General features: G+C 39.6%; 2 protein-coding genes and 2 pseudogenes across 6 annotated transcripts; 2 read left to right on the top strand and 2 right to left on the bottom strand.

Moving 5' to 3' along the window:
- Nucleotides 1-1,280: 1,280 nt before the first annotated feature.
- Nucleotides 1,281-4,097, top strand: LOC149836281 (3-ketoacyl-CoA synthase 1 pseudogene; annotated as a pseudogene). The gene has a single exon (XR_016432410.1). The product of XR_016432410.1 is annotated as a 3-ketoacyl-CoA synthase 1 pseudogene (transcript).
- Nucleotides 4,098-17,328: 13,231 nt separating this feature from the next.
- Nucleotides 17,329-40,272, top strand: LOC149836280 (ABC transporter A family protein). Its single transcript, XM_090009107.1, has 2 exons — nucleotides 17,329-17,461; nucleotides 39,747-40,272. The coding sequence occupies exons 1-2, from the start codon at nucleotides 17,339-17,341 to the stop codon at nucleotides 39,843-39,845; spliced, it is 222 nt and encodes a 73-aa protein (XP_089865233.1). The 5' UTR covers nucleotides 17,329-17,338; the 3' UTR covers nucleotides 39,846-40,272.
- A 2,556-nt stretch (nucleotides 40,273-42,828) lies between these two features.
- Nucleotides 42,829-50,169, bottom strand: LOC149836279 (heterogeneous nuclear ribonucleoprotein Q-like). 3 transcript variants are annotated; one of them, XM_090009106.1, is made up of 9 exons: nucleotides 50,042-50,169; nucleotides 47,882-48,296; nucleotides 47,662-47,781; nucleotides 47,437-47,577; nucleotides 47,169-47,345; nucleotides 44,176-44,383; nucleotides 43,915-44,087; nucleotides 43,638-43,723; nucleotides 42,829-43,405 (listed from the first exon to the last, which is right to left on the bottom strand). In XM_090009106.1, the coding sequence occupies exons 2-9, from the start codon at nucleotides 48,263-48,265 to the stop codon at nucleotides 43,285-43,287; spliced, it is 1,410 nt and encodes a 469-aa protein (XP_089865232.1). In that variant the 5' UTR covers nucleotides 48,266-48,296; nucleotides 50,042-50,169; the 3' UTR covers nucleotides 42,829-43,284. The 3 variants fall into 3 exon arrangements, with proteins under 3 accessions (XP_089865232.1, XP_089865230.1, XP_089865231.1); XM_090009104.1 differs by lacking the exon at nucleotides 50,042-50,169 and adding an exon at nucleotides 49,276-49,443; XM_090009105.1 differs by lacking the exon at nucleotides 50,042-50,169 and adding an exon at nucleotides 49,250-49,389.
- LOC149836278 (flavonol 3-O-glucosyltransferase UGT89B1 pseudogene) lies at nucleotides 50,014-51,766 on the bottom strand (annotated as a pseudogene). Its single transcript, XR_016432409.1, has one exon. The product of XR_016432409.1 is annotated as a flavonol 3-O-glucosyltransferase UGT89B1 pseudogene (transcript).
- Nucleotides 51,767-72,089: the final 20,323 nt, after the last annotated feature.

The following is a 72,089-nucleotide window of genomic DNA, read 5'->3' as shown; positions in this document are numbered from 1 at the left end:
GACTTGATCTATCTTCAGCAACTTGAAGTCCACAATTTTCTCTTTCATCAACAAGTTTATATTACAATCGATATATTGTTCATTTTTCAATGACATTGCTTCAGATTATAGCTCGATGCTTCGTGGCTGCCCTTTCATTAATTCTAGCATTTATTTTTAAGTTTGAAGTTGGAAGTTCTTTTGCTTACCTTTCAATTTGAGGGGTTGTGTTGAAATCTATAACAATATAAAATGTTTAATCTAAATTTGAAAAAGATTTGCAATTACAATTTTCTCAAGATTTGATAGATTACATGCAATTTAATCTATCATTATCTTATCTTAATTAATTACTATGTCAGCTGTAGATAAAGTTTTTTGTTTGGATCTTGAACCTTTATAAATATATAACTTAAGAGATTGATTAAATAAGAAAAAAAAAATGTAAGAACTTTTTTTCGTGAATGTAGGCCTTTGTTCTAACAAGTGTTTTATCACTTTCTCCTTCTTATATTATGTTTTTTTTGTATTCAATTTCTATTTTATTTTTAAACCGAACGAAACACCACGAGATACCTAAAAAGGTGTTTCCGTGGACACTTTTTACGTGCACGATGTTTGCATAGAAAGTGAACTGCAGCGACCCGCGAACCCTGCTGTCCACGCGCGCAATCAAACGCCTCGTAATGGCTTGCAAGAGACACAAGGACGCATTATCAAAGAATATTCGTTAAAATATTTGGTTGTCCGCGTGGGCGATATGGTACATGTTTAGTTGAGCAACAAATGCCACACTGTTTGACTAGCATTTATGGCATTTATGTATCCAGCAAGCGTCCTACAACCAATCACAAGGACTGCATCCCAACATCAGAAAACGACCAAAATCATCGACATGCCATCATTTTTTTAACACTTAAAAATGTTGGAACCGGATCATTCTTTTATGGATTTTTACTGGGTCCATACCAAAAGAGAGCGGTAAAACCGTAAAGGAGCACCGGAATGAGTCATTTTTTTGCCTGAAAAGCTCACATAAAAAAAAAAACATGGATGCATCATTCTTTTAGGCCTAAAGAGTCCCAAGAACAACGTGTCTGACCAGAGAGAGCACCACATCTCTGACCAAAGAAAGAGAACGTAACAACGACCATAAATCCCCAATTGCTAACCCTTGGTTCTTAATTCAAACTTATTTAAAGGCTGCCAAACGAGTTAGGGTCCATTAGAACCCGGTTCTTGGACAAGGATCTGCACCAAACAGAAACAAATACGCACGGTCCAAGTCAAAATCAATTAGGGCTCACATGATCCAACCCTCTTATTATGAGTCTGCTCCTGCCAATGGAACAAGAAAGCTGCACAACGGCCCCTTGCAATTAATCATTGGCCCCCACAGATACCACGAGTCAATATCTACACCGTCCATCTTGTCAGATGAGACAGATGGACGGTGAATACGTAGGTTACGGAAAAAACACTTGTGGGCCATATGTGGCATGTGGGTCATGGACCTCCCACGTGGCCAGACTGGTTGCACCTCTCTCTCTCTCTCTCTCTCTCTCTCTCTCTCTCTCTCTCTCTCTCTCTCTCTCTCTCTCTCTCTCTCTCTCTCCATATTGATTTCGTTTCTCTATGGTGGTTGAGCAATCCCTTCCCTATCAGAACTACTCCCATTTAATGGCACCCCGTTCACACACAGCTTTCTTGCAACTTCATCCACCGATTGAGTGAGCTATCTCCACCTTTGACACCTCTCTCTCTCTCTCTCTCAAAGAGAGAAAGGAGAGTGAAATTCTTGCGTGTTGTCCTTCACTTCTCGTCATGAAAAACTTTCGTTATCAACACACTTCCATCTCCTTCCTCTCTCTCTATATATAGATAGTTTCACATGCCCATCCACAATGTGAGCTACTACCACCAGCTGCAAAACTTGTAAGCTTCTGCTCAGTCATTTCTTGTCTTTCCTCTCCCAATCCCCTCTTTCGTTCTCTCCAAAAGATGGGGAGCATCGAAATGGGCAGCGAGAGGCTCACCGCAGAGATGGCGTTCGACGTCCACTCGACGTCAACGGGCCGCGCCATCGTCGTCAGGATCCGGCGGAGCCTGCCGGACTTCCTGCAGTCGGTGAAGCTCAAGTACGTCAAGCTCGGCTACCGCTACATGATCAGCCACGCGATGTACCTCGGTGTGCTGCCGTTGATCCTTGCCTTGGTCGCGCCGGCGACGAGCTCCGGCGGGTTCCGACGTCTAGTGCTCGGCGCCTGGGACCGGCTGTGCCTGGACCTCGTCTCCACGGCGGCCTACGCCATGGTCTTCGCCCTCGCGGCGGCGATCTACCTCTCCAAGCGGCCGCGGAGCGTCTTCCTGGTGGATTTCGCGTGTTACAAGCCGGAGGATGAGAGGATGATCTCGACGGACGGTTTCCTGGAGATGACGGAGCAGACGGGCTTCTTCGAGGAGGAGACTTTTGGGTTCCAGCGCCGGATCGCGAAGCGGTCCGGCCTCGGCGATGAAACGTACCTACCACCCGGGATTCTTTCTCGGCCTCCCAAGCTGAACATGCAGGAGGCTCGGCTGGAAGCCGAAGCCGTCATGTTCGGCGCCCTCGACGCGCTGTTCACGAAGACGGGCGTCCGGCCGGAGGACGTCGGGATCCTGGTAGTGAACTGTAGCCTCTTCAACCCCACACCTTCCCTCTCCTCCATGATCGTCAACCATTACCGGATGAGAGGAGATATCAAGAGCTTCAACCTCGGCGGGATGGGCTGCAGCGCCGGCGTCATCGCCGTCGACCTCGTCAAGGATCTTCTCCAAGCCAACCCGAGCTCTTTAGCCGTCGTGGTGAGCACCGAGAACATCACCCTCAACTGGTACTTCGGCAACGACCGGTCCATGCTCCTCTGCAACTGTATCTTCCGCATGGGCGGTGCCGCCATCCTCCTCTCCAACAAGAGGAAGGACAGAAGAATTTCCAAGTATGAACTCATCCACACCGTTCGCACGCACAAGGGCTCGGGAGACAACAGCTTCAACTGCATCTACCAGAGGGAAGATGACAAGGGAGTAGTCGGGGTTTCGCTGGCGAGGGAGCTCATGGCGGTCGCCGGAGACGCGTTGAAGACGAACATCACGACGTTGGGGCCGTTGGTGCTGCCGTTTTCAGAGCAGTTCCTGTTCCTGCTCACGTTAGCCGCCAGGAAGGTGTTGCAGATGAAAGTGAAGCCTTACATTCCTGACTTCAAGCTCGCGTTCGAGCACTTCTGCATACACGCCGGGGGGAGGGCGGTGCTGGACGAGCTGCAGAAGAACCTGCAGCTGACCGAGTGGCACATGGAGCCTTCCAGGATGACGCTCCACCGGTTCGGCAACACGTCCAGCAGCTCGCTCTGGTACGAGCTCGCCTACACGGAGGCCAAGGGGAGGGTGGCCAGAGGAGACCGCGTTTGGCAGATCGCGTTCGGCTCGGGGTTCAAGTGTAACAGCGCGGTGTGGAGGGCTCTCAGACGCATAGACGCCGGCGAGGCTTCCTCATCCCGGACCAACCCTTGGTCGAGCTGCATCCACCGCTACCCGGTTAAGATCCCACTTCCATAATCACCATGGTGTAGCTTACCTCTCTTTTTTTTTTTTTGTAAAATTTCTTTGATGTTATGGTTCTGTATTGATGGGGGGAATTTGAATGGTGGGGATCATCGATTGTTGTGTTAGAACTATATGACATCTTTGGTGTTGCAATTTGCTTGTAGATTAGAATTGTGGTGCTGGTCATTATGGGTGGGTGGGAGTTGTTTCTTGGGTGTTGTGTTGGTTTCTTTAAAAGGGGAGAAGTGATGAGAAGAGAGTTGGTTCCTGAGAGAGGAAGAGTTTGAATTTGGTATTTATTTGGTCGGGAAGTTGAGGAGAGCAAAGGTTGGGATTTGGGTTTGATGGCCTTCTCCAAAAAGGGGTAATGAATGGTTGAGAGAGACCAGCAGAAAAGCTTCATGGAAAAAAAAAAAAAACGTATGGACATTTTATTGTGGAAAGCGTTGGGGGGTGTTGCACATGATTATTACAGGCCATTGTACTTACGAAGACGTAATTGTGATATATTAATGGCAACATGAATTTCTTGTATCGTATTTTTACTCATTTTCTTCTAGAAAAAGAGTACATGTTAAAAGTTATGCTATTCTATGTCACATGGATAGGGATAGGATTTGAGAATTGAGACACAAATACGTGTTTTTTCATTAAAAAAAAAGAAAAGAACGCGAGGAAACAAAATCTTTAAATGTTTTAATAAACAAATTATATTCTAATAACAATTATTATTATATATAATATATTTATTAACAATAAAATACAAAAGCTATCAAAAAATTTATAAAAGATGTCGTGCATGTCATGTGGCGTGTCCTCTAGTCATGTCCATGTCCTTTAAAGATGGGACCCCAAACAAAGTGTCCATGAGATACTCCTTTAAGGCAAAGCAGGTTATATGCCCCCCCCCAAGAGGGCAGTTAGCTACATCTCATGTTCGGGGTCTCAAAGAGCACCACGTATATAAGCATATGCGTCTCGTATCCCCATGTTTGTCAGCATTAATTAGCGTTGGAGTTTGATGCGATTGCAAAGACTTAAGTACCCTCTCCTCCATTGGTGTAAAAAACTGACGATTCTTGAAAAGAAGTGGTTGTAAAGACTTAAGTGCCCCAAAGATGATTATTTAAGACTCAGTCTCTGCACTGCAGGATTATCCGAGAAAGAAATCTCTCCTGGAGGAGGCCATGAACATCAACCCTCTCACTCTCACTCTCTCTTCTATTTCTGCTTCTGTGCACATCCATTAGAAGATCATACATTGCTCCATCAAGCACCGACTGACCTGCACATTGACTGTTGTGGAGCCTGATTCAGAGTTTTTACCTTTACAGGAGGAGGGTTTGGGGGCTCATCCCAGCGTGGGTATCATCATTCAACTAAATGAGTTGTAGATCCTGATTCAGACTTTTTACCCTTACAGGAGAGGGGTCTGGGGACTCCTCCTAACGTGGGTAGCATAATTCAACTTGAAGAGTTGTGGAGTCTGATTTAGAGTTTTTACCCTTACAGAAAGGGGGGTCTGAGAGCTCCTCCCAGTGTGGGTAGCATCATTCAACTTGAAGAGTTATGGAGTCTGATTCAGAGTTTTTACCCTTACAGAAGGGGGTCTGAGGGCTCCTCCCAGTGTGTTCATGGCCTTTTGCCCTTACAGGAAGGGGGTCCGGGGGCTCATCAACCCTCTCACTCTCTCTCTCTCCCTTCTATTTCTGCTTCTGTGCACATCCATCAGAAGATCCTACATTGCTCCATCAAGCACCGACTGACCTGCACATTGACTGTTGTGGGTCCTTACTGATGAGCTGCCTCTAAATTTATTCGACTCTGGGTCCTTACTGCACTTGAAGTTGAGTCGTTGTATTTTTTGTTGTTCGGTGGGTGGTGAGGCCCTCCTTTACTCTCTCAAGACTCTTAGCTTGAGCAATCTTTCTTTTGATGATTGTGGTTGTAATGTATCGTTGAAGTTAAAATGGGAAATGAAATGACAATAGAAATCGCTGAAATTTTACAGAAATAAACTAGACTCAATAACGAAGACACCACTTTTTACGGGTTTGGAATATGACCTTCGGTTATGGAGATATGGCCCTAACAAGTTGGTCCTAATTTGGGTAGCGATTTACAGCGATTTGCTTACTGAATAACACTACAAATCGCTATAGCGATTTGCGGAAGACACTACAAATCGCTATAGCAATTTGTAGAAGAATCTACAAATCGCTATAGCGATTTGGGAAAGACACTACAAATCGTTATAGCGATTTGCGGAAGACACTACAAATCGCTATAGCGATTTACAGAAGACACTACAAATCGCTATAGCGATTTGCGATTTGTAGTGTTTTCCGCAAATCGCTATAGCGATTTGTAGTGTCTTCTGCAAATCACTATAGCGTTTCGTTGGAGACCCGAAAATACTACAAATTGCTGTAGGAAAGCCCGATAATACTACAAATCATTGTTGGAAGGCCCAAAAAAAAATTTGGTCCGGAGGGCGCTGCCCCCCGCCAGGGGCGGCCCCCCCTGGACCCTCGTCCGCTGACCACGCAGCGGGATCTGCGCCGGGGGGGAGCCCCCGAACTCCCCTTCTGTAAGGGCAAAAACTCTAAATCAGGCACATAAGTAGAGAGAGAAGGGAGAGAGAGTGAGAGGGTTGGTTTTCATGGCCTTCTTCAGGAGGAACTCTTTACCTCCATTGATTTCTTCTCTAGAGAGAGAGAGGGTTTTACGAAGAAGAAAGAAAAAGAAGATGGCGATGGAGCAATGTAGGATCGTCTGTTGGATGTGCACAGAAGTAGAGAGAGAAGGGAGAGAGAGTGAGAGGGTTGATGTTCATGGCCTTCTCCAGAAAGAACTCTTTGCCTCCCTTGATTTCTTCTCTAGAGAGAGAGAGGGTTTTACAGTGTTTTACAGAGAAAGAAGAAGAAGACTTTTTAGAGTCAACATCATCCTCGACTTTCTGGATGGAGGACATGTTTGTCCTTTTTTTGAACAAAGAAAGAAGAAGAAGACTTTGAAGAGTCTACATCATCCTCGACTTTCTGGATGGAGGACATGTTTGTCCTTTTTTTGAACAGAGAAAGAAGAAGAAGACTTTGAAGAGTCAACATCATCCTCGACTTTCTGGATGGAGGACATGTTTGTCCTTTTTTTGAACTGTTTGTTTTTTCTTTTTTGAATGAAGGGCATTTTTGTCATTTTCTCAAACCGTCACTTTATGAGAAGAATAACAAGAAAGGGTACTTAAGTCTTTGCAACAGCACCAAAGTTCGATGCAAAGTTATGTCAACATACACGGGAATACGAGCCCCATGTGCTTGTATACGTGGTGTTCATTCAAAGCCCCGAACACAGATGTGGGATTCAGTGAATCATCGGGGGCGAACATACACCACCCTCTCCCTTTAAGGAGTGCAGATCATGTCAAAGGGGTGCCACGGGATACCGTTCATCGTAACGATTAACCGTATTCATAAATCATGTACGGACGACTCTTCGTCAGTTGCTAATATTATAAGGTTTACATTGGTGGGGGGCATCCCACGCTCACCTATGGTAGTTTTGTTGCCATTCATCACCTGACCACATCTTCACACCTCTTTTCAATGCTTGATCAAATCTGACCTTGTATGTCGATTTAGCCTGGTCGACTTACAAAGAATATATAGACCCTTGGACCCTAATTTTTTTGATGAAAAAATCTGATTTTTTAAATCACAAAATTTTGTGCTTGTGAACCGGATCGCCACAACACAAGTCTGATTTTCGAGTAAACGAATGATGTAGATCACATTTATAGAGTCAGATTTGATCAAACCAACTTGCATCATTGAAATCCCAAAAAGGAGTACGAAGATAGGGATGACATAGGGGATGAGTGGAACCAAAGTAGGGTGGTGTCCTCACCCGGAGTTTTACCTCACGTACTTGGCCAGGGTTTTCTCATGGTTACAAAAAAAAAAGTTATACATATACATGGTCTTATTTATTGGGTAACGTGTACTGTCCACGAGGGGGAGAGGTTGTGTGTGCCATAATTGGACAGAGGAGCTTTGCACAGACAAGTTGATAGAGAGCAGCCAAAAGGTGTCAGATTCACAATATAATTGAAAAAAAACTAGAACCAAGTGGATGGGTAGCTACAAAAGATAATGAAGACCCAAGTTTTCTTCCAGGGTACTTTCTTCTCTGAAGGGTAAATCAATTGTCCTTGATAAGAAATTAAACGAGAGCAGATCAGATCCAAGGACGTAGGAAAAAACACTGTCAAAGGAACATTTTGCAAATACTCAGCCTAACACTTGCATGAAAGCATCATAATCATTATAAGTAAGTCAGGATCGAGTGCAATCACATGGCACAAAACTTGTGCAATAAGCACCTGATAGCCCTTCATTTTCGGCATCAGAGGGTACTTCCTTCTCTGAAGGGTAAATCAGTAGTCCTTGATAAGAAAACGAGAGCAGAATCAGATCCAAGGACCTAGGACAAAAAACTGTCAAAGGAACCTTATGCAAATACTCAGCCTAATACTTGCATCAAAGCATCATAATCATTATAAGCAAGTCAGGATCGAGTCCAATCACATGGCACAAAATTTGTGCATTAAGCACCTGATTGCCTTTCATCAGGCCTTGGGCTATACAACTGAGTCCTGTCCCCAAGATGGAGGGTAATCAGGTGCTTAGTGCACAAATATTTGTGCAATCATATTGCACCTGATCTTTTCACATTATAAGCTGGTGAGCGGTCCGATCAATCTGAGGTTAAAAGTGTTCAAGCTTGGTTTATTCTTTAGCCAAACGAGCAGAATTTGAGCCGGCAATGAGCTAAACTAAACTAAGCAAAGCTCAATTTGACTTGTTTACAGTCTCTCTCTCTCTCTCTCTCTCTCTCTCTCTCTCTCTATATATATATATATATATATATATATATATATATATATATAGGGCCGAAAGTAATATGATTACAATAAAATAGATTGTTTTAAAGAAGGAAGCAATAAGATTTTATCTTTATACGTGCAGTTTACAAGCCAAGTACTTCAATTATTGTGGTATGCTATATTGTGTGATGTAAAATATGTTATAATTTATCAATCCTCAACAAGCTTATACGAGCCGACTTGAGCCTATTGTTTATGTTTAACTTTTTTTTTTATTTATACGAAGAAACCACTCTCAGGATCATAGACCTAGCTGCGCTGACTCTGCCTGTTGTACTCACACGGTCGCTGTCCTCGCAGTATAAAACTCCGTGGGCTTAGCCTTTGCCCTCATAGAGTTTATGTTTTACTTGCCGTGCTTATTTTACGAGTTTGAATGAGCTCTTTAAGAGTTGAAACATGAGTGACTGACTCAGCAAGTTTACCAGCATTGATAACCATTCATTTTACAGATAAGTGTTGTGTGGGGCCCATCCATGAGGGGGTCGTTCACCTGAAAAGTTGAGTGTCATTAATCTTGATAATGGATGGAGTCCGATATACTCTGAACAATTTTCTGCCCAACGAACCTTGGACCTGATCCACTTTCATGAGAAGAAGCTCGCAGTAAAGGCTAGGCCTCATACTTTGCTTATATATAGTGGAAATTCTACTAAGTGCGTTGACTCTACGCTTCAACCACCACTGAATGAAAGTCAAGTTCTGTTTTTGGTTTCAAGTGGCCAACTAGAGCATATTGCATTAGTTGGAGTATGGAACTAGCATTTGCATAACTATTTGCCAATTCAATGAAGCAACTTGAATGGGTTCTCACACCCGCCTGGGTCGCCCGAGTGGTAGCAGGTAGGGATGGCAGTGGACCGGGGGAAAGCGGGGCCCCGCCCCGCCTCGCCCCATTTGGACAGGGTATGAAACGGGGATGGAGGTGGGTACGAAGGTTAAAATCCATCCCCATCCGGGGGTGGAGGCGGGGATGGACGTGCACTTTTTCCCGCCCCGCCACGATCCCCGCCCCAACCTTGCCACGACCACTTTTCCCGGCAATATCCTCGCCCCGCCCCGCCTCATCCCCATTTGAACCGGGGATGGAGGACATGAAACGGGGATGAAGGCGGGGATGGAGGATAAAATACATTCCCCACCGGGGATGGAGGCGGGGGTGGAGGATAAAATCTTGAGGCGGGGCGGGGGTGGAGACCTTGTCCCCCGCCCCGCCCCACTGCCATCCCTAGTAGCAGGCTTGGGGAGAAGGTGTTGACACCTTCGCACACCCAGGTTCTAGCTACTTTCACAGGGTGTGCAGATGCCTTTCACTGGTGGGCTTCATAAGGGCGTGGGTGTCAGTGACCCCATCGAGAGATTACCTGCCATCAAAAAAAAAAAATTGAATGGGTCGCCAAATCTTAAAATATTTCATGTGAGTACTAAAAGAAAAGATAATGCTTCCTTATTAAAAAACAACAACTTGTTGGTGGTCTAACAACTGCATTAACTTATATTAATGACAGAAAAAAAAAGAGGAAAAAAGGAAAAGACAACAGTAATATCAATGTAATGTGGTTGATATTCACACCTTAGCCAAAGAGAAAATTCACTAAAAAAATATCATACAAATGCAGGAGTTACATTGGCACAGGCCTCCAACTATTTGGTTTTACATGAAAAACATGACCAGTCATATAAAATAGACCATCATTTATATAAGTTTGATATATACGAAGAAAAGAAGTGAGTATTTATGAAATGACTTAATGCAAGAAGCGCAAAGGTTTTTATAATATATAGTGTCCTGCTGCACCTAATCATCCTCCATGTTTGGGATACAACTTGTCAGCTATATATGGGGCCCAACAGCAGATAGAGGGGTAATCAAGTGCAGAAGCACACCAAAGCCTGATCTTCTCTCAACTAATACCTCTACTGCTTAAATATATCTTTTGCAAATTTTATTTATCAAACCATAGTTGCCAAAGACGAGTATGAGTAGGGTACGTGAAGGCTTCAAAAGTTTCGGGTACGTTTTGATTGAAACGCGACTCTAAACATGTTGGTAAGAGTTTCTAACAAATTAATATTGGTACGCCGTTGTGTTGACATTGGTACGAGTTTCTAAGAAAAGTGATACGAATCTCTGAAAATTCTATCTCATAATTTACTTTTATATGATATATAAAAACAAGATAATAAGAATTAGAAACAATGAGTAGCGGTCTATTGGCATATGTTTCAATGTCTACAATCACTAAAAGGATAAATGCATCTCTATTATTGCACAAGTAACCTTTAATATTCATATATCAGATCATGATTTTAGCATCTTTTGTGAAGAAAGAAATTAGTTTCCCAAGAATTACAAACTCAACCAAATTAACAGGCACCAAGGCTAGTGATCCGGTCCTCCATCCCTGCCTCCATCCTCGCATGGGTTTGATTTTAACCTTCATTTCTGTTTCATGTTTTCCATTACCGATCCAAACGGAGTGAGGCGGGGTGGGGCCCTGTTTTCCTTTGGTCCATTGCCATCCTTAAAGAAGGATTGGGGACAGCGCGGGGCGGGGCAAGGCCGGGATGGGGACAGGCGGGGGAAAGCATAAATCCATGCCTCCATCCCCACACCGGTTTTGATTTTAACCTTCATCCCCATTTCATGTCCTCCATCCCAGGTCCAAAAGTGGCTATTTCAGCCATTTTGTAAGAAAGGTTCTTTTTTCTTTTAATCTTTTTACCATAATTTTGTTTTGTAAGAAAGGTTCAGCCATTTTGTAGTGTATTACAGACTTACCACCAAACACTTTTGGTACCCATTTCAATTGAGAGGTGAAACAGATTTCCTACTTAACTACAGACGTGTAGAAGGTGACAAAGAAACACTTTTCTTACCCTTTTGTGACGCTAAATAACAGTACTCGGGACTGGTTTCATACCTGTACCTTGGTACCGGTACCTCTGAAACGGGAAACCAAGGAGTAAGTGTCGTTTCAACTCAACTATTACCCATTATACATGCATGTTTTATAATTAAAAACATAATTCTTCGAAAAAAAGTGTAATTCTTCTAACATGAAAAGCGTATTTCTAACATAAAAAAAAAAGTTCAGTTTCAAACTAATAAATTCAGGCAATCTAGGTTCAAATCTCATGGGCATCACCTCTTGCACCGACTTTCTGAAGGTAATTAATGGATTAGCACACAGAGTTTTACGCTGTCAGGACAGTGATAGTAAGTACGGCAAGCAGAGCCAACGTGGCTAGGTCTACTCCTGGGGGCGGTTTCTCAGTGTAAATATCAAAAAATTACTAAGAAATGCTTCTTCATAAGAAATGATCTTCTCATAAAATTTTGTAAAGTGTAAAAGAAGCATGGTTTCACGCTTTTGAACCAAAGTAAGGTCCGAATGTTTTTAGAAGCATTTTAGTAACCACAACTTGACCAAGTTCATGAACTCCAAGCTTTTCAGAGAGGATCACAGTTCACATGCCGCTAAATGCCATTTTCTTTAATTCCAAATCAATTACAAATGGATTAATGTTCAACTGTACCACATAAATGCTGTCCATCCAAAAGAGTGTAAATTAATCATAAGATCAATCATCCCGCAATTAAAGGTGAGCTGGAATGAGGTTGCTTACTAAAAAAAATGGCTGCCTAATTGATCACAAGCATAGTCACAAATCACATTGTTGCAAAAATATCATAAAGGAAAAATCTGGTTTTCTTGAAAAACATTGCATATGTATAAAACAACAAACAACAACAACTAGGCCTTCATCCCAAAACAATTGGGGCGATATGAACCAACAAAGAAAATCATTTTGGGTCTTCCACATGAATCCTTCTCCTCCAATCATTTCTATCCAATGCCATGTCCTCGGTGAGGTTCAAAGCATTCATATCATTTCCTATCACCTCCATCCATGTCTTCCTAGGCCTACCCCGACCTCTTTTAACTAATATATTTTTTCATTTCTCCATCCTTCTAACTGGAGCATCATTATGCCTTCGCCGAATATGTCCAAACCACCGTAAATGATTCTCTTTTATCTTATTTTCAATGGGTGCAACGCCTACCTTCTTACGTATCTCCTCGTTCCGAATCTTATCTTTTATTGTATTTCTACACATCCATCTAAGCATACGCATCTCAACTACACTCATTTTTTGAATATGATGTCTCTTGGCAGCCCAACATTCCGTACCATATAGTAAAGCGGGCCTAATAGTCGTCCTATAAAACTTTCCCTTCAACCACAATGGCATTCTACGATCACACAACACTCCGGTTGCACTTTTTCATTTCATCCACCCAACCTTTAACCTATGATTTACATTTCCATCAATTTCTCTATACTTTTGAATGATAGATCCCAAATATTTGAAGCAATCATCCACCGGTATTTCTTGCTCACCAAGCTTCACTACACTCCCATCACTACTTTGTTGCTTACTAAACCGACATTCCATATATTATGTCTTACTCTTACTTAACTTAAAACCTCTTGCTTCCAATGTTTGTCTCCATAATTCTAACTTAGCATTAACCCCAGCTCTAGACTCATCAATCAAAACAATATCATCAGCAAACAACATACACCATGACATATTTTCTTGAATTGATCTCGTAAGTTCATCCATCACTATAGCAAATAGGAAAGGGCTTAAAGCAGATCCTTGATGTAACCCAACCGTTATAGGAAAATTGGTTGTGACCCCTCTACAAGTGCGGACATTGGTTACTACTCCTTCATACATATCTTTAATTATACTAATGTAATTGAGAGAAATACCTTTCTTCATCATTGTCCAACAGAGAACGTCCCTAGGTACTCTATCGTATGCCTTCTCCAAATCAATAAAAACCATATGCAAAACTTTGTTCCTCTCTCTATTTCTTTCAAGAAGTTGTCTAAGAAGATGTATAGCTTCCATAGTTGATCTTTCAGGCATAAAACCAAATTGATTCTCCGATATCATGACAACCTCCTCAACCTAGATTCAATCATTCTCTCCCAAAGTTTCATAGTATGACTCATGAGTTTTATACCACGATAGTTTGTGCAATCTTGTATATCACCATTTTTCTTATATAGAGGCACCAAAGTACTCTTCCTCCACTCATTAGGCATCTTATTTGTCCGCCAAATCTTGTTAAAAAGATTTGTCAACTATTCTAAACCTTTCTCTCCCAAGCATTTCCAACCTTCGATAGGTATACCATCTGGGCCAACTGCCCTTCTTGATTTCATTTTCTTCAAAGCCTATGCAATTTATTTCTTTTGAATCTTGCGTATGAAGTCACGATTGATTTTCTTGCATATGTATAATATGTAACTAAAATATAAATAATAGGAAAACATATAAAAAGTGTTGTTATCATGTAAATATCGAGTTAAAAATGTGATATTTTTTTAAATAAGTGATATTTTGAAATTATCATGTTTTTTAGGTATAATATTGAACTTTCATTGATATTGTGCAATACAATAATGACTTTTTCAAAATATCTGGAAAAACTTGGTTTAGAGAAAACCAGGTTTTAACTTGCTTGAGTGACCAAAAACCTAAAATTGAGGTTTTTAGTAATTAAATACTTTAAAAAACAAAAAATAAAAGAAAGGTCAAGCATTTTTCAGCAGGAAAATAGCCAGGATGGTGCTGCTCTTGCTGGGCGACACCATCCCAACCATTTTCTGATCAATGGATGGCCAGAATGTCAAAAAGCTTAAAAAAAAAGAAGAAAAAAACAAAACAATAAAATCCAGCCATTTCTTGGTGGATGGGCAAACGACCTAAAAAAAAGATAAAAACAAAAACAAAATCATCGGTCATTTCTTGGCCAGCCACCAGCCGAAATGGTGTCACCACATGGGTGACACCATCACTAGGGGTGTCAACAGGTTAGGTTTACTCGGACCAAGCTCTATAGGGTTCAGGTATGGTGATAAATAAGAAGACTTGATTAAGACTTGGGTCTGGATTCGAAGGTCCGATTAATACATGGATCCATGTATAGTTTGTGAAATTTTATACCAAACATGGGCCCGACCTGAGTTCTTATTAAGACCCCTAAAATTTTCAATATAAAAATAATAAAAAAATGTTATTTTATCAGATATGGACTAGTTCATGTAGTTCTTATCGAGTCCGGGTATTGTTTCTCTTATAGTGGACCCAATTAAACTCAAATTTGAATCCGATATCATGCTAAAAAATCAGGCTAAAGTTCGGTTGTACCCGGGTCCGATATATATATATATATATATATATATATATATATATATATATATATATATATATATATATATCACAACATTAACACATTCACTATAATTGGCTACACTGTATACCTTTATTGACTTTTATACATTTTGTTGAAACATAGATTTAAAAAATATCTGCCCATTTCCCGACCCGTGATAGTGTCACCCACCGAGAAAAGTCAAACAAAGTATCCAATGTAGCCAATTATAGTGAACGTGTTAATGTTGTCCTATTGATTTAAATATATATATTTATATATTTTAAATTCAAATGTCAATTTCTAGTAAGTTAAAATGTAAGGTCAAAATTTAATAATAAGAAAACGAAAATTGATACCATCTGGTAGGATGCAGTCGGTAGCTTTCAACTACCCTATATATATATATATATATATATATATATATATATATATATATATATATATATATATATATATGTGTGTGTGTGTCCAAAAGTTTCGATACATACAAGCTATGATTCACTACTAAGATTTTTTTTTGGTGAATAAAGTTACAACAAGGTAGTGAGTTTTATTAGTTAAACAAGTATATATATATATATACTTCTATAAGATCAACTAAATAAATATTTCAAAACATATTTCATTGTATTGCCAATTAAGAAAGAAATATAGATGAACCATTGCAGATATAAAGAGAGGCTATGAGAAGTGATATTAAAGGGTGATCGTGGGGTTATAGAGATTGCAGCTCATGCATGATTCAAAAGCTAACTGCTAGGTGTAGATATATAGGAAGCAATAGAGAAGCACGATTCTTTTACTATCCACATCTTGATTATGATGATGATGTTGTTGTTGTTGTGTAAAGAACAAGAAAATGCATCCAACTCTACAAGAAACTTAAGTTTAAAACCCATGGGTTTGCTCCCTAATCGACAAAAGATCATGTTTGAATCACAGGACACATCCAAGCTAGGACTTGACCAGTACATGCCTGGGTGGCCTCTTGCGTTTGATACACCGGAAGCAATTGGTCCAGCAAGGACCCATCGCTTCTCGCCCCTTTGTATTTAAAAAGGGTGGGATGGAACCAGTGAGTCGCACACTAGTCCTAGACAAGCACCAACTGGCATGTCCAGGCGACGGTTGTTTAGTAAAGAAAAGACGCTCTAAGGTGTTTTTTTTTTATAGTCAGAGGGGATTAGTCCGACCCCCCACCCGTTATACAACCATACCATTAGGATTTGAACTTGCAGCGTCCAACACAAGTTGACGTGCACTCACTGTTCCTATCAGACAACCCGAGCCTAGTTGGTATCACTCTAAGGGCAAGTTTGGAAGAGAGAAAAAGGAAAAGAAAAAGTTTTGCTTACTATGAGAAGTTCTCCAAAAGAAAGTTTTTTGTTTGTTTGTGTAGCATGAAAAAAACAGTGTGAATAAACGAGAGGAGAATGAAGGTGGTGGTGAGGTGGGTGGTGGAGAGTGTAAAAATAAATTTTCTCTTGGTATGAAACATTCCTCCACCTCTTACCTCTTGGAGAAATGTTTCTTATCAAAAAGTGTATTTTTTAGAAAAACTCAGTGAAAAAGTCTATCTTTTTTGGAAGGGGATTTTTGCATTTTGCATTACTTTTTCTCCCTTCCAAACGTGTCTTAAGGGTTTTACTTTTACCAACTGGGGACCCTAGGCCTGCTGATTGGGTTTCCCTTAGCCCAGCCTAAAGAAAAACATTTCCTTTTTGGGTTAGCAAGCTCAGGGTAGGCAAACCCCTATATCACCAAAAGGAGACTAATCAGGTTACTAGCACAAACTATATCACCAAAAGGAGACTAATCAGGTGATTTATCCGTACAACATATATCCGGGCTAAGGACTCCGAGCTGCTCTAAAATCACAGGAGTGTGATTAAAGAAAGACATAAATGACAAATCGTTGGACCAAATTCAAACTAATGGCCAAGATCTAATTTAACCATAAACAGTAATCTATAAATGATGATCACAAGTGAGATTGTGCAAACCAGGCCTTCCCATGGTTCCATAACTGGTCTATCAAATTCTTGACCGTCCCAAACAAGCATAAACCCCAAACACGACCCACAAGCTTAGAACCCGACCCGGCTTGGCATGTACTTCGAGGGTGTCAACGGGTTGGATCCTTTCTAAAATGGATGGATCCAAACCCGCATCCAACTAAATGATGCAAGTATCAGATCCGGATTTGGGTCGACTGATTTGTTATAAGAAAAATCATACCCGGATCCGATAAAAATTACATAAACCAGATCTGGTCCATACTCTATAAAATAATAAAATTTTAAGTTTTCACCTTAGAAAAACTGTGGATCTCAATTGAAACTCAGGTTGGACCTGGGTTTGGTATAAAATTTTATAAATCATACACAACCCATTTAATAATCGGACCTCATAAGTCCGACCCCGATAATTAATCGGACCCCTTTTTCTAACCAAACCCTGACACTATAAGTTTCGGTACGGGTCGGGTTCAGATTATACCCGATCCATTGACACCCGTAACTGGGAGTCTGTGACCCCGGCGATCCCCTTCTGTGAGAGAGAGAGAGAGAGAGAGAGAGAGAGAGAGAGCATGGGTTACGTTCTGAGGGTTCGATTGGCGTCCTTCTTCGCCGGAGCAGCGACCGCCTCCGCCGTCGGATTCTACGTCCTCCACCGTGATTACAAGGTTGCCCATGACTCCATTTCTCAACAGGTCCGATCCCTCCCCAATACCCGTCTTCTCTTTTTCTTCTTCCTATTATTCTTCCTTGAAGATTTTGTCTCACTTGTTTCAATTCATGTATCTCCTCTTTCTCCCCATTCGAACTACTTGGTATCTTTACTCTTAGCTATGCCGATGGCAATAAATTGCTTTTTCTCTGTATTTTCTTAGTTTGGTGTTGGTGTCAATGGATTGTGGATGCCGCCTGAATCGGTGATTGGCATCTATAGATTGCTTAACTGGGTACACTTTTCGATTAACTACTCTTGGGTGGTGTGAATGTGCATCAACATTCCAGAAATTTGGGATAAGTTGGGAAATTGCGTTATGGTGAAAAATGAAGTTCCCAATTTATCCCATTTTTTTTCGGATGAGTAAGCGCACACCTCTTTTTATAAAATCCTCCAACGATCCAATTGTATCATTTTGCTGGAAAGTTGGCAAGAGCCAGCAAGGGAGTCATGCTCATTATCAAATGTTTCTAGTCCTCATTACCCAAACATATCCGTAAGATGGATTTGTCCCAATGTTATAAACCTGGGTGTAAACAACAAAGAGAATTTTTTTTATTGGGGAAGATCTCGGGGAAGTCTTGGCATGCTATGAAAATGTGAAAAAATAGAAAAATGTTTATTTGTGATAATATCACGATGCAATCAAATTGGGATTATATTTTCTACAATCTATTGCACCTACAATCGAGTTGGGATCTCATGGTACGAGTTTTTTTTACTCAATCTAACCTCATAGGTGTGTTCAGCATGCTTGATTTAGTAAGATTTGACTCCTGGATTATGTTTTTCTGCCAAAAAAACATGTTTTAATGAGTTGGAAAAAATCGATGCATTCATATATGCTGATTTTTGGTGATCCAAAAGTCGGTTCCCAATAAAATAAACGTGTAGATCACATCTATGGTGTTAGATGCGAGAAAAAACACCCCCATTTGCTAGGTCAATTGTATTTACAATCAACAACAACTACGCCTTCATCCCAAAACAATTGGGGTCGGCGATATGAACCAAAAAAGAAAATCATTCTGGGTCTTCCACATGAATCCTTCTCCTCCAATCATTTCTATCCAATGCCATGTCCTCGGTGAGGTTCAAAGCATTCATATCATTTCCTATCACCTCCATCCATGTCTTCCTAGGCCTACCCCGACCTCTTTTAACTAATATATTTTCCCATTTCTCCATCCTTCTAACTGGAGCATCATTATGCCTTCGCCGAATATGTCCAAACCACCGTAAATGATTCTCTCTTATCTTATTTTCAATGGGTGTAACGCCTACCTTCTTACGTATCTCCTCGTTCCGAATCTTATCTTTTATTGTATTTCTACACATCCATCTAAGCATACGCATCTCAGCTACACTCATTTTTTGAATATGATGTCTCTTGGCAGCCCAACATTCCGTACCATATAGTAAAGCGGGCCTAATAGTCGTCCTATAAAACTTTCCCTTCAACCACAATGGCATTCTACGATCGCACAACACTCCGGTTGCACTTTTCCATTTCATCCACCCAACCTTTAACCTATGATTTACATTTCCATCAATTTCTCTATACTTTTGAATGATAGATCCCAAATATTTGAAACAATCATCCACTGGTATTTCTTGCTCACCAAGCTTCACTACACTCCCATCACTACTTTGTTGCTTACTAAACCGACATTCCATATATTCTGTCTTACTCTTACTCAACTTAAAACCTCTTGCTTCCAATGTCTGTCTCCATAATTCTAACTTAGCATTAACCCCAGCTCTAGACTCATCAATCAAAACAATATCATCAGCAAACAACATACACCATGGCATATTTTCTTGAATTGATCTCGTAAGCTCATCCATCACTATAGCAAATAGGAAAGGGCTTAAAGCAGATCCTTGATGTAACCCAACCGTTATAGGAAAATTGGTTGTGACCCCTCCACAAGTGCGGACATTGGTTACTACTCCTTCATACATATCCTTAATTATACTAATGTACTTGAGAGAAATATCTTTCTTCATCATTGTCCACCATAGAACGTCCCTAGGTAGTCTATCATATGCCTTCTCCAAATCAATAAAAACCACATGCAAATCTTTGTTCCTCTCTCTATTTCTCTCAATAAGTTGTCTAAGAAGATGTATAGCTTCCATAGTTGATCTTCCAGGCATAAAACCAAATTGATTCTCCGATATCATGACAACCTTCCTCAACCTAGACTCAATCACCCTCTCCCAAAGTTTCATAGTATTACTCATGAGTTTTATACCATGATAGTTTGTGCAATCTTGTATATTACCCTTATTCTTATATAGAGGCACCAAAGTACTCTTCCTCTACTCATTAAGCATCTTATTTGTTCGCCAAATCGTGTTAAAAAGATTTGTCAACCATTCTAAACCTTTCTCTCCCAAGCATTTCTAAGCCTCGATTGATATACCATCTGGGCCAACTGTCCTTCTTGATTTCATTTTCTTCAAAGCCTCTGCAATTTATTTCTTTTGAATCTTGCTCATGAAGTCACGATTCATCTCATGAAAAGGAATGGAGAAGTCTCCAAGATCCTGAGCATGACTTCCATTAAATAGCTTATCAAAATAATCTTTCCATCTCTCCTTAATCTCCTCATCTTTGATTAAAACCCTTTGCAATTGACTGTAGCAAATATAGACCCATCAAATTGTTACGACTTATTTGGATTGTATCTTTTGTGAACATATTAGGATGGAATTGTGATATTTTCAAAATACGTGAAGATTTGGACGTACATTTTCCCTTCTTGAGGACATATGGAAAGTTAACATGGATATGTAAGATGCTTTGTCTATTTCCTTCACATTCCACAATCAGTCTGCTTGAACTTTCAATAAGGAAGAATTTGTCCATGGTGCTTTGATGTGCATCTTGAGCTGGGAACCATGGTTTGGAACATGGTAGAACATTCAAATAATTGAAAATTAATCTGGAGAACTGCACATGTGATTGTATCTGCTTGCTATTTGACCTAAGATACCAATAGGGAGGAGCAAGGAGCGATGTGATATCAGGTGGGGAACTTGGACTGTGGAGACTGGTAAAGATTTAAATAGAGGCATTAATAGGAGAAATGAATGCATAGCTTAAGGTTTAGCATTAGATTGTAAGGAACAGAATGAATCATAAGATGATGAATCCGGTTTGTTGATTGTAGGCTGTGTTACTTTGACATTCCGACCAAACAGTTGTACCAGTGGCAGATATGTTGATATGATATGGAAACACCTCTTGGGTACTCAGAAATCTGATTTTATTTCACTTTATTGGTGCTTGATAGATATGTTTATCTACAGACATTTGTTTCTGAATTTCACTTTAGGCATTTTTTGCTTTTTGGATAAAGAAACATATCTTTTGATGTTATTTTGTCTATAATTAGAGGCATCTTAACTCGAATCTTTTGATTGCCCAAGCTTGAGCTTAAGGTAGACTGTAGTTCCATCAAGTAGGCTTGGGTTCGTCTCATTTGGCTATTGTCGAGCTTTATTTAACGTGCCTCTTTTAAGTTCAAATTAGTATTAGTACTATTTTCATTACTTTTAGATATTTACTGTTGATGCTTTTTGGAAAGGCAGGAATTCTTTCCTTAACATTAATCCAGGCAACTGCATTTAAGTTGGTCATGCTGGAGCAGGTTCAAGCAAGGGCTTGGTTTGAATAGCAACAACAACAAAAATAATGCCAATACTTATAGTATTGGCAGTAGCAGCCGAAAGCAATAGTGAAAAAATGGGCAGATGTTATCCTTATTTTTTTTTGTTATTAATAGCTATATTGTGGTTATGTGCTTTCTGAAAAGGCAAGCATGCCTTTTTGGCATTTTTTCCTACCATTTTAACCTCTCAGACTTTCCCATATGTGGCACAACAATTGTCCTTTCCCTACTTTTCTATCACTTTTTGGCATGTTAGGTTCATTCCGACAGAATCGCTTTCTCAGGGGAACCTGAGAAAATGTTTCTAAAATTCCTGAAATCTTATGTTCGAATCATTCTAATTCGAAATCACGAAATCTCACTGGTTGCCCTGGGATTTGGAATCAGAAAGATTTGAAAATTCTGATTCCAAATCCCGTGCAAGTTGAGGCACCCAAACATACCCTAATTCTCATCTTGTCACTGTATAGGTGGGAAAAGGCCGAGGATGCTTGTTATCATTTCAATGTCTAATCCTCTACCCTAGATAAGGTCCTTTCGTATGTAAACTCATGAAAGAAAGAAGGCTGATCAATCCAACTTAGGCTTGGTTGTGGACCTGTGTTGTTGCTCAAACTTAAGTTCCTCATTTGATTGAGCTAGTAAAGAGTGAAGTTCAAGCTAAGCACTTATAGTTCAGCTTGCTTACAATCCTTACTTGAAGCAATTATTTGAATTCTATATTCTTGAATTAGTGTTGGATTAACAAGTTTCTGAGGTAAATCAAATTTTCACAAAGTATGGATGGCTGACTAACTTTCCATGTTCATAACAGAGTTACCGGAAGCGCCTAGGTGCATGGGGAAGCGCACTTCCCTGAAGTGCGTTTCGGAAGCGCGAAACGTCGCGCTTTCGAAACGTGCAGGGAAGCACACTTTTTTTTGGGAAGCACGCTTCCCCAAATTTTTCCTTTTTTTGTAATTTTATTTTTTTTCGCTTCCCCCTCGCTTCCGGTTCGCTTCCTAAGTCGCTTCCGAGACGGTTCGTAATTTTCTTCTAAGTCATCCCACGCTTCCCGCTTCCTAAAATTTTGAAAGTGCCTCTCTTCCCGCTTCCCGTATCGCTTCCTCGACTGGTAACTCTGGTTCATAAGCCTTGGGGAAGTCAGTTATAGTGATGCTTGTCAACCTTCTACCACCAATACACACATGAAGAGGCTACTATTCTTTGGTTCTTAGAATCTTATGTTATACAACATACTAAGAAAAAGTTTTTGATATGTTTGCAAGTCAGAAAATATATTCATGTGGGACTCTCTAGATCATGATGCCACATCACCATACACTGGTAGGTTCCTCTCATTGAATGAATGTTATCTCATGGTTGTTACCAAAACCTTATCTTCACTTACAGATGCCATGTTATTATTAAGATGCACAGCTGCAAGTGCAAATCTCATCTGCGCAAGTATAGACACAATGTCATCATCAACTGTACATTTGCAGGTGTAAGTCTTATATGCAAGTCCCATATGCATTTGTAGGTGCCACATCATCATCAACCTACACACATTCATATGCAAGTCCTATCTGCACAAGTGCACTTGTTCAGATGTTAGATCATCAACTTGTGTACCCATTGGTGCAAGTTCCATTTAGATGTGTCATTTACTGTGTCATCATCTGCCCATATGCGTTTTTCATGTTCATTTGTAGATGCTAGTCATCACCAACCTGTGCACATTCAAGTGCAAGTTTCACTTGTACAAGTGCAACGACATCACCTTGCACTCATGAGTGAAATCCTTACATGGTTTGGATGCCATATAGTCAGCCTGTATAGTCATAGCTGTAAGTCCCATTTGTATATGATTGCCACTTATTTCATTAACCTGCCATGAGCAAGAAAATATATTTTGTTTGCACTTTTTCATGTAGGACTTGTATATTCAAGTAAGCCACTTGAATAGATGAGAATTGTGCTTGTGGATATGCAAGTTGATGATGAGACATTTTCAATTGTACTGATGAGTTTTAACCTGGAGACATGTAGGTTAATGATGATGTAATCCATCCTTGTAATAGAATGAGACTTGCACTTGTGGATGTGTAAATTGATGATGCTATGGCATTTGGAATTCTTAAGGTGGGGCTTTATCACCTACAGTAGAATAGCATTCTTGATGTGGGGGAAATATACATGGTGGTATCAGCAAAGCATCATTGTATCATGTCTTACATGCTCATATCTTTTGCATGAAGGTGCCATATCTCCCTACTTATTTTTAATCCTCTATCTTATTTATATACGCTTTAGAGTTATCCACACAAAAACTGGAAGTTATTGAATAATAAAAAATGTAGTCTTGAGCAAATATTGGGTACACATAATACACAAATTGTATTACATGTACATGTACTCTGTTCTGCTACTTGTCCCCATGCTGCAGTCTGTTGGTGTAGCTTGATCATCCTGTTAGTCATAAAAACAAGTTGACTGATGATCCGTCATTATAGGACTGAGACCGTGGTCATTGGATTTTCTAGTTGGGTTGTGACCTTCTACTGGCATCCCGCACGCTGGGTCATGGATATCTAATGCCATATCTATGGATGTACAGAACTGATGACGCAGGCAGACAATCACACACACACACACACACACACATCTCTCTCTCTCTCTCTATATATATATATATATATAATATATAGATATATATAGATAGATAGCTGAATGAGCCTATGGCAACATATCATGCCAATGACTTGCATCCCATGACTCATGGTACTTGTGACCATCTGTTGAAACATACATTAGTGGTTTATCCAGGGATTAATTTGTGATTTTAGTGTCTTGCATAGGTACTGTTCTTGCTAGTGGTTGCATTGGTTTGACTCTGTGGCTAAGAATATTAAGGCAAATTTAAGAAAGCTTAATGAGGGGATAATACTAGAAGTAATTTGACTGGTGCAGTAGCACTGTATGTCACCACTATTGGCAAATACGAGGCCTAGAAGGAAAACTTTAGTACTTCAAGCGTTGATCCGGAACTTGGCATTATATAGAGTAATATGTTAAATCCTTTTACAAGGAAAGTGATATGTGAAAGAAGGGAGTACTCGATCTCTGTATAGGCCTGTCACGAGAGAGAGAGAGAGAGAGAGAGAGAGAGAGAGAGAGAGAGAGAGAGAGAGAGAGAGAGAGAGAGAGAGTCAGTTGTGGCTGCGCCTCTCATTCTATTAATATGTAAATATACAATTACTAGGGTACAAAAGTACCCCTTAATAACACGTTAATTTACATTACACGTTGATTGGATCTGGATCCGATCCAATATACAAAACGGGTCGGGTCCTGCATAAATATGACAACTCCTTTTCAGTCTCCCTCAAGTTGTGCATGCTCCTGAACCATGAACAACTTGCCTTTCAGAAACCAAAACCTGTCCTTTGTCAACCCTTTAGTAAGAATGTCAGCAACTTGTTCTTCAATCGGCACATACATGGGTTTAATCTCTTTATCTTCAACCTTTTTCCGAATAAAATGCTGATCTATTTCAATATGCTTTGCTCAACTGTGGTGGATGGGTTTGAAGGACATGTTGATGGCACTTTGGTTGTCACACAATAGTAGTGACCGAACAATCGGTTCTCCCATTTCTGTCAGGAGATGTCTTATCCACGTAGCCTCAGCCGTGGCAGCAGCCATCGATCTGTATTCAGCCTCAGTGCTTGACCTAGCAACCGCCTTTTGTTTTCTACTGCTCCAGGATACTAAGTTTGGTCTAATAAAGCTGCAATAACCGGATACTGATCGCCGTTCATCTGGATCACCCGCCCAATCAGCATCAGCATAAATAACGACCTCATGGCCCCCGCCTGGATCTAATTCTCTTTTCTTGTATACCAGTCCATCACCAACTGTACCCTTCAGGTAACGAAGTATACGTTTGACCGCCTCCATGTGTGACATACGAGGTTCATGCATAAACTGGGATACCTGGTTAACCGAGTATACTATATCAGGTCTAGTAAAAGTCAGGTATTGCAACATGCCAACTAAGCTGCGATACTTGGTGGGATCTTCATATATATCCCCTTCCTTTGAACTTAGTTTCTGATGGATGACACTTGGAGTTGTCAACGACTTACAATCTGTCATGCCCGCTCTGCTGAGAATGTTCAATGTGTATTTGTGTTGAGTAAGGGCGAGTGTATCATTTCATTTATCAACTTCTACCCCAAGAAAATATCGCAGCTCTCCCAAATCTTTCATCTTAAATCTCTGATTTAATAACTTCTTCACCCGCTCAATGTGACTTTTACAGTTCCCTGTGATGATGATGTCATCTACATATATTAGTAGAAGGGTAGTGACACTGTGTTCATTGTGAATAAATAATGAGTGATCTAGAAGGGACCGAGAGAAGCCATGCCTTTGTATCTCTAGCGAAAAACTGTTGAACCAGGAACGAGAAGCTTGTTTCAAACCATAGAGTGCTCTCTTTAACTTGCATACATATTTTTTGGCGTCTTGTTCTGCATATCCAGTGGGTTGTTCCATGTATACCTCCTCCTTTAAATCCCCGTGCAGAAATGCAGTTTTAACATCCAGCTGACTCAATGTCCATCCATGTCTAATGGCTAGACTCAACGCAATGCGAATGGTCCCCATTTTAACTACAGGACTGAAAGTTTCATCGAAGTCTAGTCCTTCCTCTTGTGTGAATCCCTTGGCTACAAGTCTAGCCTTGTACCTTTCGATGCTCCCATCTGGCTTATACTTTATCTTGTACACCCATTTTGACCCAACAACATTTCTGTTTAGTAGTCTAGGTACAATCTCCCATGTCCCACATTCATGTAATGCCTCCATTTCTTCATTCATTGCTTCTACCCATCTTCTAGAGCCCGCAACTTGATAGAACATGAGGGGCTCATCCTCTTTACTTATGGCTGTAAAAAACAACTGAAAATCCAATGAAATTTTTTTATAGCTTACCCATCTGTCAAGCGGATGTCGAATCCGTGAGGATCTTCTGATATCCATCATCTATGAAGCGGGATCAGATGGGTCCGTACTTGTAGAAGAAATGAATGGGGGCTCTTTCTCTCGCCGGGTGTACACAATACCCTTATATCTTGTTGGCTCCAAGTCATGTGTAAGAGTCTCTTCCGTTTGAGTTTCATTGGATGATTCCTCATGTGTTTCCTTCTGACAGCAATTTGCCGAACAGTCTACTCTACCATTGGAAAAGACTCCTGAATTTAACCATGGGTAATATACCTCAACGTTGGGGCTTGAGTTATCAATGTGAAGGGTTGAATTAGCAGTCTGATCATCAAAGTTCATTTCATCGAAAACTACATTCCTTGATATTTTGACACGCTTGCTCAAGGGATTATAGCACCTGTACCCTTTGTAGTCTTCTGCATATTCTATAAACCTGTATTTTAAGGCTTTTTCTTGGAACTTGTGCCTTTGTGAGTTGTCAATGTGAACATAACAAACATACTCAAACACACGTAATTCATGATAATCAGGTTGTGTGCCAAATAGAGAAAAATATGGTGACTTATTCTCTAAGATATTCATGGGCAACCGATTTATCACATGAACTGTGAAGTGAAAAGCCTCAGTCCATAATGATACAGGGAGATTGCTCCCATGCATCATGCTCATTGCAGTCTCAACAATATGTCGATGCTTCCTCTCAGCAATCCCATTTTGTTGAGGTGTATGCGGGCAAGACACTCTTCTCTTTATCTCATTATGTTGAAGGAAACTAACAAAGTCACTCGAGGAGAATTCACCTCCTCCATCACACTGGAAATTGAGAATGTTGGCAGAGAAATGATTGTGAACAAAAGAATGAAATCTCTGGAACAATCCAAAGACTTCTGATTTGTGCTTCATAAAAAATATCCAAGTATAACACGAGTAACTATCAATGAAAATAAGATACTATTTACTGCCAGAAAGAGAAGTAATTGGGGCAGGACCCAGACATCTGAACAAATGACCTCAAATGGCCTTGAAGCTCTTTTATTAATGGAAGCGAATGATAAAATATGACTCTTACATAAATGACAACTAGAACACTTTGTATCAACGACCTCTAAACTCAGACTGGACTTAGGAATGAGATTATTCAAGACAAATTTTTCAATAAAATGGCGACCACAATGGCCAAGACGACTATGCCAAAGTCTTGGCTTATTATACTCAGAAATAGTAAATATAAAATCAGGATCAAAAAATTGATGTTGGTGAGGCTTCAAGGATGAATAGTTGGAATGAATGGAGGAAGGAGGATCTTCTTGGAAGATATACGTGTTGCCCCATCATTTTCCTTCAGCGAATGTCTTCCTCGTGCGAAGATCCTTGACATAAACAGAAGAAGGTGTAAATTCAACTGAAGCATTAGCATCATCAACGAGTTTTGAGACAGAAACAATGTTCTTTTGAATGTTAGGTGCATGAATGACACTTGGAAGTTTAAGAGAGGACTTTGACATGGGTATAATGGCATTTCCAATATGTGAGATTGAGTGATGAGATCCATCTCCTGTGACTATGCTATTTTTACCAACATAAGGTGTAAGAGTCAAGAGTTTACCTGCATCACCTGTGACATGAGTAGCTGCTCCAGAGTCGACATACCAAATGCCTTTGTCATTTTGCTTCATGTTCAATCCTGCCAAGGCTGCTAGCAGCAAGTCCTTAACTTCTCCATCCTTCCTAGCCTCTGCTTGTGGAGCTTTCCCTTTGTTTTGAGGATTAAACCAATAATTTGCTTTAATGTGCCCTTTCTTTTTGCATAGAAAACAGGTAGGGATGGGTCTCTGTCCTTGCACATTGGGTGTTGGAAGTATACCACGACCTCCATAGGTATTTCTCCCTTGGCCGCCCTTTCCTCGAAAAGAACTTCCTCGTCCTCGACCATAACTCATTCCCGTAGCTAGTACATCTTGGGTTCCTGAATGTCCATGAGAATCTTCAGAAGATCCTTTCAGAGTCATTTCATATTGCAATAATTTCGCACGAAGATCTTCAAACTTTGGGAGTTCTGGTAAACACAGTAGAGTTGTCGTCATGACATGATATTCTGGCCCCAATCCGCTCAAGGTTTGTTGCACCTTATCTTTTTCACTGACAAGACATCCAACAACAGCCAGCTGATCTGTGATGCCTTTCATTGTGTTTAGGTATTTCATAATAGACATGGAATCTTTCCTCATCATTTGAAACTCTCGCTTAAGAAACATAATTCTTGCCTCATAAATTTGTGAATATGATTGAACTAACTTATCCCACAGTTCCTTGGCCGAACAATCATCAGGAAGGGCAACAAGAACTTCCTGTGAGAGTGTTGAAGTAATGTATGCCACTAGCGATTGATCCCTCTTCATCCAAGCAACATATTCTGGATTCCTGTGAAGAACAATAGACTGTTCTCCTTTATCGTCCGCTTTTTCTTGTGAAATGTATTCTGGAGGCGGAGGAACCGATCCATCCAGATGATCGGAGAGGTCCTGACTCTTTATGAAAGGGATGATCTGTCTTTTCCAGGTTAAAAAATTTGAGTTATTCAGTTTTTCAGAGACTAGTTGACCGAGAAAGCTGGAGGATAGGCATGACTGCTCATGAGTAAAATCCAAGGTTTTAAAACCTGTGACTCGGAACTCGACTCGTTCTTTATTGACTCGTGACTCGGCGGGTCAACTCGGTGACTCAGACCGAGTTTTGTTAACTTTTGATTTTAAAAGAAAAACAATATATAAATTATCATTTAAACATATAAAAGTTTGTAGAATGACTTAATTACTAGTGTAATTGATTAATAAGTAAAATAACATCAAGTAAAACTATATCTAACTTATAATTACTCATCTAATAGCAAGAAATCGAACAACCAAGCAAAACAATAATTCAATATTTCAATAGAAACAAGCTCTAAAGTAAAGTTAAGTTGTAAAGTTCATAAATATAAAGTTAATGATCATAACACAATGACAAAATCAAATTTCAAACATCCAAAATTCATCCACTTTTATAAAATATGATATCTCAATTCTCAAGTCAAGAGTCAATGACTCAAATCTCAAATAGAGGCGAAGTGCTATTATTTGAAACTTCATTTGAATCAATTCTTGAGTTGGAAGTAAAAATTAATGGCTGAATTGGAGTACTAGTGGTTGCATTTTCCCTTGCATCTTCATCTTCAACTCCATCACCACCTTCGTCATCAATAAGATTAGCTTCTTCAATGTTTTCAACTCCCATCTCCAAGTCTCTTAAGAAATCCTTCATTTAATAAAATATGACACATTTGAATTAACATGCAATGGAGAAAGACAAAAAACTAAATTAAAAAAATTTTAATCAAGTTAAAATATCAAACAAACTTTTACGGTTTTACCTCATCTCCATCTAAAACTCCTTGCATGACCCATTCATCCATTGGTGTTTGCAAATATATATTGCCCAAAGAAATTGGGTCAAGACATGTTCTCTTTAATTCCTTTTCTCTCAGACGTAAATTATAATGGACAAACACTAAGTCATTAAGTTTCTTTTGAGTTAATCTATTTCTTCTCTTAGTGTGAATTTGATCAAAGGTACTCCAATTTCGTTCACATCCAGATGAAGAACATGTTTGACTAAGTATACGAATAGCAATTTTTTGAAGATCGGGGGCACATATTCCATGCATTTTCCACCACATTGTTGCATAAAGCCAAAACACACAAAAATGAAAAGTTGATTAAAGAAATATTCTTTTGCACAACACAACAATAATGTTAAAGATAAATCACCTGGCTTATGCTCATCTCTAGTCATAACAGCTATAGAAGTACCAAAATCTGCACTTGCGTCTTCAAATAACTCAAGTTGCTTGCATGCTCTTACTCTAGCTGAAATATTTGGTTCCAACTTCTCAATACATTGAATTAAACCACGTCTTACTTCAGGATGCTTTGTGAATTACATGAAATAGTGCAAATAGTCAAATACATTAAATTGGTAATTGATAAAAGAAAGTTTATATTCAAAATTTAAAACAATTAATAAAAAGATATAAACAAATACATACCTTAGAAAATTGTGGACTATAGTGGTATTTGGGATTGAGATAGTATGTTGCTCATAAAGAGGGTGATGAAGTTGATTTTCCCAACGATTGTCAATTATTTTCCAATAAGGTTTATACTTTTTCTCGTCATTGTCATGAATTTCTTTTATAGCCTCTTTGGCTCTATCCATAGCTTCATAAAGATAACCTATTGTAGGATTTTCTTCTCCATCGACCATTCTCAAAACTTTGACCAGAGGTTCTATAGTTTTAACAATTGATTCTACGACTCTCCAAAAATTACTATTCAATATAATATCCTTCATCTCTTTTCTCTCAGCAAATGATGAATATTTTGAATTGTTCCATTCATCTGATGCCATCATTTTTCTAAGACCACTTCGATGTTCTAGCAAAGATTGAAGCATGATAAAATTAGTGAATTTCTTTATTATTAGAAAATTGAGTCCTCGTTAGGTTCAAAACAAAAGTATGATTGTAGATGAACTTTGTGATCCTTTTTCCACACATCCAGCTATGCTTTTTATCTTAGAAAAATCTTCAAAGCATGAGATCTATGCAATGAGCTCCACAAGGAGTCCAAAATATGGTTTTCCTCCTATCCTCCAACATCTTTCCAGCTGCTTGATAGTTGGCTGCATTATCTGTGATTATCTGTCATTTTTTAATTTCAAAACATTATTAACATACTAGACAAATTATAAATATCAATGTTTAATAGAAAATTACAAAAGAACAAAATAATATACCTGAACAACATTCTCTGCACCTACTGTTTCCACCACTTCATCAAATAATTTTAATAAATTTTCTCGATTCTTCACGATACTTGTTGCATCAACTGATTTTAAGAAGTAAATGCCCCTTGGACAATGAACCAAAAAATTTATCAATGTCCTTTGTGTTGCATCTTTCCAACCATCAGCCATAATAGAACAACCCATTTTAGCCCAAGACTCCTTGTATTATTTGAAATAATCATCAATTTTTTTAATTTCTTCTTGTAACAATCTTCCAGAAATCTCAGATGAAGAAGGCAGCTTCAATCCCATTCCTACTGAGGAACAAACTTCAATCATCTTTGTAAAGTAAGGAGAATTGGCTGCGTTGAAAGGAATGGCTGAATGATAAAAAAATCTCGCAATAGCTGAACATAACCTATCTCTAGCTTTTTTATCCAAAGATGCTTTTATTCCAAGTTGTTTCATTGATGGAGACCCTGCCTTCACTTGAACAAAAGCATCAAGATTATGCTTTGGGGCATCATTCATCAATTTTTTTCCCTTTATATATCTTTTCTTAGAAGACTCATCACTTTCATCTGACAAGTCCATATCATTATCATTTACTTCAAGAAAGGAACCAATCTCATTTACAATATTTCTCTTATATAATTTGTGTTCCTTAAATGACTCCAAATTCTTACAAAATTTTTTTCTTACAGATTCTTCGACTTTGTCACATGGTTCCACCTCTCCTTTAATACCAGCAAGATGATACTTAAGTCTATTAATGTCACCACTCATTTGTTTTGTACACCAAGTACATTGTACCCTCTTCTTTTTCTTATCAAGTGGTAAACCAAAATCCCACACAGGGTCCTTTCCTTTAGTGAATGCTATTGGAGTCCTTGAAGATCCTTCTTCTGACATTTCTTTGATGATTTGATAAATCTAAAACTTTTAAATTTGAAAAGTTAAAAACATACGTACGGTTAGTAGATTATGCACAAACCCACCAAGGAAAGTTAAAAACATAGTGTCATACAAGTATAAAACTAAAACTATACATGGTACACTACATAATGCACACAAACTGAACACTGTATATGCTCATCAACATAAGCAAGTTATCATTTTTTTTTACTATTAACACTAGCACGATCAAGTTATCAACAACAAAAAAAACCATTAGTGCATGCTTCGTTGCCAAAAAAAATAAATAATGGATCCATGCTAATTTCTTTTGTCAAATCTGTTTGGTTAAAATAGCGAAAGAAATGAACTTGATCAGCGTTCATACATAATACATGTACACATGTATCCACGTAATCAAATTACACCTTTCCTTTTGCATTTTGTTTCCCTGAAAATACTGGTTGCTGAGATTTTACAAATGCATTTTTGGTTAAAGTCATGACCATCAAATTGATACTGTTTGAGAGGAGCTTTTTCTTGTCCTTTTTGTAAAATTATATAAATACCCCTGGTGATGTACAATTTATGTAACCATGTGGAAGTTCTCAATGCAAAAATCCAGTGAACTTGTCATATATTTATTAAAGGCTGAGGAATTTGACTTGCAATATTTGTGTGTCTGTGCCTAGTTTTCAATGTGTATTTCAGTGTGCAGGGATAACAATTCAGCTCCTGAAGTCATCAGAATTTCAGTGTGCAGGGTTGTATGTGTACATGCATGGATATACAATATGTTTATCATATAGTGATTCAGATTGTCCTTGGACACAATTCCCCCAAGCATAGAGAGCCAAATGAAAGTTTGGAATTTGATGGAAGGATTTGAAGTCACATGATTTGGTGTGGAGAAAGCAAGGCTGCAAGAACGTGTTGTAAAAATGAGCACCTTTAGTTTGGATCTCTTGGAAGGATGAAAGATAAATTTCATCGAATCAAAAGCAAAAGGCATGATAAATTAGCATGCTTTGAGACAGTATCGATAGCGTGCGCCTTAGTACCTGTGAGGCGTACGCCTCACAGGAGAGGTCGCAGCAGCCGAAGGACCACCTTGAATCCTTTACAAAACTCGCCGAAAAATCTTGCCGAAAATTATCGCAGCGGCAGAAAGAAACACAAAAGGGGAAAATTTGAAAAAACATACCTGGTGGCGTCGAAAAATGTCGCCGATGCACTATTTTTGCTGGAGAAGACACGTCGGAGCTGCGACAATGCCTTATATTCACCGTCGATGTGCCTTCATCGGCGACTTGGCGTCACTGTTCACGCCGGAGTTAATGTTCGCGATGCAAATACAAAACGAAAAAAAATAAATATTGTTCACGCCGGCGTCACTGTTCACGTCGGCGTCACTGTTCACGCCGGAAACTCCTTTCCGGCGTCCCTTTTCTCGCTGGATGGCTGGAGCTGCAACCGCACCTTCTCGGCTTTTCCTCTCTTCAGTCGAGGGTTAAACACAGTGAACAGTGAAAACCTAAAGGGTTTTCGACTTTTCGTTAACAATTTAAAGGGTAAAAGAAATAATATTGCGAAAATGCCATTAACAAAGAACCGTCCGAGTTGTCCGATTATTTTTTACCCATGATTCGTCCCGAGTCGCGCGAGTCCTCCAACGAGTTTTGTAAATCCGAAAACGACAGACCTCGCCCGAGTTCTACGTGACTCGTGACTCGGCCGAGTCAGGTCGAGTCATGCCCGAGTCTTGGCCACCCGAGTATGCCTTACCAGGTTGACCCGCTGGAGGGCCGAGCCGAGTCAACGAGTTGACTCGGCGAGTTTTTAAACGTTGGTAAAATCCATTAAAAAAAAAACTGAACTGACACTTAGGTATGAAGCAGGCCTCGGCTAACAGAATAGAGGGCTCGGCTAACAGAAAATCAGAAAAAAAACAGAGAATGATGTATTGAATCAACAGAAAATAGTTTCAGATCCCACGCAACAGTAGAGAATAATGTATTGAATCAACAGAGGATAATGTGTTGAACCAGCAGAGATATTTTCAGAACCCACGAAACAGCAAAGGATTTGTGATCGTGATTCAAAAAGAAAAACCACAGTAATCTGTCACCGTGAAGCCAACAAGAGGTCGTTTGTCACCGTGAAACCGAGGTCGAGGTCTAAGTGGTCTGTCACTGTAAAGCCGAGATCGTCTGTCACCGTGAAATGAAGATCGAGATCTTTCACCGTGAAACCGAGGCAGTTCTTCACTCCCAGTCGTCACGCTGCTCTGATACCATGAAAGAAGGGAGTACTCGATCTCTGTATAGGCCTGTCACGAGAGAGAGAGAGAGAGAGAGTCAGTCAGTTGTGGCTGCGCCTCTCATTCTATTAATATGTAAATATACAATTACTAGGGTACAGAAGTACCCCTTAATAACACGTTAATTTACATTACACGTTGATTGGATCTGGATCCGATCTAATATACAAAACGGATCGGGTCCTGCATAAATATGACGACTCCTTTTCAATATGGTGCTTGGTGAAGCATGAAGAATGGAAGGTTTTTGTGGTGCAATGACATGGTGTGTCACCACAATTAGCCAATGTGAGCCTAGAAAGAGCTCTAGTTGTCTGGATGTTCTTCAAGTCGCTTCTTCACATTTGGTCATTAGCTTAAAATTATCTGTAATGTGAGGACACTATGGAAGTGTTTAAGTTTGGGCTATGTCACAGGGATTTGGCCAGATAGGTGTTGCACCCGCGTCGACGCGGGTGCGGATGCCGCACCCGGTGCGGTCAACATGACCCTGGGTGCGGTCAATGCATCCAGGGTCATTTTGGTCTATTTTTTGGATTTTTTTTTTAAATTTCCCTATGAAATGGGCTGCGGAATTTTAAAAAAAAAATCTTGGGGGGGGGGGGGGGCTACCCCCCCCTCCAGGAGTGGCCTGCTGACCGCGCAGCGGGACCCGCGGACCCCCCTTCTATATATATACAACAACTACGCCTTCATCCCAAAATAATTGGGGTCGGCGATATGAACCAAAAAAGAAAATCATTCTGGGTCTTCCACATGAATCCTTTTCCTCCAATCATTTCTATCCAATGCCATGTCCTTGGTGAGGTTCAAAGCATTCATATCATTTCCTATCACCTCCATCCATGTCTTCCTAGGCCTACCCCGACCTCTTTTAACTAATATATTTTCCCATTTCTTCATCCTTCTAACTGGAGCATCATTAGGCCTTCGCCGAGTATGTCCAAACCACCGTAAATGATTCTCTCTCATCTTATTTTCAATGGGTGCAACGCCTACCTTCTTACGTATCTCCTCGTTCTGAATCTTATCTTTTATTGTATTTCCACACATCCATCTCAACATACACATCTCAGCTACAATCATTTTTTGAATATGATGTCTCTTGGCAGCCCAACATTCCGTACCATATAGTAAAGCGGGCCTAATAGTCGTCCTATAAAACTTCCCCTTCAACCGCAATGGCATTCTATGATCGCACAACACTCCGGTTGCACTTTTCCATTTCATCCACCCAACCTTTAACCTATGATTTACATTTCCATCAATTTCTCTATACTTTTGAATGATAGATCCCAAATATTTGAAACAATCATCCACTGGTATTTCTTGCTCACCAAGCTTCACTACACTCCCATCACTACTTTGTTGCTTACTAAACCGACATTCCATATATTCTGTCTTACTCTTACTCAACTTAAAACCTCTTGCTTCCAATGTCTGTCTCCATAATTCTAACTTAGCATTAACCCCAGCTCTAGACTCATCAATCAAAACAATATCATCAGCAAACAACATACACCATGGCATATTTTCTTGAATTGATCTCGTAAGCTCATCCATCACTATAGCAAATAGGAAAGGGCTTAAAGCAGATCCTTGATGTAACCCAACCGTTATAGGAAAATTGGTTGTGACCCCTCCACAAGTGCGGACATTGGTTACTACTCCTTCATACATATCCTTAATTATACTAATGTACTTGAGAGAAATATCTTTCTTCATCATTGTCCACCATAGAACGTCCCTAGGTAGTCTATCGTATGCCTTCTCCAAATCAATAAAAACCACATGCAAATCTTTGTTCCTCTCTCTATTTCTCTCAATAAGTTGTCTAAGAAGATGTATAGCTTCCATAGTTGATCTTCCAGGCATAAAACCAAATTGATTCTCCGATATCATGACAACCTTCCTCAACCTAGACTGAATCACCCTCTCCCAAAGTTAAATAGTATGACTCATGAGTTTTATACCACGATAGTTTGTGCAATCTTGTATATCACCCTTATTCTTATATAGAGGCACCAAAGTACTCTTCCTCCACTCATTAGGCATCTTATTTGTCCGCCAGATCTTGTTAAAAAGATTTGTCAACCATTCTAAACCTTTCTCTACAAAGCCTCGATAGGTATATACCATCTGGGCCAACTGCCCTTCTTGATTTCATTTTCTTCAAAGCCTCTGCAATTTCTTTATTTTGAATCTTGCGCATAAAGTCACGATTCATCTCATGAAAAGGAAAGGAATGGAGAAGTCTCCAAGATCTTGAGCATGACTTTCATTAAATAGTTTATCAAAATAATCTTTCCATCTCTCCTTAATCTCCTCATCTTTGACTAAAACCTTTTGCGTTTCATCTTTGATACATCTAACCATACCCAGATCCCTTGATTTCCTATCTCTCATCTTTGCAAGCCTATAAATACCCTTCTCGCCCTCTTTGGTATCCAACTTGTCATAAACCTCCTTATATACCTTATCCCTCGCGTTCCAAACTGCTTTTTTAGCTTCCTTCTTTGCTATCATATACTTCTCCAAATTCTCATTATCACGACTCTTACTTAGATTTCTATAACACTCTCTTTTAACCTTAATAGCTAATTTGACATCCTCGTTCCACCACGATGTACCGCCTTTAGACTCACCCAATACCTCCTTAGCCACCTTTCTCATGCCACCCGCTATCTTATTCCACATTGATTCTGAATCCTCCTCGAGACATCAATCAGCTTCCTTAACTACCTGCTCTACAAACATTCCTTGTTTAGCTCCTTTCAGTGCCCACCACTTAATTCTAGGATCTATCCTATGTCTATCCCTTTTGCGGCATTGTCTAATTCTAAGATCTAAAATTAAGACTCTATGTTGTGTAGCTACACTTTCTCCCGGTATAACCTTACAATCGATGCAACAACCCCTATCTCTTTTTCTAAGTTGGAAAAAATCTATCTAACTCGTATTAACCCCACTTTTAAATGTTACTAGGTGAGACTCCCTCTTCCTAAACCAAGTGTTTGCTAAGATCATATCATAGGACAAACCAAAATCTAAAATCCTTTATCCACTTTTGTTTCTTTCTCCTATACCATAGCCTCCATGGATACTCTCAAATCCATCCCTACTAATGCCTACATGCCCATTAAGGTCACCGCCGATGAAAAGCCTTTCTCCATAAGATATCCCTTGTACTACTCCATCTAAATCTTCCCAAAATTGACGCTTAATGGAATCATCTAAACCTACTTGAGGTGCATAAACACTAATAATATTAATAATATCCGAACCTAATACTAATTTAATAAGTAAAATCCTATCACCCTTCCTACGAACCTCAACTACATTATCTATAAACTCACAACTCATAACAATCCCTACTCCATTCTTATTCCTATTTATTCTTGTATACCAAATCTTATATCCCCAAGGTTCTATCACTTTTTGCTGTCTCACCTACCCATTTGGTCTCTTGTAGACATAAAATATTAATCTTTCTCCTACACATAACATCTACTAACTCTACCAACTTACCAGTTAAAGATCCTATGTTCCAAGTGGCTAACCTAATTTTATGGTCTTGGACTAACTTCTTTACCCCCACCCGTCCAACAAAGTGAGGGAACCCTTGCCTATTTGACACCACACCTTGGCACCGGTGTGACGCGTCGCTTCCGGGCGATGATCTAGCAACCCTTGCCCATTTATCACTGCCTCCGGGCCTATAGAGTACAGCGCGTCGCTCAGTAGGGAACGCCCCAACGAAATTCTCATATTGGCTCATATTCATAGGGTATGACTAAGTTTTTATGCTGTCTGTCACAGGCCTACCGCAACCCTCCGCCTTTATCCTGGCTTGGGACCGACAGTTATACACAGGCGGAGTTCCCTTATATATATATATATATATATATATATATATATATATATATATATATATATTGCCGCACCCGCACCCGCACCCGCACCCATGTGACATAGAGTTTGGGGCATGTGGAAGGCCTCATAAACAGTATCAATGCCTCACTGGAAGGCTATGGATATGTCTCATTCAGACTAAACTGCACGTGGATAATGGGGTCTATCTTTTGGTGTTAGCCAGTGCCTAAGCAAACTGATTTCAATTGGCATTTTTGTCAATTTAGCAACATGGACTTGTTGGGCAAGAGTTACAGTGAGTTGCAGGTTGGATGAAGAGGCAGTATCTGGCTAACCATCTTCTTGAAATCCATGGTGATGTCTGTCTGCCTCCACCCTTTTCACATGGCTGTTAACATTAGTAAGAGGCCACTGGCTGGTGCACACTTAGAACCTCCAACCTAGGATTAGGTAAATATTAAGGGGTGCATTTAGATGGCATAATATGTGCTTAATGGAGGCATCCTAAAAGCACTACATTCTCTCATCTCCTGTCACCTTTTTCTGCTCAAGTTGTCAAATCTAGCCAAATTGTCCCCCCACTCAGCATCTAAAACAAAAGCCCTCTAGACATGTTCTGGTTGCATCAACTTGGGAGTAGGGGGAGGGATTGAATTATTTCATACCACCCACAAGGGTCAATAATCTGATCAACTAGTCTGATTTTCAGCATCGTGGAGCAATGCCATCTTTGCTTATTCCGTTATCCACTTGCCTAGGATGTAGAATAGCTGGTTCGTATTGTTTCTTGTTCTATTCCATGACAATGGATTGGTAGTCCAAACGTGAACACTTAACTACTCTATGAGCATGATTGTCCATTTTTTCAGGTGAATGTTAGGAACTCCACTTTCTAAGGAGTGATCACAGATTGTGGTTCCTATATGGATTGTTGCATTATCGTTTAAACATAAAGGATCCATTAGATCACCAAGAAATTCAATAAGTGGTTCATTATATTGCATGAGTCAACTCATGAAAACAATTACTTTGTTAAACAAAATCAGTAATAATTCATTTCAAGGACCGGAATCTCACATCCATGGTCAGCATCTGCATTGTATGCACCATAATGTGGTGACTGTCAAGATAGAGAATGGTTCTTTTCATGCAATATTTATGATCAAACCAGAGAAAGATCATTGTAGTTATTGATTGGGCTTATGTCTTAGTCTATTGCCAGAATCAGGTAACCTTCTATGGTTTGAAAAGTAATATGAATCTTCAACTGCTATATGTAGTTAAGCAGAGCTTGGAGTAAAATTTGCATTAGTTGCTTTCATTTTTGACACCCTGCTGATACCAACTACACCTATGCGTGCTTGCCATTTAGAGTACATTGAATTCTTGCTTCAGATATTCCCAACGCGCTATTTGATTGTCTAGAATTTAGATATTGTTGGTTTTCTGGTAAAGTTGTCTTGGTTTGATAGCAATAAAACCACCAAATAAACAGGTTTACATGTAGCTCAGGTAGACCTAAAAATATTCAGTTATTCTAAGATGTCATATGATGTACCTATGAATTGTCTGGTTATGTATCAAATACCACCCAAAGGTTTGGGTTGCTATTCCTTGGCGTTTCTGAAATAAAATTAAAATACTTCTACATGGTTTTCTTGTTCTTCATGTCCTTGGTGCAGGTGAAAACCTTATATGAATCACTTGATGAGCGGATCTCAGCTTTGGAGAGACTGAAAGAGGTAAAGCCACCAACAGAGCGATTGGATGCTACTGAGTGAAGACGGAGATGGAAGCGTAACAAATAATTTTTGGCTTCAATCTTTTTTTCTTTTCTTTTTTTGTGGGTGAACTGTCCAAGAAATTCTCACATCCCTTAGTGAGGATGGTTTCAATCAGCGATATATGAAAGAATGGATGATGTAGATTCACTGAGTTTAAACTCTAGCTTTCCTTATTTTCACATTGGTAGGCCCTTGTGCCATGAACAGCATTCCAACCATTCATCTTTACAGAGCATGCAGAAAGTTTGAAAATTTCAGTTGACAGTCCTGGTTTTCCATGCTTGGTTATAGCGTGAGTGGGTGATAACCACCGTGACAGCATTGTGTTTACGTAATGAGCTTTGTCAGAAGTAGGCACATTTTTCGTGCTTAAAATTTTCTGCAACTGTGTCGCAATAATATTTAGTTAAAATCATTTGTATAACCATGAGTTCAGAATTTCATCCTCAGTTGAATCAAAATTCTTTAGAACTTTTTAGCAAATTTGTAGAGATGAAGCGTAGAAACTTGTGAGATGAGACATGTTTTAGGAACCTGCAGTTTCTGCAGATGCCTCTCGTGGTTGGTTCGCCCTCACGGGCATAAAGGAATATTAGCTCTTTTGGATGTTTTGTCTGCTTTTTTGTCGGATGAGTGGAAATTGTAGAGATATCAAATAAGAGTGCTAATAAATTTTTGGTGTAAGTTTAGTAGGATGCATTTTGAAATTTTGGGTTTTCAGAACATTATTTTGTGGATACCATGAAGAAAGGATATATATAATTATGTATTCAACATGAATCTTGTACATTCTTAGGTATTGCTGTTGTTGGTATCGTTATCATTGTCTCTGTTGCTTGATAGCCATTTGTGGAAGACCCCCATAGTAGGGTTTGAACCTTAGGTTTTGGATCAGATGGGCGGTGGATATTGAAAATCAGCATCAATGGCGAAGTCATTTTCAATATCACCTGAGCCCATCTCGCTAGCTTAAGGTAAAGTGGACCCCACAAATCCATCTATATATTTTTTATTAAGTTGCAAATCAAATTTACCAAAATGACGGGGGGCTCCCTCAGTATCCAAGAAACTCTGAAAATATCCCTACTCTTGAAAAAGCAGTATGCATGCATAGGAAATTAGAAAAAAATTAACAATAGAAACCTTTGGGTATATCAGAAATATATGCAAAACCCAAGATATATGATATATAACACTATAAGAATCATACCGATTTCGTTAATATGGTGATTTCGGAACAGGCAATATTTAGAAAACATAGTTTTGGAGATTATATCAGCCGATATAAATATTGAGACTAAAACATGATGCTTTCAAAATGTATTTGTTGCGTAGGAAGAGCGCCAAAATTTCGAGCGCTGCTTACCTTTGGCATGCCTTTAACAAGAAGGCGCACAGAGCGAGCCACTCGACCTCCACCGAGACAAACAAAATGCTGCGATCAGCGAGGCCGCAGCAGTCGGTTATTCTGATTGCAGGAGCTCAAGAGGCTTCTCGAAAATCTGACGATGAATTCTGTCTGAATTATCATTTACAAGGTTTTTCTTTTCTTTCTTAATCATTTTTATTAGATTAGGCAAAAGCAGTTATTCTCATCTCGTGGCAAATTCCATGACTGACGTTTGGGATGATCCTAATGGATAGTCTTCACCCTTCTTCCTTTTTGGAGTATAAGTTGTGAGTTGTTACATAACATTTTCATTGAATTATTTATGTTCTACATTAATCCTGCTTATGTGATGGTTTATTGCTTAATTGTTTGTTTATTTTCATTGAATCTTTCCATTTTTATAGTTTTTTTTCCTTTTTGTTAGAGGTTTATCTTACGACAGGATGCCATAATATATCTAACACCTTTCTGTTTTTTTTTTTTTGAGGAAAACCTTTCTGGTATGTTTTTTTTTTTATTTATAACACGAAGAACCCTCACCATGAACACCTGGTCATGCTGGCTCGGCCAGCTATACTTACGGTTGTCGTGCCAGCAGCATAAAACTTCAAGGTTAGAACCCCGACTCCCAGGGCCTATGTTGGGCGTAGGCTTGTGCATGGAGAGATGCCCATGATAATCCAGAGCAGCCAAAGCACCACTGGGGGAGGATCAGGTGCAATCACCCATCTTTGAGATACAGAATGTCAGATGTGAGGCACAACAGCAAATGGTGGGTGATCAGGTACAGCAGCACACTAAGTAAGCAAACACATTGCACCTGATCTTAATTCAGCCCCACCCCACTATGCCAACCCCCCTTGGGGCTCTTTCTAGTACGTTTCACCACATGCTTTCTGCAACATGGCTTCAACTCAATGTGCATTACTTCTAGTGTTCATTTGAAGACATCCACATACAAGAATCAACAAATTCGTGCACATAATTAGAAGAAGCTTGACATGAAACAGACCAGTCGGTGCTTAGGCCTTGCACAACCATTTGGAATCGTCGTACTCCCAAATTCACAACAAATACCCACACAGTAAACTCTTATCATATTCAAGATTTTCTCATGCATAATGTCAATACATTAAACAAATTTTGGCCTATCATTAACGTCTAAAACATCTTCCTGTAGTAAACGTGCTATTATAGCACTATTATCAGTGACACAACAAAATCATTTCACTTATTTCTCATTCCGTTATTGGAATGCTCGATAATTACAAACGAGATCTCACTGAAGTAGTCACCTTAAAAAGTTGGTAATAAAAAAAGCAGCTTCTACCATGTATAGGTAGGATGATTGATTTTAAACATAGCCACAAGTATCCAAGCATAAAATGGCAAACCCTATATTTTCAAAATATCGCCACTTAAAGATTGCAACTTCTACCATGATAATAGCGCAATATCAACCTGTATGATTGTAACAGCAACAAAGAGTAGAATTGCATCGAGTTGCCCAACTGACTAAGGCAATTTGGCACCTATTAATGATAATTGCTTATCATTAGGGACAAAGCAAAACAACAGAGACTCTCAAAGTACGAAACCTTGTACATTTCAGAGTTCTCTTACATATGGTAAAAGTTGTTCAGATGATAACTGATTAGTTAACTCCGAAATAGTTTATTAGTACCAACACTGGGATATAGCTGACGCCCACATATGACCTGCTAACTGCTCTATGATGAATACACAGCCAAGTTGGAATGAGTGCTTGTATAACCAACCTCTCCACCTTTAATGAAAAGCACGCATTTGCAGAGTTACAAACTAACAATGCTAGTGCTAAGCATTCGATCATCAAATGACAGTCAGACAAATATTTTCAGCAGTGAAAAAGCTACTCAACTGCATAGCTCATGGATATTTCATCAACAAAAGGAGCACACGTTTCTGTAGCTATTAATCGTAATGTTCCCAAGTACACAACCACAAAAATTCTTACATACAAATTGTGTTGTGTGAAAGGAAATTAGCATCTCACGTACAAAAAACTTAATATGGACGATACCTGTGGCGACTGCCATCACTACCACTGCCATGCCGCTCATCTGAGCGGCTGCTCCTGCTGCTACGTTTAACAGGGGGTGGCCCAATCGGCGCACCAGGTGGTTGTCTGCACATACAAATGGTATAAGATGCCAGGAGTAATGATGGTTTTCTCTTTGAATTGCATTCCTTATCAATAACATAGCATAAAATGCACTAATGTATTTAGCATTCTAGATTTCTCATCTAGTCCTATCTGATCGTTGTCTACAGTATCAAAACCTATGTGATTATGCTAATCAAAGACCACAAGAAAACAATTGAGTTATGATTAAACTAAACCAGCCTTATCAACTTACAATACATATCCAAGACGACCATCTGGAAGAACCATGGGCACCATTGTCATCCCTGCTGGGGTAGGCCCTCTACCATATATCACAGGCTGGTGAGGTAAAACCAAGTTTTCACATAAGCCACAAACACACAAATGTGCCAAAAGAAAAGCCGACCAATATAAAAATGTATGAACTTGCTGTTATTTATCAAGGTGACTAATAAAAATATTATTTCAATTTGCACGGGAGGAGTTTCATTAAAGGACCAAAGCTGGGCTAACTCAACAACATAATCAACCTGTCCGTATCCTGCTGAGCCAAACCCAGAACGAAAAGCACCAAACGGATCTCCAATCAAACCATAACTGCCATGTGAAGCATAGGGCGGGAAATAACCACTGGGGATGAACGAGGCTGTATCAGACTTCCGATCATTCTGAGGCTTTGCAAGACAAGCCTCAAAACCCTGGCCTGGAGTTCAAAATCAATCAAAACTAAATTAGCTTTAATTATATATAGGAATATCTAGATTAACACAAAAGAAGATACCTAACATTACCGTCAAATTCATATTTTTCTGTTTCCTTCACTGCTTTTAAAGCACTGGACCTTTCTGCAAAATGTATGAACCCATGGTCTCTCTTTGTCTGTCCAGGCTTTGCTGGTGGCAGAACAACTTTAGTGATCTCACCATGGCACTCAAATAGTTCCTTCAATTTTTCTTGGGTGATACCCTCTGGCAAGTTTTTCACATAAACAGTCTTGACCTGAGAATTTCCAACAATTACATATCATCAACACCAGTAAATACAAACCTCAATTATTTGTTTACAACAGGTACGTAACCTGCCACAGCATCTTTCTAAAGCTATTAAGCTCTGTCAAGGACATGGAATTAGATAGAAATGACGAACAACACATGAACAACAACAGTAACAGTAGCAACAAGAACAACAGCAAAGATAACATTGATAACACATTACATTATTACCAACATAAATATATCATCTTCACTGTAAGGCTAACACATTTCTTTTCAAAAGCAAATTTTGGGTGTCCACTTAGCCAAATAGGGGATCCTAAAGTTAGGCATCACCACTGTCTTAAACTGCCTTCACATATCTTAAGCAAGATGGTGGATTTGAAGAAGACATCATTAGTAGGATTGGTGCTGGCTGGATAAAGTGGAGATGGGCTAATGGTGTACTATGTGATAAAAGAGTACCTCTACAATTAAAAGGATGTTTTTATAAGACTGTTCTAAGGCTGGGCATCATTATACAATGGTGAATATTGGACGACTAAAAAGTGACAAGATGGAGTGCACTGCACAAATATGTGCATGTTAAGATGGATGTCAAGAGCTATGAAAAATGATAAGATTAACGAAGATATCAGAATGTTCTTAGGAATTCCTACCAATAAAGGATAAGATAAGAGAATATCGGTTAAGATGGTTTGGATATGTTGCACAAAGATCTATACCGTCACCAATAAGAAAAGTTCACATGATACAAGAGGAAGGAATTAGAGAAAGAGGAAGACCATTGAAGACTTGAAAGGAGGTAGTTAGAGGTGATATGAAGGATTGTAAAGTGACTGAAGTTAGCTCTAGATAGGAAGAAATTGAAAAATAGGACTCATAAAGCCAAACCTATATAGGAATAAGGTGTGATGATGATAATGATAATAAATGCATGCCTATATAAAAGAGGTAAATATACTAAAAACAGCTTAAGTGTCCTGTAAACCTTATATCTGGCTGAGCTAAATCCCCCAAACCCACATACAATTAACCAATCTTTGCTTTTAATCTAAAGACTCTCAACTAATGCTAAATTACCACTAATGCTACATTACCAATAGAAATCAATGCACATAGCTCTAGCCTTGAATTTTAGAGTCTAGACCATCCCTTTTCAGGAATCTTCACCATCCATGTCATTGCTTCAAGTGCTGCTTTGATAGAACCTAATTGTAATATTAGAAGTTTCAAATCTTCATGAGTTCTTCAATTTTTTTCCAAAACCAATAAATCCCAAATAGCGGGTACCATGAACCTAAACAAGCATTGTGACTTCAGGTCTTGAACTGACTGGATCATACCGGGATAGATGCTTATTCTTTTGAATTTCTACATATGGATCTACTCAATCTCCTAGGTCAACCCACTTCCCATTAACACCTTATCTCACCAATGAGTCCTCAAAAGTTTTTGCCTATGGACACCCGAGAGCAGTCAGAATAGCTTCATGTGGTTGGTTTATGTCTTGGAGTACCGGAATCCACCAACTAAATGTGGTATCTCGGAGTACTGGAATCCACCAACTAAATGTGATATCTCAGAAGGATTGGAACATCCAAGAAGCTTACAAGTGCCATTCTTAACCTGTCTCGGAAAATAGCTAATATATGCCTGTATGACTTCTGCGAAAGGCTGGAAGATAACAAGAGAAAAGGAAATAAGAAGCTTAAGGTCAAATAATCATACAGATTCCAAAATTCAAGTTGTCATTTTTATCCGCAAGAATCAGATGTCAATAACAGTGTGATCAGACTCAAACAAAAATGGCTTGCCTGGACCTTAGTGTGTGCAAAAATACAGGAGCATGTGCCAATGGGCAACATATGAGCATTTAGTGGAGTATAGATTACGTCAATCAGGAACATGAGGTAAAATTACAAGGTCATGCCTAAGCACATCATCAAACCTTAGGGATGCCAGCCAACTTTATATAGGCACTGAGCACAGAATGGATCAAGTCAAGCTTATGATCTGAAATTGAGCTTCTGATAAGATATAATATATGACACTTCACATTCATATGGCCAATTTCCAGTCTAACAATACGACTTGATGATTTAAGATGCATCTTCAACAATCCAAGATTTCAACGAGGGTCAACTTTCTTCATCATCACCCCAGATTCCTTCAATTCAAAATTTTATATACTGGACTAAAGCATAGTTGGCAAACTCGTGACTTGGGCTCCGATCGCCCAACCCTTGATCGCGAGTCAGCAGGTTGACTCAGTGTCTCGGACAAGTTAGGACTATATTTTATAGTGTAAGCACATGAATAAGACATGGAAATAACTAAACTTCAAGCTGTAATATGTCAACAGTTAAGCTACAGAAACATATAACTATACATGATCATTAACATTTTTCATTGAACAGTATTAGATTCTTCATAACAAGTGCCTTTGTATAATAATTGTGCATTAAGATAATAAAATGCATGATAAAATGTTTATAATAGGCATTAGGATCAGTAACCTGAATCGGTGACCCATTTGGGGTCTGATCTGAGTAGACTCGGGCGATTCCCAAGTTGACTCGCCAGGTTTGCCAACTATGGACTAAATTCTAAAGGTTGGAAATTTGAGTGCTTCACAACAAGGAAAGAAACTTCCTATATCACCCAAAGTGATGGAGTTCAAATCCTTACTTTTGGAGATACATATATTACCAAAAAGTAAATTATAAGCTATTAGTCACTGAGATGAACAAAAAATGATATAGCCATAGGCTTTTAGATACATGGCTTACCTGAGCAGCAGCAGTAGAGTCAGATGCATTCCTAGAGTCTGCCCAGCTTACAGTCGGATTGTTTTCATCTAGTTTGAATTTTGAAGATGACATCTTATCTCTAGCATAATCAGCGCATGCATGATTGTAATATTCAACAAAAGCAAAGCCACGATTACGGCTCAAGTTCTGCGGATCCTGCAATTATTAAGTGAAAAAAATCAAGGGAATGAATAGACGAAGAATTCAAAAATGAAACAAACCACTAGATCAAATGCATTATCTACACCTTCAACAATTCAATACTTTCAACTCCAGGGCCATTCTCCTCAACAGCTCGCCTCAGATCTTCTTCCGTCCAGGTCTTTGGAATGTTACCAATAAAAAGCTTATACTTTGTTTGGGATAAGGAACACCTTAGCTTTCTCCCCTGTAGTACAAAGAACTAAAATGAACAGCCTCATCAAAATAAGGCTAGAAAAGAGACAACCAAGTGCTGCATGACCCACTTCACCTTCACAAGTTCCTTCTCATGCAGCTCTTCAATGGCCTTCTGAGCTAAGTCCCTCGTTCTGAAAGTGACAAATGCATAACCTTTGTGATCCCCAGAGGCCTTATCTTTGACTATCCTGATCTGTTGGCTCTCACAAAACAAATAAAAAGAGAACAAACTCAAACATATACCTCAAAGGCCAACACTGAACAAAATAGAATGAAGTTCACAAAGTGACAACCTCAGTAACTTCGCCAATTTGTTCGCACATTTCTCCCAATCGGTCTTCCGTCAAATCTCGGGGCACCCCCCCAATAAAAACTTCAGAACCATGAGGTGGGAGTGCCAAGAGTTCGGCATGTTTCTCTCTTTCCGTATCATCTTCCTTATTCTCCAATTCTTCTCTGGGGCTAGAGTTTGCATCGGCTCCCTCTCCCTCGTTAGCTTCACAAGTGTGTCCTTGCTCTCCATAGGGCTCTGTTTCGAGCTCAACCTCATCTAAAGGCTCCACAGGACCAAATTCTTCAGCCTCATCATCGTCAATGTCCTCGACTTCATTGTCGCCATCGAGGTCTATCTGCTCCGCCAGCTCCTCGCCTACATCGCCGGCTCCAACCCTCACCATAGTACCAACGAAGTAACAACTCCACACCCCACTGCAAGCAATCGCCATGAGTTTACCGAGTAGCATTTGCAGAATCAATCATGAAAAACTTGGGCCAGAACAAAAACCAAGAAACAAAAGACCCAAAAGAATTTTCAGGATGAGAAGAATTAGGAGGCTTTTGAATGGACCGGCTGGGATGGTTTGGCAAAAAATTGATAGACTATTGTGATCTATAATGCAAAATCACTACTTATCTCAGTTTGTGATAACTGGTTACATCCAGAGTCCCAGGTGCCACGATAAAGGGGTTTTTGGATGAACCAGCTTATCTAGAAAACTGTATAAGTTGGAATACAGCCATATTACCGTGTTCCACAATGCCACATCTCAACATATTCTAGTTTTCTGGGTATGTGGGTGCGTCCAAACACACCCATTTATCTAGAAAACTGGGATAACTCGGGATATACCACTGTGCTCCATAATGCAATATCTCAACATTTTTGGATGAACCAACTTATCTAGAAAACTGCATAAGTTGGAAAAAAGCACACCACCGTGCTCCACAATGCCATATCTCAACATATTCTAGTTTCCTGGGTATGATGGTGCGTCCAAACACACCCATTTATCTAGAAAACTGGGATATACTACTGTGATCCATAGTGCAATATCTCAATATATTCTAGTTTTTCTGGGTACGTGGATTAAGTCCAAAAACAGCCCCAAGGTAGATTCGGAAGCGCCCATTTATGCAGCAAGAACGGGATAAGTTGGGAAAATTACAATGCCCTCGAAAATGCAATTCCCCAACTCATTCCAGTTTTGGGGACAAGTGGGTCATATCCCAACGACCTCCAAAAGAAATCCAACTGCGATATATGATTCAAGGATTCAAAACAAACAATTTTGAGTTCTACCCAGAAATCTGAAAGAAGAACCAAATAGAGGAACGACGAAAACCATGAAGAAGAAGAAGAAGAAAGGGAAGAAATCCTATACCCTCGATTCGGAGGAGGAGATCGTACCGGAAATAATGCTCGGGGATCTCGTTCCGGTCGCCGCTGGGGCTTCTCTTCTTCATCCAATCAACGCGAAAGGTCGTCGGATCAACGGCACCCAATCATTTCGATACCCTAACCTTCTGCCCCGCACTCGAGTACGGCCGGTGCGCGACCGCCATCCGGTATATTAAATAGCGGTGACCGCGAATAGGATAAATCCGGTTCCAAACGTTCTTGAAGGCGGCACGAAGCTTCTGACTCGAATCGGAAAATGCAGCCTCGACGTCTGGATCGAGTCCGCGTGGACCTGGGATTTGAATCCGACTCTTTATTTCCGAAATGCGGATTCCAATCAGTATTTAACCTCAGTCTCACTCAGATGTATGTTTGGATTTGGATATGATCTAGGAATATAAACAAGTTGGACTCGGGCAGGACCTATGCAACACCGAGTCCAACCTAATCGGATTTGGATTCCAATTCAGAATCGGATAAAACTGAATCTGGATCTGACTAACTTAAGATTCAACATTTGCATGTATTCGAATTCAGATTCTAGTCAATTCAAATATGAACTCAGTTCGAATGCAAAATCCAATAGCAAGTCCGGTTTCCATTATTAATGGGATCCTACTTTGGCCACAGGATCTGACTAATTGGATTCGGATTCAGGTTAAAGGTCAAATTAATATCCAACCCATTGGCATCTCTAATCCGACCCGGTCAGCTTGAATTTCTTACATGCAAAAAAAAATTGTTTCAGCCCTTCAATGATGAATTTGGTATTTACCATAAGTATTTTTGTGTCCGGATTCAATCAACTTCATTACGTATCTCGAACTTTAATCTATTGCACTAATCTTTAATGACAGGTCTCATTCCCATACGGAGAGAAATAGAATTTAAAAAGCTATCCGAACCAGACCAAAAGTGCTGGGTCTGGCCCATTGGCATCAATCATTTTGTGCCTCAAATCCGGGTCGGTCGGCCTTCATGGAAGCGTCTAGAGTATACAACTCCTCCACAAGCTTGTTCAAGTCATTAAAAGAGCTACCTCCTTCTTGAACCGCACCCAGCGCCCACCTCTGCACCTCAGCTGCACGAGCCCTCTCTTGACCACCACCCCGGACCACCTTCATCACCGCTCGAGCCACCTCGTCGCTCTCCGGCACGCCGCCCCTGTCTTCTGCAATCCTCATCGCTATGCCGAGCTCATCGACGAGCAACCGCGTCGTCAAGAACTGGTCGGCACCCCTGGGGCAGGCCAGCAGGGGCACACCAGCGACCAGACCTTCCATGGTTGAGTTCCACCCGCAGTGGGTCAAGAATGTGCCCACTGACCGGTGCTTCAAGATCAGCACCTGCGGGGCCCACCCCTTGACAATCAAGCCCCTGTCCTTGACGCGCTCCTCCAACCCGACCAGTCCGGACCAGGCTTGGGCGTCCTTGACGCACCAGAGGAAGTCAAGGCCGCTCGCCTCGAGCCCAGCCCCCAGCTCATCCAGTTCCTCGTCAGACAAGACCGCCTGGCTACCAAAACAAACATAGACCACTGACCGGTCCGGCTTCGAGTCGAGCCACTCGACGATACTCGGCACCGGGACCGAGCTCTTCCCACCCCGCTGGGCAACAGCCCAGGCATCATCAGGCGGGAGGATGGGTCCCACCGCCCAAATCCGGCCGGTCTGCTTGAGGTGGTCCAGGTACACTCCCTCAAGTCCATGGAACGAGTTGAAGACGCTGCCCCAGCTCGAGATGTTCGCCAGGAAGGAGTCACGGACGAATTCGGATCCCGGGTCGGACGTCCGGTACCGCCGGTAGTTGGCGAGGAGGTGGTACCACGGAAGGGTGGGGCAGTTGGGCACGTCCGGCAGGCGGACGGGGTACTCGTCGTCGTCGTCGTTGCCGGGAGGCCGCTGGGGCAGGTTGATCCAGAGGGAGTCGAGGACGGAGACAGTGAATGCGCCGGAGGGGAAGAAGGCGATCCGGTGGATGCCGAGGCTTTGGGCCAGGTGGTTGGTCCAACCCAAGAAGAAATCCGAGATGATGCAAATCGGGGGTGAGGGATGGGTCCGAAACCATTGGGCGATCGGGTCCGAGAGGGTGCACAGAGCCTGCATCTGGTTCCGGGACCTAGCGACCGACGGATGCCGCCGGAGGTCCGGTGAGTGCGGGTAGGACAGGACCAAGGGCTCGATGGGGAGGTTCCGGGAGAGCAAGGGGTCGAGGAGGGGAAGGGTGGTGGGTGTGGTGAGGATGGTGAGGAAGAGGCCCCGGGCGGCCAGGAGGTGGGCGAGGTCGAGGAGAGGGATCATGTGGCCTCGGTCCGGGTAAGGGAAGACCAGGACGTGTGGGCGATTGGGCTCTGTGGATGGGCTCGCCATGGGCGTAGCTAGAGAGAGAAAACGGGAAGATGGGTGCGGTGGATGAAGAAGGATGTGAAGCGCTTGGTTGGGGGTCGGTTTGGATGAAACTTTGGTTGGAGAGTGCTTCACGCAAGCGTGCAAGCGTGGGGAAGACGCAGTCCGATGGATGTGGACGTTGGGTTGAGGCCGTAAGGTGGTCACCATTCACCACCGCTCAAGTGCCCAAAGGACGACCCACCTCTCCCCTGCTGTCATCACTCTCTTTCAACCTTATTAATCAGGGACAGATTTAGGGTTAGGAATTTTTTTTTTCCCTTTGCTTGTCTTTTAGCTTATTGAGACGAATTGGGTTCTTTTCACCCACCAAAAGTGAATGAAGTGTGTGTGTGTGTGTGTGTGACTTTTGCTCCAAGGTGGTCACCATTCACACACTTTTGCCGGTCTTTTAGCTTATGGAGCAAAATGCGATGCCCACTTCTCTAGACAAGTGGATAAATCTGCTTAATTCTTTACTTAGTAGTAGGGGTGGGCAATGAGAGGGCGAAGCCCATCTGGGTCAAGGTTTTAGGCCCGGGCTATAGGACTGAAACCCGACCTGTTATATATATATATATATATATATAGGCCAGTTTTTCTATTTATTAATTTAAAAAAAAATAATTAATTGAATAGTAACTTGGTAATTATTATTATATATTTAATTAGTTGCATTAATTTTATGAAAACTAAAAAAAATAATTAGTTGGATACATCAGAACTTGTTAATTATTTATTTTTTACCTAATTAGTTGAGTTTGGGTCAGGCCTATCCGAGTCCAGCCTTCACGCTGGTACATCTCCGGGCCAGGCCACACTTAAAGCCGGGTGGGCCAAGCTCTAAACGGCCCCCCGCGATGCCCACCCTTGTTTGGTAGAAACAAGGAATGATACCTGGTAGTTAGTAGCAATTTGTTAAAACCGGTTCACTAGATGAATCAGTTTCTTTAAAAACCTGAAAAATTGACTCGAAATCGATCTTGGATCGGCTCCTTTTTGTCATCAAATGACGTGTTATTACAAAAACAAAACCAAAATGTTAAAATAATTATTATAAAAAATAAATTGAATAGTCTTTGGGCCGATTGGATTTGAATCAGCCAATTCAAACTGATTTTGGCAACATTGGTTGGTAGCTATGGTATTAGTGTGGTAGGAATCCAAGTCCCACCCACTAGTCGAATACTTCCCCACGCAAATCTACATGCAAGCTTAATAATACGAAAAATATTGGAAGTGAGGGAAAAAACCAGAAAACAACACTAAGAAAGCAAGTGAAAATGGATTTAAGAAGGGGATTGTGCATTAAAGAGAAGCGGATTTCCCAAAATTCCTCTCCATTTCGCGGAGCTTTCTGCTTCTAAAGCATGCTTTCAGGTTTTTTTTCATCTAGTAAGAAGCTTCCAACAGCTAGTGCACATCACCTTGTGTTGGGACGTTGCAGGTTCAAAACCTAATGGTATAGTTGTATAACTGGTAGAGGTTTGCTTAATAACCCCCAGCTTGCCTTTAAAAAAGACAAAAAAAGCTTCTGATAACTATGGCTAAGAGTCCTCAAAAATCAGTCTAGTTGATGAATCGCCTAAACCTACCAGTCAGACCTGGCCTTGTCCTTTTATGCCAACATTTTTCGTGGGATTTACCTTGCTGTTTTGTTTTTGTTTTTTTTATATGAGCAACCTTGGATTGAGATAACCCCATGAGTACAAAAGAAAGAAGATTATGGGTCCACTAAAGTTTCCCACTCAGCAGTAGAATTTATGTGCTAATGAGTGAACCAACCAAGACGGTATTAAGATCATGTTATAATTTGGATACACCAAAACATCCTTCAAAACGTGGCTTGCAAACCTCATCCCATGAGACAAGATGATTTTTTTTTTTTTTGAAAGGCAAGCTTGGGTCTTTGAACTTGCAACGTTCCACCACAAAGTAGATGTGTACTGACAGCTGCTACCAACCACGCGGAGCCCCCGGTTGGTGAAAACCTTGATGATAATATATCTGCCCATAAAAAACGCTTGATAACACGTTCTAACAAATGAATGGTTATGTGGGAAGCTGAAACGCAAGCATCCAATGGTGTGGAAAAGAGAGACCAAAGACACTTAGGGCTGTTTGAAATCTCGGCGTTCATGGTAGCTGAGGAAGGAAGTATGGAATCCACAAATATTGTGGATTTGGTACTTTCCACCTGCTTGCTTGAAGCACCATCAAAATTCAAGCAAGCATTTGCCAAATCCATTTTAAAGTTGTTTGATAGGATGTGGATTTCATAGTTGCCTCTTCAAATACCAGTTTCCAAACAGATATTTGAGAATATGGTATTTTCATTTTTGAGATTATGGCTCATACTTAGTTTTGACTAGGTTGACCTGTGACCCAGTGGTCTGGACTTTCTTATTCAAAATGCTTCAAATAGGTTCATGAAAATTAAATTTCCAGAAATTGAATCTCAAAAAAACATGAAACAGAAAAAAAAATCAATTTTCAGAATTGGAATCTCAAAAAATATAAGATAGAAAAACAACAAAAAATAGAAAACAGAAAAAAATTAGATTTTTAGAAATGAAATATCGAAAAGCATAAAACATAAAAACTAAAAAATATATAAAACAAAAAACATAAACAAAAATAAGACTTTCAGAAATAAAACATTAAAAAAAACAAAAAGTATAAAACAGAAAACAAGAAGAATAGATTTAACAAAAATAGAATCTAAAAAAACATAAAATAGAAAAAAATATAAAACAGAAAACAGAAAAAATTAGATTTACAGAAATAAAATATCAAAAAAATATAAAACAGAAAACAACAAAAAATATATAATAGAAAGCAAAATAAATAAATAAATTCTCAAAAATAATATATCAAAAACATAAGATAGAAAAACAACAAAAAATACAAAAAATACAAAATTTAGATTTTCAAAAATAGAATCTCAAAAAATATAAAACAAAAAAATATATATAAAACAATCAACAAAAACAAATATATTTTCAGAAATGGAATCTCAAAAAAACATAAAACAGAAATACAACAGAAAGTATGACTAAGAAAACATGAAAAAAATAGATTTTAAAAAATAGAATCTCAAAAAAAATAAAAAATATATAAAACATAAAATAGAAAAACTAGCTTTTCAAAAATGAAACCTCAAAAAAACATAAAACAGAAAAACAACAAAAAATATAACACAGAAAAAATTAGATTTTCAGAAATAGAATCTAAAAAAATAGAAAACAAAAAATAGAAAAAAAAATATAATTTCAGAAATGAAATCTCAAAAAAAAAACAAAAAACAAAATATATATATATATATATATATATATATATATATATATATATATATAACATAAAATAGAAAAAATAGCTTTTCAAAAATGAAACCTCAAAAAAACATAAAACAGAAAAACAACAAAAAATATAACACAGAAAAAATTAGATTTTCAGAAATAGAATCTAAAAAAATAGAAAAATAATATAATTTCAGAAATGAAATCTCAAAAAAATAAAAAATATATAAAACATAAAATAGAAAAAATAGCTTTTCAAAAATGAAACCTCAAGAAAACATAAAACAGAAAAACAACAAAAAATATATCACAAAAAAAATAGATTTTCAAAAATAGAATCTAAAAAAAAAAAAGAAAAAACAAAAAATATAAAACCAAAAACAAAAAACATCAGAAATAAAATCTCAAAAGAATAAAAAAAAATAGATTTTCAAAAATAGAATTTCAAAAAAACATAAAACAAAAAATATAAAACAAAAAAAATAGATTTTCAAAAATTGAATCTCAAAAAACTTTTAACAGAAAAACAACAAAAATAGATTTTCAGATATAGAATATCAAAAAAATATAAAAAAGAAAAACAATAAAAATTATAAAATAGAAAACAAGAAAAAAAAATAGATTTTCATAAATTGAAACTCAAAACAATATAAAACAGAACAACAAAAAATATAAAACAAAAATAGAAATAATTAGACATAAAACAAAAAATAATAGAAAATAGAAAATAGAAAATAGAAAATAGAAAACAAGAAAAAATAGATTTTCATAAATGGAATCTCAAAAAAATATAAAACAGAAAAACAACAAAAAATATAAAAAAGAAAACAGAAAAAAATTAGATACAAAACATAAAAACAACAAAAAATATAAAACAAAAAACAAAAAATATAGATTTTCAAAAATAGAATCTAAAGAAAAGTATAAAGCAAAAAAACAACAAAAAATAGAAAAAAATAGATTTTCAGAAATGGAATCCCAAAAAAATATAAAAGAGAAAAATAATAAAAAATATAAAACAAAAAACAAAAAGAAATAGATTTTCTTGATGAAACCCTAGTAAAAACAAACAAACAACTCTCCATTTAGATGCCTCTTTTGGATTGATCCCATGTTACGAAAGGGCAACAAAGAGGGTCAACTTGATAGATCTAGGATCAAAGTGTGTGCGGGAAAGACTTGTGGAGAAGAGGAGTGAGAAGTGATTAACAGCTTGCTTAGGGGGGGTTTCTCGATCTGAATATCGAGACCTCTTTACCGAGGATGAAGGACATGAAACACGGATGGAGGCTGGGGTGGAGGTTAAAATCAATCTCCATGTGGGGATGGAGGTTCCGATTTTGAGATGGGGCGGGGGTAGAGACCTTGTCCCCTGCCCCCGCCCCGATCCATTGCCATCCCTAGAGATGGCGAAGGTGCCCGAGGCATAGAAGATGATCCAGGGGACGACGAGGGTCCGGGCCAGGTCTTGGGTCCAACCGAGAAAGAAGTCGGGGAGGATGGCTACGGGGTGACGGGTGGGTCAGGAACCATTGGGAGATCAGGTGGAGAAGGCCTGCATCAGGTTGGGGAGTTGGGAAATAGACAGTTCACTTGTGTGCAAGAACCCTTTATTTGGTAGACCCAAGAGGTTTGCTGCAGTGGGACGGGACCTAGGCCGGTTCAAATGCCATGGGCGTCACCCCCTGCTTAAGCTCAAGCTTGGAGACTCCCTGGGATCGAGGGGTAAGCCTATGATGACAGGACAGCGACCGTAAGTACGACAGGCTGAGCCAGCGCAGCTAGGTCTATGCTCTTGGGAAGGTTTTTCAGAGAAAAAAAAACTTTATTTGGTGGTTTTTTAGGTGCCATTCATCTTAAGTCCAGGATCTAGCATTAATTATCATCTTTCATTCTAGAAATAGGCAGTGGAGATCGAATTGAACATGGCATGATTGAGTAATGACGTTCAATATAAATTCTTACAACTATAGGCTTGAAAGTTTAGAAAAAAATCTCTAGCACTTAAATCTGCACAAAATATGATGAAGAGATATCTAGGAAGTAATCGTTTTCACTCTGTAAGAGAGCACCTGTTAACTCCCTGAGATATGAAAACCAATCTAAATACAAGACAAAAATGTTTTGTCACTCTTCTGCGTACTTCCACAGAGTAGTAAACTATAAGAAGCAAATGAATGTCGATTCAAAAATTTCACTACACAAATTGTGAGGACATTAATCTTATCAGGTCACAGAACAAACTGTTAAGCACAGTGGTTACCTTCTCCTATGATATTCAGCATCACTAAGTGTTACTAGATTATCTTGCCTGTGAAGATGTCCTAGTTTCCCTACCTTTGCTTTCATCAAGTTTCCTATCTGTTGTCCATACTGGGGGTGACCTATAAACGTGTGCAATCATGCCAGAGACTTGGCCTATGCTGGGGCGTCGCTCCGGTGAATGATCTGTGCACATCAAAGCTATGCCAATCACTTGCCTCACCTGCTCGCACGTAGCAACTGTCTTCTTCATCCTCTCATCCATCAGTCTCTTAGTGTGACCAGGGAAATGCATCCTCATCCACCCTACCAATTCTGCCTCTCGTTCAAAATCCTCTCTTCCCCGCCTGTTTGATATCAACTCCATCACGAACACTCCCAACTTATAGGTCCCTGTTGACACCGAAATCGTGCAACTCCATTGAATGTTACTAGTTACAGAAGGAAATGCGGATCATGATGCGAATTATGTAGAAGCTCATGATATTCCTGCAATATTCATCTTATTGAGAGTAGATGGGGTTCCTCCTTCACATTGTCATATGGAGAGATGAATAGGCAGCTTAGATTTTAATTTTTCACATGGTTTCTACATAATCTGAACCTGCAGATGTATTTATCATTATTTGTTTACTCGAAAACACGTGCTTTGATACAAAATGAACTGTTGAAAAAAGATGTACACGCATAAAAAATTCTCTAATCTAATGCATGTTTTTCAATAATTAAATAATAGAGATCACATCTGCATGTCTTTTACAAAACGTGTGATCAAACATTAAAAACCAAACTATTCGTTCAACTATCCAGACGATGAGGGAAAGCAGGTGGTAGGAGGAACCAATTACTCACAAGGCTTATATGGGAACCACTGATATTGTATATATTTTTTTGACCCTTCTGCAAATTAAAGCCTCGACATTAATTATCACTATCATGTGAACCGGGCACCTTGGACATCAGATGAACCAATGGTGGGGTCTAAATATCATGTAGAAACATGGACAATAATGTGTGACAAATCAAAACCATCATGCTTCCATGACTCCATTAGGCTAATACAGGGATCATAATGGTCATCTAGTACTATTACAGCACTGGTGGAGATAATATGAACGCTTCTATATGAAATCTTACTGAAGTAGAGTGACTTACTTTTGTAAGCGCTGACTTGATCTTCAACCTTCATCCTATAAATACAAGGCTCTCGATTGGTGGTCATGATCACACTACCGAGCCTCAAATCAAATCCAACCGTTGGCCATCTATCCTCCAAATAACACAGAGCATTAGCTACTCCCATTGCAACCTTCAGCCTCTGGTTCAACGAAGGACCCTCAATGTTCCCCTGTGTCAGCCATTCCTCCACACTCCGATTCCCCACCCACTCCTTCACCACTGCCCTGAAGCCTCTTCTATCACACCACCCCAACACCTGAACTATGTTTGTGTGCTGCACTTGAACCAGAGTTTTAGACTCTGCCACAAAAGCCTTCCTCTCTTCCCTGCTCAATCTCTCACTACGAACTTCCACTGCTACTTCTCTTCCATCCCTTAATACTCCACTGTATAACTCATACTTCCCACTCTTCCCAACAGAATTCTCATCAGCAAATCCTTTAGTTGCTGCCTTAATCATCGCCGGCGTGAACCGGTAAGGAAATCGCCTCCCCAGAATCGAGGGGAGAAAATCCGGCCTTCTGAGAAACAAACACTCTAAAACAGCCAACACCAAAACAGCTACTATCAGAAACAGCAGAGCAACCATCAAACCCGATGGAAAGCGATAGGATCCGCTGGACAAGCCGGAATGAACGAACGAAGAGGAATTGAAACGCCGAAAGAAGCCAGTCGTCGGCAAGTCGCCGGAGAAGTAATTGTAGGAGAGATCCAGAGTGGTGAGGTTGGTGAGGAGGGAGAGGTTGTGAACTGGGAGGTAACCCATCAAATTGTTGTGGCTGAGATCGAGGGTGTTGATATGTTGGCACTGAAGGACTCTGTTTGGAAAGGATCCCTTGAGGTTGTTGCGAGAGAGATTGATGGTTGTGATGGTTAAGGGGCAGAACATCCAGAAGGAAGAGAAGGAGAGGTACAGAGGCGCAACGTCGGGGCGGGATTGAAGATTGATCTGGGAGAAGATGGAATTGCAATCCGGGTTTCGCGACTCGTTGCAGAGGTAGTTGGATACCACCATGGATTGGTAGATGTCTGTAATGTCCTTGGAGGAGAAGGGAGAGAGAGTGCAGTATCTGAGAGCAGGGCTTTCCTTGCAATTGCTTGTGATTGTGCTGTTGAAATCCAGGGGAGGCTCCCGGGCTATGTCATCCAAGAGTGAAGAGAAGGAGAGGAAGACGGAACTTGAAGCTATGGTGCAGAACAGGAGAAGAAAGAGGGTTGAAGAGTTTGCCTTCATGGTTAGAGAGAGAGAGAGAGAGGTTGTTCAGAGTGCCCAAGATTTGAATTTTGATGAAGTGACGGTTCCAAAACGGTTACCATTAGGTAGGGTTGCAAACGGATCGGATTTCTGATCCCAAAATACATTGAGAAGTTGGATCGGTTCGGATCCGAGACAGCCAAATTTTGCAAATTTGGCTTCCTGAATCCGACCCATTTGCAACCCTACCATTAGGGTGTCAACGGGTCAGATCTGGTTTGTACTTAGGGAGTCCGAACCCTGATGTGACTTTGAGGTGAGGGTACTGGGTCTGGACCCAAGTCTGATTGGGTCTATAATAAAGAGAAATATACCCGGGACCTATAAGAATTACATGACTAGACCCAGTTGATACCCTATAAAATAATATTTTTCATCTCTTTTACATTGAAACACCAGGGATCTTAATCGGAACTCACTCGGGTGGGACCCGGTCTGGTATGAAATTTCATAAACCATACCCGGATCCATATACTAATCGGACCCTTTGGGACTGACCGAAATTCTAACCAGAGATTATTCTTTATCACTAAATCCTGACCTTATGGGCTTTGGTATGGGTCGGGTCTAGTAAAACCCGACCCATTGACTTCCCTAGCTACCAACGTGCATGTTGCAGACCAGATATGGGTTGGATCATGTCAGGTTTGGAACCAAATCCAAAACGAGGGACACTAGATCTGAATCTGTGTTCGGATTCGAGTCAATCCAATGATATAGGATTGAATCCAGAACTGAAATATGTATGTTGATACTGAATCTCATAAAAAAAAGTTTAAAAAGTAGTTTTTTGACATGCAAAAGGTTTTTAATTGCGTTTGAACCAAATCTGAAATAGATCAGACATAAAATACTGATTTGAATCCCATTCCAATATGAAAGTAATTCGATTTGGCAAATTCAAATCTGATTCAAATGCATGCTCAGATCTTATTTTAAGGATCTAAATCCAAAAATAACATGTTAAATTCAAATTAGATATCCGATCCATTTGCGTCCCCAGTGGACATCGAAACTCGCCTGCGTCTCACTGTAGTGAGTATATCAACTATACGGGATCATTTACATTACTCTTTCATGAGCACACAATCTGGATCCAACGCTCACTATATGTTTATTGGTTCTTGATAACGATGTTGTCAATATCAATTTCGGACCCATAATTTATTGCAATTCTTGATAACCATGTTGCGGGGATTTGCATATTTTGGGGAGGGATTTTCATTTGGTCCAAGAAGCAGACTGACCCGTGTTTGCACATGCTTGATAGATTCATTGTCAAGAGAGGTTGGTGGGAAAATAGGCATAACAGCAGGGCTTCTATATGAACGTTGATACAAATTTTGGGGTGAAAGAATAAGACTTACTTGGATTTTACAAAATTCTTTTTCAAATCTATTAAAAAAGATGTGAGACGCCCGTTTCAAGCTCCGATCACCCTTTTTCCCAACAAGGTAAAGAAGGGGCATGTTTTTTGATCTTCACAGCTCGAATCTCATCGCCCCAAATTGAGATATGCGATTGAAATCAAACGTGTATGAATAATTATGTCAGAAATAATTTGAATATAGAAATTAAAGCAAATCAATATGAAAATCATCTTTTCAAACTTTCAGTCCCCTTAATTCTTTTTGGGTTCCTCTTCGATTCAACAGTACCCCTGCATAGGTACCATGATTCTTGCAATGACTTTGACAGTAGATATGTTGAGCCAAGAGAAGGTAAGAGTGAGGGTGGACCTTCTCTCTCTAAGGTCGGTATGAATTTTTTGATCCCTCAAACTCTTGGGTTCAACCCTTATTTTCAGATATTTTTTATTTTTGGTGTAGCAAACGAGGAAGATATGAAATCCTTAGGGTTCATCCTCAAGTTCAAGTTTTTTTTTTCTGCAATTTCTGGCGTATGAATTAATTCGGGAAAAATAGTTTGTATTGTATAACGATGAAAATAAGTATTTTGAGAAGGTAGCTAAAAGAGTTTTCCAATGCAAGATAAAGGAATTGCCAATTAAATATTTGGAGATTCCATTGCATAAGCAGGTGACAAGCATAAGTTGAAGATAGTGTATGAAGCAAGATTGAATCATGGAAAAGTAAGGTGCTTTCCAAACAGTTTGGAAAATCTTGATTAAGCATGCACTCACCACATTTGCACAACACTCCATGGGCTTATTCTTCATTCCAAAGCCGGTTTTGAAGATGATAAATTAAGCATTAATGAAGTTCCTATAGGCGGGTAGGGATGATAAATACACTATGGCACCCCCATCAGTTGGGAGGTTGTCACTTTGCCACTAGGGATGGCAGTGGACCAGGGGGAAACGAGGCCTCATCCCGTTTGGACCGGGGATGGAGGTTAAAATCAAAACCCATGCGGGGATGGACTCAGCTTTAACGTAACCTGCTGCTGTGATACCACTAATGTTGAATATATAGGAAAGATGAAGAAAACTTGTATAAACCCAAACAACAAACAAGCAAAGATAAAAGAAAATCTCATTTGATAATAGTAAAGAGCAAGCAAAACACAATAAGTAAGAAGGAATACAACGGAAGCACAAAAAAAAAATGATTACCTCTATGCACAAATTGAAGATGTTCTGCTTCAACCACGACCTTCACCATCACAGTGCTGCTCTCAGCTTTAACGTAACCTGCTGCTGTGATACCACTAATGTTGAATATATAGGAAAGATGAAGAAAACTTGTATAAACCCAAACAACAAACAAGCAAAGATAAAAGAAAATCTCATTTGATAATAGTAAAGAGCAAGCAAAACACAATAAGTAAGAAGGAATACAACGGAAGCACAAAAAAAAAATGATTACCTCTATGCACAAATTGAAGATGTTCTGCTTCAACTACGACCTTCACCATCACAGTGCTGCTCTCAGCTTTAACGTAACCTGCTGCTGTGATACCACTAATGTTGAATATATAGGAAAGATGAAGAAAACTTGTATGAACCCAAACAACAAACAAGCAAAGATAAAAGAAAATCTCATTTGATAATAGTAAAGAGCAAGCAAAACACAATAAGTAAGAAGGAATACAACGGAAGCACAAAAAAAAAATGATTACCTCTATGCACAAATTGAAGATGTTCTGCTTCAACTACGACCTTCACCATCACAGTGCTGCTCTCAGCTTTAACGTAACCTGCTGCTGTGATACCACTAATGTTGAATATATAGGAAAGATGAAGAAAACTTGTATGAACCCAAACAACAAACAAGCAAAGATAAAAGAAAATCTCATTTGATAATAGTAAAGAGCAAGCAAAACACAATAAGTAAGAAGGAATACAACGGAAGCACAAAAAAAAAATGATTACCTCTATGCACAAATTGAAGATGTTCTGCTTCAACTACGACCTTCACCATCACAGTGCTGCTCTCAGCTTTAACGTAACCTGCTGCTGTGATACCACTAATGTTGAATATATAGGAAAGATGAAGAAAACTTGTATAAACCCAAACAACAAACAAGCAAAGATAAAAGAAAATCTCATTTGATAATAGTAAAGAGCAAGCAAAACACAATAAGTAAGAAGGAATACAACGGAAGCACAACAAAAAAATGATTACCTCTATGCACAAATTGAAGATGTTCTGCTTCAACTACGACCTTCACCATCACAGTGCTGCTCTCAGCTTTAACGTAACCTGCTGCTGTGATACCACTAATGTTGAATATATAGGAAAGATGAAGAAAACTTGTATAAACCCAAACAACAAACAAGCAAAGATAAAAGAAAATCTCATTTGATAATAGTAAAGAGCAAGCAAAACACAATAAGTAAGAAGGAATACAACGGAAGCACAAAAAAAAAATGATTACCTCTATGCACAAATTGAAGATGTTCTGCTTCAACTACGACCTTCACCATCACAGTGCTGCTCTCAGCTTTAACGTAACCTGCTGCTGTGATACCACTAATGTTGAATATATAGGAAAGATGAAGAAAACTTGTATAAACCCAAACAACAAACAAGCAAAGATAAAAGAAAATCTCATTTGATAATAGTAAAGAGCAAGCAAAACACAATAAGTAAGAAGGAATACAACGGAAGCACAAAAAAAAAATGATTACCTCTATGCACAAATTGAAGATGTTCTGCTTCAACTACGACCTTCACCATCACAGTGCTGCTCTCAGCTTTAACGTAACCTGCTGCTGTGATACCACTAATGTTGAATATATAGGAAAGATGAAGAAAACTTGTATAAACCCAAACAACAAACAAGCAAAGATAAAAGAAAATCTCATTTGATAATAGTAAAGAGCAAGCAAACAAAACACAATAAGTAAGAAGGAATACAACGGAAGCACAACAAAAAAATGATTACCTCTATGCACAAATTGAAGATGTTCTGCTTCAACTACGACCTTCACCATCACAGTGCTGCTCTCAGCTTTAACGTAACCTGCTGCTGTGATACCACTAATGTTGAATATATAGGAAAGATGAAGAAAACTTGTATAAACCCAAACAACAAACAAGCAAAGATAAAAGAAAATCTCATTTGATAATAGTAAAGAGCAAGCAAACAAAACACAATAAGTAAGAAGGAATACAACGGAAGCACAACAAAAAAATGATTACCTCTATGCACAAATTGAAGATGTTCTGCTTCAACTACGACCTTCACCATCACAGTGCTGCTCTCAGCTTTAACGTAACCTGCTGCTGTGATACCACTAATGTTGAATATATAGGAAAGATGAAGAAAACTTGTATAAACCCAAACAACAAACAAGCAAAGATAAAAGAAAATCTCATTTGATAATAGTAAAGAGCAAGCAAACAAAACACAATAAGTAAGAAGGAATACAACCGAAACACAAAAAAATAAAACCACACTACGACTCACGTATGATGATGACTCACTCATACCCCCACTAACACTACTAATATTTTATTGCATAAGTTACAAATTTTAACCCACTAACAGATGACTTTTCAATTCACCGCTATTCACATTTAACACCCTGTTTAACTATTTCAACTTTCAACTATCCACGTATTTGCATCACATTTTATCAAGGGTAATTGGGTAACTTAGGGCTCAACTCAGTCAGCCGCTGTGGGGGCTTTTGTTTAAGACGAAAAACAAAAAAAGTTCCACAAAATGAATCGCGATAGATTGCAATATTTACAAAATCTTGTGATATTTTGCGATATATTATTACAAATGATAAAATCATAAGATTTTGTAAATATCGTGAATTATACCGTTTTTAACTTTTAGAATCTATATCACGAAATAAACACGAGATTTTCATAAATCTCACGATATTTGTCATTATGCTTTCAGCCACCGTCATGCATCATTTATTTAATCTCACCCTCCTCTGACAATCAAGTCCATTGTACTGAAATCATAAAAGAAACACCTACAAAAAGCTGAATACTTAAGTGGGGAAACCATGTATCTCTCTATCCAGGCATCCTTGGACCAGACTCATCTGCACAATTATTAAGGGAAGAAATGGTAGTAATCATTAAAAAAAAGTTTATCCCATGTCTAGTTGTCATGTTTTGGGCACAAAGGACATTGGTCTCCAATTCAAGAAGGACCAGGAAGTCCTTGGAATTTACTTGTAATCCTAAACTGATCCATAAAATGATCGTGTTCCCTGTTTTCTCTTGCATCATGCTACTTACCAATTGGACATTGTATTGTACCAACGCACATACATACACCCAAAGATGGTTCAAAATCTACAACCAATAACTATTGTTGTAGATTTTATCTACTCCAGTAGACAGTTTGGATGTATTTATTATGATTTTTGTCCTTTTTCTTTCTAGTACGAAAACATGCATTGATATGGTTTTAAAATCCTAATTTTTGTATTGTAAAATTTACGATGGATTCTAGGCCATCAAATTTTAATCTTATTAGAAAAAACATATAATAAATATTAAAATATAATAATTTCAAGTATGTTTTCATGTTAAATAAATTATAGACACCAAATATGCAAGATTTGATCTAGGAAGCATCTAATAATTGAGAAAGAGAGCTTATCAGAATCGATAGTTGATTTTTTTTTAGTTGAATGGTCCTCTCTCTATATATATGCATAGAATCACTAGAACATGAGAACTAATGTGTGAACTGCTATTTTCATGGATTTTTTGTTCTTTTTGTCTTGAATCTAACCATAAGGATGTGATGTACATGCTTAGATTTATAAGAACCCACTCTTAAATCATCCCATTTTGATGGGATAAACATGATTTTTTTAAAGATTTTTAAAATCAATGACTTATAATCTTTCATAAATATTCAAGCATTCAAAAATCACATTTTCAGTGAAAATACATGATCCAATGGGTGATTACTAGCAAATTCACCATGCCACGCACATACACATGGTTGGATTTGCTAAAAACGGTTGAAGATGTTCATATTTCTAGTTCTCATATTCTAGTTACTTTATATATATATATATATATATATATATATATATATATATATATAGAGAGAGAGAGAGAGAGCATATGTGCTTGCTATACATGCTTGATGGGTTTTTCAGCTTTTTTTTTATTTTTTATTTTTTAATTCTTATTATATAGATGGGATCTATGTACTTGATTCTATAAGGATCAGCTCATGAAGTGTTCAATTCTGACACATGGTTGTGTTTTTATAAGATTAAAAAATAACTGTTCAGAATCTTTGTAAATTTTTTAGGCTCCAAATATCATTTTTTTCATCAGACATATTATTCATGTGTGGATTTCTCGTAAATTGACCATGCCCAACACATTTATGGGGTCAAAATTGCAAAAAAAATATCAAAAGAGCAGAAAAATCTATAAAGCTCCTATTGCAAGCACCTAATGTTCAAGCACACAAGAGCGCACGAGCGCGCGCACACACACACACATATATATATATATATATATATATATATATATATATTGAAAAACAGAAAACAACCTCTAATTTGCTGCATCTTCTTTAATAACACCCATCTCAAATTCAAATTTCTAGTTGCAGATTGGATGGAGTCGATGGACCTGCTGCTATTTAATTTTAATGCCGAATTAGGATGACCCTTTGACACAAGATTCCTGTACTTCAAAAATAAGATTTTTTTTTGCCTGTTCAAAAAAAAAGATTCGTTTTTTTGAAATCAAGTTCATTTTCCCCGTAAACAAAGAGAAGTCAACCGCCTCATTTGGATCCAACCAATCCCCACGGGAGCAAAGAAAGGACTAAGGATGTACAGGCCTCACTTGAAACTGAAAATGAGATGCGATAAAAAGCAGGGAGCTACAACACAAGTGAAAAGGAAAGAGAAAAGAAAAAGATGGTAAGGGCTTGAGGGAGCTTATGGGGACGACCACAATGATGATGCCAATGCGAGATCCAAGCCCATGTGCTGCCGCTCTTGAGCGGCACATGATTGGCCTTGGTTTCCCATTGCTGCACAACGAATCCACCCCAAGCACTCATCAATCGGAAGAGGAGATGGGCCACCACCACCAATCGATCGCGCCAACAGATGAAAACCAAGACCAAGAGAGAGAAACGAAGCTCGAAATCGACGCCTTAAAGGCCCAGATCGGCCCCATCTTTGTCACCACGCTCCCCAACTGGAAATTCTACCGCAACCCATTTTATCACCACCCCATAGACGACGAACCAGCGACTCCCCACAACGAGCGAGCCACCACCATGGACGCTTCTCCCTCCGAGGACGCCGCTCGCTGCTACCAACGTCGAATCATGGCCGTGGAAGAGCAGCAGGCGCGCACCTTCTCGTTGGTCTCGTCCCTGAAGTCGGAGCTCGACCTGGCGAGGACCAGAATCGCGGAGCTGAGATCGGTGGTGAGGGCAGTGCAGGCGGAGCTCGAGGCGGAGAGCCGGGCCAGGAGGAAGGCGGAGTGCGCGAGCAAGAGACTGAGCAGGGAGCTCGAGAAGGAGAGGGTGAGCAGGGAGGTGGTGGAGGGAGTCTGCGACGAGCTGGCGAGGGAGATCGGGAAGGACAGGGCGGAGGTGGAGGAGATGAGGAGTGAGTGCGAAAGGGTGAGGGGGGAGGTAGAGGAGGAGCGGAGGATGATGCGGATCGCCGAGGTGTGGCGGGAGGAGCGCGTGCAGATGAAGCTGGCCGAGGCACGCCGCGTCCTCGAGCAGAGGATCTCCGATCTCGGCCTCGCCGGACGCGGGGAGAAGAAGGCGGAGCCGCCGGAGTTTGTGGCGGTGGTGGCTGCTGCTAATGGTGGTGGTGGTTTGGTGGGGTGGAACAAGCAGCACTTGACAGAGAACCCCCACATACAGAGGGGGATCAAAGGCTTCGTGGAGTTCCCCAGAGTGGTCAGGCAGGTTGGTCCCAAGGGGAGAAGGGTAGGCTCCACCAAGGCAGAGCGTCAGAAGGCTCTCCTGAAGCAGAGAGTCCCAGTAAGGTTGAGCATCAGTGGCCCTGAGAATTTGGTCATGGGATGAATATGATATATACTTGAGTTCATATATATATATATATATATATATCATCATATGTTTCTTTTTTTTTTGTCATAAATCTTTTGTTTTGGGGATCTGTTTTGTACCAGTTGGAATTGTTTTGGGGAATTTGGGGTTCCTGATTAATGGAGCTTGAGTAATCGGCAAGTTTGATTTTGTTATATGTATTCAGCAACTAAAGAGGGTTGTGGTAATTTGCTTCAATCAAGATTTCTCTTGGTAGCATACATTCCCAAACGAAAGAGATTCTTGGTTTAATCTGAAACAAAGAGGCTTAAATTGAATGTTTGAGGATATGTTTTGCCATTGTATTTATTAATCTCTTTTTATATGGTAGGAGGAGATGTGTAGTTGCAGTCTTTGAGATAGGAAAAGTAAATATACCTGGAGTGCAATTCTTATTGGCTAGTGAGGAGATGGAGCTCGTGAGGACACTTGGTTAAGATGTGTGTGGTATTGCAGTTATTTTGAGGTTGGATCTTGAGGCTTTGCCAGTCTGAAGCAAATTAAGATTGGGGTTCTTGTTTCTTCTTAATTTAGTTTTACCTTTATTACAAGTGAACAGAGTTCGCGAGTTTTTCCATGGAAAATAATCTCTCATTGTTGATACCAGACATGGGCCTCAACCATTGCTTAAAGATTTGCTTTTCTAGTTATGGGGGCACAGGAGTGGACTTAGTTTCCATGTTATGATTAAAAAACAAAGCGACTAAAATACAGTTTGTGCTAAATCGATTTTCGTTTCATGAGCAGGGCGCTCATATGAAACTGGACCATCAAATTTGAAACTGAGGTTACCGTAGATGTACGTTTCTTTGATTAACTAGTGTTTGGTTTTATTTTATTTTATTTTTTTGGTTTTCCTGTTATAAACAGGATGGAAACATTTTCAGAATGGGACGTGCTCTGACCTGTTATAGGACCATTTCACATTATACTTTTACCATGCTTTATCCAAAATTTTGAGTTGTAAATTGAAGATATAGTGCAAGAGTTTACACATGTTAGCTAAATAAGAAGCGAATCAAAGCCATAAGACACTATTGAAATTCTCCATAACCTGCGTGGAATCCTATATTTTCAATGCTAAAATTGTATCATCAAATTGCTCAAAAGAAAAAAGTATTATTTAAGAGAGTTTGATCTCTCATCTGCGTAAACTAGGCAACTTTTTGGCTCCCAATTTGCGCAAATTGTCTTTGAAGTAGTGTTGCCCTGTAAGATGAGTTGAACAGTTCAGCTCTCACTTCTAAAAGAAATTCCACCAAATTGGTCACTACCAAGCTTTTAGAGGGAAAAGAAGAATCATCATTGATGGCTTGTTAAAGCATATTCCCAAGGCAATGAATTCACAGGCAAGGTTGGTTCAGCTCTGATGTATTAAACATTTCATTTTCGCTGACATTAGCTTTCCGATACCGCTTCCCCTGTCTGCTCTAATCAAAGGCTCAGATTTGTGGTTTTCATCATTGTTTCGATCAGAGTTGCCAGAAGCACCATAGAGAGTGGGGACGCGAGTAACATCTGAGAAGCACAAAAAAAAAATGGAAAGCTCGCTTTCCTCCTTTTTTTTTACTTTTATTTTTATTTTTCTCTTTTTTTGCTTCTCCCTCGTTTCTTAGGTCGCTTCCAAAGCGATTCTTTGTTCGCTTCTAAGTCGTCCCACACTTTTAGCTTCCTAAAATTTTGAAAGGGCTTCCCACTTTAGCTTCCCGCTCCTGCTTCCTCGAGTAACAACTCTGGTTTCGATAGAGGACATACAATACTTCATTTTTTCCTTTGATGTAGCTCATTATCATGTTCTTGTTACAGCAGAAACAGATCCCCTGCTACAGAAGGATTAAGCCACCAAATAATTTTCAGGATACTAGTTCTTCAGATCATGGAAATTTTGGTCACGTTTTTGGCCCTCATATAAAAGGAGAAGTCTGTTCCTCCTAATCAGGACACGTACTTACACTGGTTTGAATAAGCCACCAAGGGTGCTACCTAAGCAGTAAGAAAAGGGACTCAGAGTCGCCAGCCAAAGTGAAACCACAAGATGGTGTGTAAATGAAGCTACAAACATAATGAATACAGCACAGCAGTAAAGTAATAACAAGGTAACCGCTTCAGAATAGTCAATATACTAACCAATGGAAACAGAGAAATTTCAGGGACATCAAATTGGCCTACTTCTTCTCATAAAAAAATTGTCTTAACTGTATCAGGAACAAAACACAGAACTTAACAAAAAACACTTTGCACGGAAGCCAAGTGATCTTAATGCTAATGGTGGATTAATCTGTCTTCAAATTCTATAGATAAACTCTTATCAGTAATGACAGATTAAGAAGCCCAACATCTAACAACCCAAAGCTCTTAAAAAAAAAGATCCGTATACAGCAAATCACCAGGAGGGTCATCCTTTCAGGAATGAGAAGAAGTCACACCTCTCGGGGGCTATAAAATGGTTGGATTTGTATTTGGTGCAGGAGAGTCTGGATCCAAATCACATTCTAGATGTCCTAGTTCATGTCAAATCAGGATGCAATCCGGCATTATTTTGCCAATATACACTGCAAAATAAAGCCATATATGGATCTGTTAAGCCAAAGCAACAAGTTCCCACCATCCTTTATACCTTATATCCAAATTTGAAAGGAGATGTCAGAATATATGACACGATTCACATCTCATGAGAACAAACAAGGGGTTGGCAGATGCTTTCCTCTTTCTTGTACTTAAGGACTTCATCATCCACTTTGGCAGAAGAATCAAAATCACAGGATCAATCAAATAGTTCAACTCAAAAAATGCAGAATAATTTGCATTTGATTTCTGAATTTCCATGTTTTTCTGTACAACTAGAGAGTGTTTACATCTAGAAACCACCAAACTAAACTTCTAGTACTAATGCACACTCAAAACGCCTTTCAAGTATAAATATATATAGGGTTTTTTTGCAAATTGGTCTTCTGCTTTGGCAGCCATTTGCAAATCGGTCCCTGCCTTATCCGCTTTTGCAAGTTGGTCCTCACCTTTTTCGTCGTTATCACGAAATGGTCCTCCCGATAATCTCTGTTAGGTTAACCATGGTCAAAGGCTGACCATGGTAAAAATAACTCTTTCTCTCTCTTGCCGACGACTCTCTCTCTCTCTCTCTCCCTCCCGTGACACTCTCTTTCTGTTGGCCTAAAAAAGCAACAGAGGTGGCCATGTCGCCCCTCTCATTAATGGGATCAATGCATTAAGTAGAGAAGGACCCTCTCTCATTAGGGCATGCATTGCTCACTTAACGGGCAAATCCAAAAGTTTTAAACAAACAGTTTCAAAAGCAAAATATAATTGGTTTTTATTTACTATGGATTTCTCAACGCATGGTATTAAATTACACGTTGGAGGGCTATATATACCCCAGCCCCTGCGAATTGCAGGGAGAAATAAGAGCGCAAATCCCCCCCTGAGCAGGTTGTATCCATACCCTTCTCTCTCTCTCTCTCTCTCTCTCTCTCTCTCTCACCCTGCGCGCACATCCGCGATACTCAAGAGCCACGTTACCTGGAGTGTGCCAAGACTCGACATGCAGACTTGCCTCCACTCCATACGAAGCCCCTGATCACGCCGACATGACCACCGTCGAAAAAACAACAAAGAAATAGGAAAAGCAAAAACTGTTAGTTTTTTTTTTGTTTGGGGACAATTGTCGGAAATTCAATCATTCATTCGCCGAAAATAGTAACCCGGACTACGTTTGTGAGGGCCGGCAAAAACCCATACTGCCATTGTTATCTCTGTCGAAACCCCCTGAAAAAAGGGAGGAGGTGAACGGAAACCCCCTTCATAGGGGACTACCCTTCACCAGGAACCCCCCTTCATCAGGAAACCCTTTCCCAAGGCACCCCTCGCCGGAATACCACAGGAATTGCCGGTTGATCGCAGTGTTGCTGCTTAATTAAGGCGGCTACAGGCGGTGATCACATT

Source organism: Nuphar pumila, chromosome 6 (genome assembly GCF_984573655.1).
Source record: "Nuphar pumila chromosome 6, dmNupPumi1.hap1.1, whole genome shotgun sequence".
NCBI lineage: Eukaryota > Viridiplantae > Streptophyta > Magnoliopsida > Nymphaeales > Nymphaeaceae > Nuphar > Nuphar pumila.
Note: the sequence above shows the minus strand (reverse complement) of the source record. Positions and strands in the feature narration are given on the sequence as shown.

Coding starts and splice junctions, on each gene's coding strand:
- LOC149836280 (XM_090009107.1), top strand. CDS start 17,339: ATGGGTTACGTTCTGAGGGTTCGATTGGCGTCCTTCTTCGCCGGAGCA. Junction 17,462..39,746: donor ATGACTCCATTTCTCAACAG/GTCCGATCCCTC, acceptor TCCTTGGTGCAG/GTGAAAACCTTATATGAATC.
- LOC149836279 (XM_090009104.1), bottom strand. CDS start 49,331: ATGAAGAAGAGAAGCCCCAGCGGCGACCGGAACGAGATCCCCGAGCAT. Junction 44,088..44,175: donor AGAAAAATATGAATTTGACG/GTAATGTTAGGT, acceptor TTTGAACTCCAG/GCCAGGGTTTTGAGGCTTGT. Junction 43,724..43,914: donor GCTCAGCAGGATACGGACAG/GTTGATTATGTT, acceptor TTACCTCACCAG/CCTGTGATATATGGTAGAGG.